The sequence below is a fragment of the Cornus florida genome, unplaced genomic scaffold, assembly GCF_030987335.1.
Source record: "Cornus florida cultivar Cherokee Brave unplaced genomic scaffold, ASM3098733v1 CherokeeBrave_3.0.0_Hap2_Chr09, whole genome shotgun sequence".
NCBI lineage: Eukaryota > Viridiplantae > Streptophyta > Magnoliopsida > Cornales > Cornaceae > Cornus > Cornus florida.
This window is the reverse complement of record NW_026775579.1, coordinates 73,147,282-73,219,370: the sequence shown is the minus strand read 5'-3', so window position 1 is coordinate 73,219,370 and position 72,089 is coordinate 73,147,282. Positions and strand designations below refer to the sequence as shown.

General features: G+C 34.3%; 5 protein-coding genes across 11 annotated transcripts; 1 reads left to right on the top strand and 4 right to left on the bottom strand.

The window, feature by feature from the left end:
- Positions 1-825: 825 nt before the first annotated feature.
- On the bottom strand, positions 826-5,783 carry LOC132274396 (serine carboxypeptidase-like 42). Its single transcript, XM_059775674.1, has 10 exons — positions 5,226-5,783; positions 4,060-4,167; positions 3,872-3,964; positions 3,653-3,745; positions 3,001-3,086; positions 2,584-2,862; positions 2,372-2,505; positions 1,718-1,810; positions 1,516-1,633; positions 826-1,414 (listed from the first exon to the last, which is right to left on the bottom strand). The coding sequence occupies exons 1-10, from the start codon at positions 5,458-5,460 to the stop codon at positions 1,247-1,249; spliced, it is 1,407 nt and encodes a 468-aa protein (XP_059631657.1). The 5' UTR covers positions 5,461-5,783; the 3' UTR covers positions 826-1,246.
- Positions 5,784-12,575: 6,792 nt separating this feature from the next.
- LOC132274395 (uncharacterized) lies at positions 12,576-24,404 on the bottom strand. Of its 6 annotated transcripts, none has more exons than XM_059775667.1 (5): positions 24,230-24,404; positions 21,856-22,022; positions 16,403-16,813; positions 13,225-15,865; positions 12,576-12,789 (listed from the first exon to the last, which is right to left on the bottom strand). In XM_059775667.1, the coding sequence occupies exons 2-5, from the start codon at positions 22,020-22,022 to the stop codon at positions 12,760-12,762; spliced, it is 3,249 nt and encodes a 1,082-aa protein (XP_059631650.1). In that variant the 5' UTR covers positions 24,230-24,404; the 3' UTR covers positions 12,576-12,759. The 6 variants fall into 6 exon arrangements, with proteins under 6 accessions (XP_059631650.1, XP_059631651.1, XP_059631652.1 ...); XM_059775668.1 differs by having other exon boundaries at positions 16,412-16,813; XM_059775669.1 differs by having other exon boundaries at positions 13,225-15,811; positions 16,412-16,813.
- Positions 24,405-25,316: 912 nt separating this feature from the next.
- On the top strand, positions 25,317-37,208 carry LOC132274392 (vacuolar protein sorting-associated protein 45 homolog). Its single transcript, XM_059775664.1, has 13 exons — positions 25,317-25,791; positions 27,806-28,007; positions 28,161-28,240; positions 28,795-29,022; positions 29,283-29,408; positions 29,481-29,561; positions 29,684-29,825; positions 29,969-30,147; positions 33,171-33,326; positions 33,775-33,882; positions 33,974-34,095; positions 36,112-36,243; positions 36,625-37,208. Exons 1-13 carry the CDS (start codon positions 25,702-25,704, stop codon positions 36,683-36,685), a joined length of 1,707 nt encoding a protein of 568 aa, XP_059631647.1. The 5' UTR covers positions 25,317-25,701; the 3' UTR covers positions 36,686-37,208.
- Positions 37,209-38,261: 1,053 nt separating this feature from the next.
- On the bottom strand, positions 38,262-41,082 carry LOC132274393 (glycolipid transfer protein 3-like). 2 transcript variants are annotated; one of them, XM_059775666.1, is made up of 6 exons: positions 40,902-41,082; positions 40,377-40,432; positions 40,022-40,152; positions 39,784-39,919; positions 38,685-38,828; positions 38,262-38,487 (listed from the first exon to the last, which is right to left on the bottom strand). In XM_059775666.1, the coding sequence occupies exons 1-6, from the start codon at positions 41,080-41,082 to the stop codon at positions 38,452-38,454; spliced, it is 684 nt and encodes a 227-aa protein (XP_059631649.1). In that variant the 3' UTR covers positions 38,262-38,451. The 2 variants fall into 2 exon arrangements, with proteins under 2 accessions (XP_059631649.1, XP_059631648.1); XM_059775665.1 differs by lacking the exon at positions 38,262-38,487 and having other exon boundaries at positions 38,567-38,828.
- Positions 41,083-49,563: 8,481 nt separating this feature from the next.
- LOC132274391 (LRR receptor-like serine/threonine-protein kinase RGI2) lies at positions 49,564-53,644 on the bottom strand. The gene is made up of 2 exons (XM_059775663.1): positions 50,752-53,644; positions 49,564-50,339 (listed from the first exon to the last, which is right to left on the bottom strand). The coding sequence occupies exons 1-2, from the start codon at positions 53,564-53,566 to the stop codon at positions 49,909-49,911; spliced, it is 3,246 nt and encodes a 1,081-aa protein (XP_059631646.1). The 5' UTR covers positions 53,567-53,644; the 3' UTR covers positions 49,564-49,908.
- Positions 53,645-72,089: the final 18,445 nt, after the last annotated feature.

Sequence of the window (72,089 nt, the reverse complement as noted above, 5' to 3'; positions counted from 1 at the left end):
AAAAGGAAGGAATTGGGATTGAGTCCTGATCTTGCACTAATGATAGAAGAATTGAAAATAGTTATTAAAGGAATGGTCTTTGGGTTTGACTCTAGCATATCCAAATGGTAGCAAAGGATCATTTGGAGCAGGCCGACTGGGAAAGGATAACTCAGGGAAATATGCATGTAGCCAGAACTGATATAGCCAGAATGGACCTCCAGATCTTGCAAAGTTGGAAGTAATAAGGTCGTATAAGCCTCTATACAAGGACGCTAACAGGAATGGAGCTAAAGCCATGGGTTTCCCTTTGGATAATGCGATAGCCAATTGGGTAAGGTCCTTGGTAATCTGGATAGCAGGAGCACACAACAAATATCTACACAGCCACATTAGTAAAAATCCTATGTGTTCTTGTTCATCTACGTCAGTCCCTTCTTCTCCTAACTTTTCTTTCAAGAATGGTCCATGTGGTTGCACAAAAGGGTTTAGCCCCTTTTTGTTTTGGGAAGTAAAATGAGGTTTCTTCATCCTGGAGGAGATAATTGATTTCATCCCCTCCAGGTTTTAAACCTGTTAGAAAGCAAACATACCACAGGTTCGTACTTGTTTACATCTCCTTTCTAAGCCGCAGGTTTTACCAAGTCAATCGTACTTGTTTGAATTGGATGACGTTGTGTCACTGAACTATTGATAAAAAATTAGATCGCGGTTAAGCTGGTTGTTATACACAAAAGCAAAAAAGTGTGTAGCGATAAGTGAAATGCTAAATCTATTGTATTAAATTGGATTGTTAAACAACACTTTTGTCATGTAATGTTCTTATATAAGAGTGAATAGAGACCTAACTACGTGCTTATCTGGATTAAAAACTAGATCGCGGCTAAGCAGGTCTTGAAATCGAGTTATACACAAAAGCAGAAAGTGTTTATTGATATCCTTTATTAGGATAAGTGCTAAATCTATTGTACTAAATTGGAATGTTAAACAACACCTTAACTGCATCGAATCTCCTTGAATCAAATTACATTCAATATGATGTTGAGTGATTTAGTTTCACCCCAAAAATCAGTACTGCCAGTAGGATGTTAAAATTCCTTCACTAATTTCTCCCCTTTTGCACTAGTTCAATCAAAATCCTTTGCTTTTCATTTCTTTTCCTTCTTATTCTATCTTGAACGAATTGACAATTGTTTTTATTGCCACTTTGGCTGAGGAAACTCAAGAAAGCATAGAATAATTCAAAACCACGATGTGTGAATTTTTCTCAATCATCAATGGAGGGACGTGTATTGTTTGGCAATCTCCGGCCACGTACAAATGAACTGAACAGATGCAAAGCTCTTGACGGTTGTGCATACGGTACCATATGAGCAGCACCCCTTACGGTGGCAAAAGTCAACAAATTTCCATACTCAGTAGCCCAACCTCCTACCTATTAACAAGACAAATATATAAATGAAATTTTCATCAGCGTCACGAAGTTCACATCAAATGTGGTATGAAAGTGATTGAGAAATGGCAGTGCATAAGTACCTGCCCTTTGTGAAACCAAGCACCATATGGGACAGTTATCTGGAAATGTAGATCTTGAGCCAATTCACGGATGAGTGACCGCGAACCAAGCAAAGGGACAACAGAATCTTGATCCCCACTGCAGTTGTGTAAATTTAAACAATTACATTACTAAATAGATTATGCTATATATATATATATATTGTATTATTCAAAATGATACCTGAAAACCCAAACAGGAATGTGATTTTCGACTATCCTTTTAAGCAAGGGCAGAATGTTGATATTGCCATCAGTATCACTGTAATTTAGATTGCTGTCCAATAGAAGAGAGGTGAAAATCAAGATATGGAAGTTGTAGTAGTTTTAATAATATACAAACAGCGTGATTGGTAAGCCTAAGTTTGATCTGTGGCCACTAGACAACAAAGATTTTGGTGAATGTGTTGAATGAAAATTAGATAGATCATTTAAATGCAGAAATACAAGCAATTTGAAGTTGAATTTAACTATATTTTCACTTCCACAAGAGATGGGAAACTATTTCTTGGATAGAACTATTGCAAGAATGAGTAGTCATTCTTTTTAGTTGAAAGCTTATCGAGAAATTGATTTCTACAATAATTGTCTATCATCGGTGAGTGGGAACCTCCTTACCACTATCGATGTCACACAATGATAGAATGATAAGTGTTCATTTTGAATTTAAAATATATATAAGAAAAAATATTTTAAAAATATCTTAATTTTTCCGCTCTTATATTTTAAATTCAAAATGAACATGTATCATTCTATCATTGTGTCACATTGGTGATGAGAAGGAGATTCCCACTCACGGTGAGTAGGCAAGATTTGTTCTTTGATAGAAATTACTCACCCACTGCACATGGACCAGCCGTATGGTAAATTGGTACGATTTGCATGAAGAGCCTTTTGAACCTCAGGAAGATTAAAATAGAAGCGCCTTTCATAGGTCATGCACACATCAATTCCGACACTAATCTTAGTAGCCTGCAACCATCGGATTCTATCAAACAAATACTTCAAAAATAGTGCAAGAATCGGTTGGATGGAGGGGGAAATAGTTACCATTTTCCGCATTCGCAGTTCTTGCTCGACTATTGATGGATAACAAACATCAAGGATTACGTCATAATTGTTTATATATTCACCAACAATGTTGTTTGCGTTGGACATAGCTTGGTTGCAGGAATCCGATAAGTTATGTGGACTAGCATAGGTATAATCATCAAAATCACAGTCATTCATGAGGGCAAGGCCAATTTCATCAGAAATCATTCCATGTGACCAGAAGAATTCGAATGTTGCCTTAGCATCCCGATCAAGTTTGAGAAGGGGATTCCCAATCTGATCAGAAGAAGTAATAGAAACGATTGAAGAAAATGTATGAACAACCAATACTTAACTAAAAACAATTCAAAAACAACAGACGAGAACTTTATAGCATGTTAAGAAGGGCATTCAGTATGAGTATCAGGTTCTTACAGCAACTCCTTTGATGTTGAACTTGAAACCTTTGGAATGTGCATTATGGTCTAGAAGAACAATAGCCAATTGTGGTATATAATGCCCTATAAAAGAACAAGAATGCAATTATCAAACTATAATAAATAGGTACTTCTGGAGAGGAAAATTAGAAGGCAAGTAGCCTATAGTTGCTCTAGTGCTGATCACAATCATACAATGTGGGACATACATTTTGCTACTTTATTCATGCAAGATAAAATGTTAACTATTTCATATGATGTGAACATTTTAAAGAAGTCATATAATTGGCAAACTAAATTTTCCTGAGTCAATATTCTGTAATTTTGCGATAATTAATGAAGAATCATCATAAATTGAGCTTGATGACAAGCAAAGAGCCAAAAGAAGCTGGTATGTTCAATTTTTTTTGTGGAAGATGGCATTCCAAAACCTTTTAAGGATATGCCAGTTTCATCATATTGAGGATTGAAGAAATGCAAAATCTTAATCAAAGAATTAACGACATTTTTGTACTTCAAAAAACAGTTAAAATTTTCAGGATCACTTTTCCCAAAAACCAAACAGAACATCAAAGGATATTACTTCCTCAAAATTTACATTTAAGAAAACGAAAGGTGAGGAACCAGGATCGAAACTTTAATATTTCTACCTGCATAGCTTTCTCCTGTAAGAAACAAATCTCTGGACTTGAATGTGGGAAACTTCTCATACCAATTTAGTAAGAACATGTGCATATCCATGGCTGCCAAAAACAAGAAAGTGAGCTTCAAAACTCCCATCAATTTATCATCTAAACACTGAGATTAAAACTTCAAATTCATTAATAAAATAACCAAGCTCGGTAATGGCCTTATGGCTATTCCCTCACCAGTGGATTCGTCACCACAAGTATAATCTGAAGTCCGGTTCGAGTATGACCATCCTACACCTGCTGGAGACTCAATGAAAAGAAGATTGGATGCTACAAAGGATAAGAACAAGAAAGACGATTAGTAATGGGGAATGTAACTTATAATGAATATGGTATAATCCGAAACAGCATTATATGTAATATACCTTTATTCCATGATTTCGTGTTTCTTCGAAGGCCTCTGCCATCTCCTCTAGGGAAGAAAGGACCCAACTCTGTAAAGGCACCCCCGCCAATTGAGGAGCAACCCGGGCCTGCATACAAAAAGTTGCATTATAATTTTGCCTAATTTGAAAGCCTCAAGCTATTAGAAGATCAATATGAAACTTCAAAATCCCCTACCTAACAAATTTCCTAGAGAAATTTTGTCCATGGAAAGGAAACATTTCTAGGAGGACCAAATTGATGTCAAAGTTCAAAGAAAGACAAAACTTCCATTTAATATATCATTGCTTGAATAGCTGTGATGAACATTCCTTTGTAGGTCTCAACATCCGAAAAAGGAAATGATTGAAAATCTGACTGTGGCTAAAAATAAAATAAAAATAAAAAAGAGTCTAACTATGACAAAAGATCATTATTAAGTGTTGCTTTGCATTATTGTCAACAAGTTTCAGAATGCAACAAAACTTTATCTTAAATTTTATAATTAACATTTTCTGAATCTTGTATGTTGTTGAGCTTTGATTGAAAAGAGGACAAAGATGGTTTTTTTTTTTTTTTTTTTTTTTTTTGGATGGTTTACATAACTGAATATAGCAGAAACATGATTGAAAAATCAAAACAGAAAGATAATATAAACCCAAACTCAAATTTTCTTACAGAATAGTAGAAGAAAAGAAAGAAGAATATATTAAATTATAAATAAAAATTAAATAAAAAGAAAAAGAAGGCACAACACCCATAACCAAAAGAATAACAATGCCTAAAATGCTCAATTGAAGACATAACTCACTAACTAGACAAAACACTCCACATAAAAATCAGAACCCACTTATAAAACATGAAAAAAATTCAGAATTAGTACTATCTATATGATATAAACATGTATATATTTATTTATATATATATAAATACAGAGACAGAGAGCCATCATAAGTACATTTGCCTACCCATAACCAAGAACAATGGCTAAATCCTCAACGTAAGACAAAACTCACTAACTAGACAAAACAGTCCACATAAAAATTAGAACCCACTTGCAAAAACATGAAAAAAAATTCAAAATTAGTACTCTCAGTATGATGTACATACACATATACATATACATATACATATATAGAGAGAGAGAGCCATTCCATGTTAAACCAACCTCCATTGAGCCAGAGAGTGAGGGGCTTATGATCAGGGTCGTCCTCAGCTTCAACAAAGTAGTAAAACAAACTCCTCCCAGCCTTCAAATCCACATCAACATACCCAGCATACTGCTTGAACCCAACCTGTGGCTGTCCAGGCAAGCTCACCACTAGATCCTCCAATGGGTACCCATTGATCACACCCAATAACAACCCCACAACACTCAACCCACAAAACCACCAGATACCCATCTCACCAAATCCAACAAATCTCACACAAAACCCACAACTTTATCCAATCTCTCAACTCCTTTTTTCAGAATTTTCCTTATCTATACAGATATAGATATAAATATATGTGCCCAAAAAGAAAAAATTGTAGCAAATAAAGAATTACTACTATAATGAATTTTGTTTGTTAAGGTCACGTGAGTTCTCAAGATCTAAATTCTATCAGAACTTGTGATATATATATATATATATAGAAAGAGAGAGTACATATAGAAAGAGAGAGAGAATAGAGACGTTAGGAAGTAGGAAGTTGCAGGTGTGTGCTGGGGGAGTAATGTCGTGGTCGAATCGGTTGCTTTTGCAAATTTATTGTTCGTTTTGAAAAATGGTATTTTATGCGAAATTACAGGTATGCATAAATGGAATTAAATGGAGTTCATTTTTTTTGAATTCCAAATGTGCTCTTTTTAAATTTTAAAAGAACTTTTTTTAACTAGTACGTAGAAAAGTAGGGATTTTTTCGTTATTTAACTGATTTAAATATTTTACTTCAATATATTTTCTATGCATTCGATTAATTTACATGTTGTAACTATATATATATATATATATATACAGTATATATATTTTTTGGTTGTAAATTTGTGATTGGTATGTAGTTAGTTGTTTATCATTACTTTTAGAGTTATATAGAGACGTTGGAAGCCGCAATAAGTTGCGGTACTGCCGCACGGGGGTTGCTTTAGGTGTGGTAGGACTAGGGGTAATGACTGTAAACCCACCTTGGCATCTCCAAAGCTGCTAAAGTCTGCACTCAGTCAAAAAGTCAAACCAAAAAAAAAAAAAAACACAAAGGAGTAAATAAAATCCACTAGGCTAATAAATTGACCAAAAATAAATACTTCCATCTCGTCTCACAAAAATATGTCTATATTTTTTTTTTTTTTTCTATGTGCTAAAATAATTGTCTCAATTCAAAATTTAATGTACTATTATTTTTAATATTCTTAATTTGTCTTCTTTATAAAAGCACGTGATACTACTATAAAATGGTATAGTTAAAAATTTATTTTCTACCACTATTTAAAAAAAAAAAGAAAATTAAAAACTACACACTTAAAATGTTATATTTCCAAAAAGGGATTTTATTATTATTATTATTGTTATTTTATTTTTATGTGACAGGGTAGTAAATAACTTGTCGAAAGAGGAGAAAATTTTGGTTGTGCGCTCGTTACACCATGCAATGGGCACATTCAATCCTACTGTATAATACACGCAATAGTGAACGGTCGCAACTAACTTTCTCTCCAAAAAGTGTGTGGCATAAATTATCTAATTAAATCTAAGATTTTGACTAGAGGCTCTCTCAATATCTCAATTTGGTAAAAATTATTTTATGTAAAACTAAATGCCATGCACCCCTAAAGTGTAATAGATTAAAAAAATATTAAGTTACCAAAAACAATGTAATAAATTATCTAATAATTTTTTTTTTTTTTTTTCTAGTGATATTTTTTTTATCTTTTTAAATGAAAATTCGAAAGTACAGAATAAAAAAATGAAAAGAAAAGAAAAGAAAATATAACTAGAGTATTAATAAAAATCTCCCACTCTTATGTGTGTTTTAGTACTCTCCTACATAACCTACAATCACATTTTGTAATATATCATTATATATTTGAATATGTAATTACAAAAATTAATGCTTGAAGAGAGCTCCTCACCATCACCTCCCTATTTTAACTAATAAATTAAAAGATGCATTGAATGATTTATTTGAATTTTTATTATATATGAAAAGCTCGTAACTCTTTTTACAAAGAAGCTATCTCAAAGGTATTACTCTTCAGAGAATTAGAAATGATCTGGGAATATTTTAGGCTTGCTATGTTCATTTTAACTTTTAAATATTTCTTTTTTTCCTTTTCTTATTAAAAATCACGCATCCACTTTGTTCTCATGAAAACTTGAGTTTTTATTTTTATTTTTTTATCTTTTACTCTAAAAGTAAAAAAATAAAAATAATTAGATTACCACTCTAAATTAAATATTGTTCATTTTTTAATTTTTTCCTATGAAGTTTAATATGCCATGTAGTTAATATAAATTGGTCGTAGTTGTGTGAACACCAATTAGAATATACTAGCCGTCAATGGAGTATATAATATGTATATGTACGTATATTGCTGAGCCTCCATGATATATAAGAAGATTGATTATATAATTTATTTACGAATATATATATATATATTTTTATTTCTCTTTGTAGGTTATTGATTGGATAACTATTATTCCTCAATATATGGACAATCCCATATGCTCATCTATACCTTTGTTTGGTACATAGGTGGAAAGGACAAACCAAGCAAATACAACTTTTTTATTTTATTATTATTTTTTTGTCTCTTAATCAATATTAAGAGTTAAATGCTAGAAGTCATCCACTTTAGACAAATGATCTAGAGCCGGGCACGTAATTGGAATTAATAAATTTGAGAAATGGAATTCAGAAAATTAAAATAATTTTATTTTATTTTATTTATTTATTTATTTTTTTAATTTTATCAATTTCAATTTCAAGCCACCAAACATAGTTTTATTGTATTTTAAATTAGAAATGTTACTTAATATGAAATCGGAAATCAGGTCATGGTATTACGAGACATTTTATTTAATATGAAATCGGAAATCATGTCATGGTATTACATAACGAGACATTTAGATGTCATTGTAACTTGTATCGCGAGGCTCCGCTCCGTACTATCTTTGTTAGAACAGATTTTGGATCATCTTAGGGAAGAGAATTTAAAATTCGTGAAGTTTCGATTTCTTCCTGATTAATAATAAATATATAACAGTAAATATTATTTTATACAATATAATTTTTCTTTTTCTTTTTTATTTCTTATGATAATTTAAAATTTTTATTTTTATTATAATTATTAAATATTTGACTATACTTAAATTTTTTTTACAAATTGTCTTAAAAGATGTCTTACAAAATGTTCAAGCTTGAATTGTTTCTTTAAAAAAATATATACGAGGGTGTCCCGAACCCGAACCAACAGTGGTGTGGATTGGGACAATGTGAATTTTAAATATATATATATATATATATATATATATATATATATATATATATATTTGTGAGATATGTTTGGGAAAGAAGCATTGCATCCCGAACCCGCCCTCTTGACATAATTCAAAATTCATGGTTTCCTGTAAGAAAAGAGGTTTAAAACGGCTGCGGTTCAAAAGAGAGAAATACAAGCTAATTTCATATAATGATAGATCTTATTTGTGTGAATTCATATATATATATATATATATATGACAAGATCAATAAATATAAGAAAGTTGCTGCAAAAGAAAAGATAGAGAGACAAATATGGAAGTTGAAAAAGAAAAAAAAGAAAAAAGAAAAAAGAAAAAAGGAGAGAGTACATTTTGATTTTTATTATTATATATTTTTTAATTTTGTTATTTGGGTATTTTAGACATTTCAATGGTCAAATTGACCAAATGTCCTTATTTGCATAAATTGTATAATGTAGGGGGTTTTGCGAAAAACAAGGGGTTAATTGTACATTTTGTATATTATAAGGGAGGGTTTTTGCACCTAACCCTTATTATTATTATTATTTTACGAATTTAACTAATCATAAACATACATATATTACTTAGTGACCTAATTGGTAGAGCGTCTAACTCTTCAAATAGGTATCGTTTTGAAGTCTTTCCTCCTCCTAATTTGCTAAGATTAAAAAAAAGAGAGAGAGAGAGAGAGAGAGAGAGAGAGAGAGAGAGAGCACAAAGGTTACATTGAAAACTGAAAACTATGACTTTTATTGTTTTTTTTCATTTTTCATTAATACAAGATGAAGTGACAAAAATAAAAACAGGACGAAAGAGGACCTACACTTTGTACAAAAATTGTTTTCTAGAAAGCGGTTCTTGGCGCAAGTGAAGACAGTCAGACATATCATTATGTTAATACAATAATTCGTTTTCCTACTTGACCATGCTTCCCTTTCTTCCAATTATTAATAAGCCTCCACTTTATTGTGCAACTATTAACAACCACCATCATTTACCATCACAATTATATAATCTTATCATTATTTTAAGATAATACGTGACCATCATTATTTTGAATACGGACTTTACTATCACAACTAACTTGAGGCAGATTTTTGGAACCCTTGGAAAAAAATTAAATATAAAACTTGTAATTTTGTGAGATAACCGTATTAACAACATTATTCTCATGAGACTGAAACCGAGTCGAAGAGAAATCCACACATCCCAAGCCACATAACTTTTGTTCAAAGGCACATCAGTACATCTTCTCCGATAAATATTTTATACACACACACACACACACGTACTTGATTTTTAAGGCCCCAAGCTTCTCCAAGAAAAAAAAATATGTACTTGATTTTAAAGGCCCCAAACAGATCATAGAAGAATTGTGGGGACAACTTTGCACCTAAATTACTTTAAAAGCATCATGCATAGCTCAGCTTGCGCAACACACGCACGTGAGCTTCGATTGTACAATTACATTCAAGTTCAAGAATTTAGATTCCCTCTTGAGTCAAATGTGTGCCCTATGTAGGGTGATCTTCGTCTCTTCGATGACCAAAGAGCACCGGATCCAGAAATTTTTTTGAGGGGCACCATCCAAGAATAAAAAAAAAAAAAAATTGTAGACAAATTTTTTAATTTTTTTTTAAGTGAGGGCATTTTTGAAATTTTAACTAAAACTTTAGGTAATAATATAAATTAGAAAAATCCAGTGGATAAATAAGTGAGGTAAAAATGTGAAGGGAGGCATTTTAAAAAATTGAGTGAGGGCATTTTTTAAATTTTAAATAAAACTACAGATAATAATGTAACTTAAAAAAACATCTGTGCCTGCTAGAGAGGATTTAAGTTCTTAAATTTAAGTCTGTTTTTTCAGTGGATTAGAGAGGATTCGAGTTCTGGAGTTTAAGTCTAGAGTGTCCGATTGAAATGATTCTTCGTTCCCCAATATCCGAAACGCTTGTGTTTTTGTGGGTGTTACAGGCACCCATCCATCCACAACACGCACTACCTATGTGCATTATGTTGTTAATGCAGCCTTTCTTTCTTTGGCTCTCCTGAGTCTTCAGACTCCCTCCACTTCCTTCCATGATAAAAGTGGTCATACACATGTGACATGTTGTGTGTGTAAAAATGAAAAAGAGAGGAGACAAAGATAATGTTTACTTTTTAGTCAAACGCTGTTCGAATCCACCATTGAATACAACAACTTCATTTTCTAGAGCCCCTTGCTAATCTCAACAACTACAAACCAAATCTTGAGCAATTTGAGAAATCTTACTTTGGTAATTTGTCAGCCATCAACGATAAGTTCTTGTTACGAATTATTATTAGGATCATTAGAAAGATACTGAGAATTGAAATTGAGATCTTTAGGAATTCTTGCATATATTGGTGCTGATTCTAGCTGTTGTGTATTTTCTCTTCTTTGTGTAATCTCTGCAACTTATATAATGGATTATCTTTTCTCATCCATAGATGCAATCACAAGGCAATACTCTTTCACATACGCCCCACACCAAACTTCTAAAAATGAAGGGAAATATGGACCTAGAGTAGGTAAGAACTAAGAACAACTACAAGTGGGGATCTTTGTGGGGGAGAACTCAAGGACACGAGGGAATAAAGGAACCGAGACATATCTGGCCAATCATAGCCTGACACATTTGCTTGCGTGACAGGTTATAATTGATCGGAACTATGTAATTCAGAATCATATAATAATGAATAATGATAAGTAGTCCGATAATCGGATTATGTGAGTTGAAAATGACATCATCATAACATCATCCTCTATTCACATAAATTTAGTCAGATGTATCCGACTATCGGATTCTTTATCATTACTCTGTAATAATTTCTCCGAAAAAGGAGGAGCATGTAGGCCAAAATTTTCTCTCTTTTCTTTTCTTTTTCCAAAAAGAATAAATATAAGAGAGAAGGAGAAATTTAAGCATAGACTTTGGAATACCACAGCTCATACAAAGTGCAAAGCAGGGCACGGTCCCATTGTTGTTCTAAGCAGTGCAAAAGGAAAAAAAAAGTTAGCATTGCACTTTCTCAACATAAGCACGCGCAATCATCCGCTAGACTGAGACTTTTCTCAATCAAATCCAAGAGAGCACGCTTGAAATGAGCACTGGACAAGTCTCCTCATGATAAGGTAGTAATGAACCAGGCCACAAAGGCACTAACCTGTCACAGTAAAAAAAAATCCCAACCACGCAATTCACTTTTAGCATCTCCAGCTCAAACCCTTGAATCCAACAGGTTATGGAAAAAAATTAGCAGCACCAACACAAACGCACAGATAAATCATAGGGAACACTTAACTGATTCTAATAGAAGTAATGTCACAACTCACAAGACATGGAAATAGAAGCAACTCTCATCACAAAAGCTTTTCAACTAAGGTTAGGGAGATCCAATCTTGCTTTTGCATCCTTTTCCCCGGTGGGAATACAAACCACAAAATCAAACTGACGACACCCAAAAACACGAGTTTATTGAAGTCATCTCACTCATGAAAGTTGAGTTTCGAGCACAGAATCATCCCCACACTTTCAAAGAAAGTGTATCACAGTAGGCAAATATGGATTTCTTCAACTTGGATATAAGCTGGCAATGATCAATCAGCCTCAATGATAAAAAGATCAGAAGCAGATTTTCAGAGACGATCATTTAGCTCCCAATGCTTCATGAAAACAATGATCACCATGATAATGAACACCCTAAAGTACCATGAGAAAACAATTCAATCCAGGAATGAACACCAAGATATGAATAAGCAGGAAATGCTCCAACAGATTTTTTAGCTGGTTACATTTCAATCAGTATGATGAGATAAGCAAGGTCCGAGTTTACGTATAGAAAGTGTGAGTGAAGCATCCATCATGCACAAAACTGAACCCCCCAAAAAAAAAAAAAAAAAAATCATTAGAAAAGATGACCACCAGAAAACCATTAAATTGTCTCATCATCTTTAGTGACACATCTCCAAATAGGAGGTGAGAGACGAAACCTATCATACTCCCAATCAAGAAATATAGGAAATGGATGGTACCAAATTTGCCCAAATATTACTGTAAGAAAAATTATACAATTTATGGAAGCTATAGGGAAAAAAACATTTACACAAGAAACTTAATGTGGGTTTAGAATTCTAAAATCCAACGATAGTCCAACACAAAAGAAAAAATTTGTAAAGTTGCGTGTTTCAAGCATCAGTTTCTAATTCTTCATTAATCTCTCCACGTATGCCTGCAAAATGAGGTAAAGTCATGCCTTAGTATAGTAACCTGAATTTAAATGGGGGATAATCACTTACAATTTGAAGTTTTTTAATTGAAACTCGATACCTCATACAATAAATATTATTAGAAATAAACAGATGATCACAAAAAGTAGCAGCAATAGTGCTTAAAACTGGCAAAGTTGCCGGAAACTTTGAAAATAACACCACTCAATTTCTAAAAAATGAACCTCATTCTTTTTAATTGATAAGAAGTAACATAAAAATTGAATGGTGCTGACAAAACAGATTTGAACTAAGTGGTAAAGCAAACTCGAGAACCATATGCCTCCTAAGGAATTGGCCAATTGAAATGTGCATCTGTCGGAAGATAATTCTGTAAATAAAAAAATAAAATAAAAAACAATTAAAAAAAACAGAGCCACCAGGAAATAAGAACTCACTTGTACTAGTTTGGTAAGCTTGGGTTTTGAATATGACAGATATTCGTCAATTTTATCTTGTGTCTTTGGGATATTGGGTCCTTGAATGGTACTAAGTACTTTATCAACCACTTTCTTTACAACGGTTTTGTGAACTTCCCTGCTCATCTGGCCTTCTTTCCATACAGGCTTTAAAATCTCCTTAACAAACTCCACAAGTGTGACTTTAAATAGTCGCATTTCCTTTTCATCCTTGCCACTATTGCCCTCTTCAGCCATGCCACATGCAGCCACATTGTCTACATGATTAGTTTCTTGCTCCTGCTTGCATTTCTCAGTTTTTATTTTATTGTTTTCCTCGATTTCTGAATTTGAAATTGGCTTGCCCTCTTCAACCCTGTCACATGCAACCACATTGTCTTGATGATTAGTTTCTTGCTCTTGCTTGCATTTCTCAGTTTTTATTTTATTGTTTTCCTCGACTTCTGAATTTGAAATTGGCTTCTGCTGCTCCAAGTTCAAATTCAATTTCAGATTCCCCTGATATTCGTCCACTGAACCATCATGCTTCTGGATTTTGCTGGAGTCAGGCTCATCATTAGACGATCCAGAGAACTGTTCCATGGTCATCGGTTTTTTCTCTTCATCGAGTCCGTTGCTGTTGCCAGGTTTAGTAGACTTTACACTATCACTAATATGATCACACTGTTCAAGGCACCTTCTAGCTGTATCAGGCTGACCATCCATTGAGGCCACTGGAGGAACAAGAGTTGCAGAATTGGAAAGAGAAGGAACCAATCTGGTGGGATCTGGGGGGTTAAGAGTAGTGTATATCTGAGAAGGTTGTCCCTTCCCAAACATCTGAGTCAGAGATGCTGGAAGGTTAGTTCTTTGAGCAAACTGCTCGCTGGCCTGAGGGATTTCAGAGATGACTTGTGGGATTTTGAAATCCAGCATCTGTAGTGTTTTAACAGATTCTTCAGGATGAATCTGGGTCTGATCTTGCGAATTCAAAGGAGAGAATAACTGTTGCACTGGCTCATTTAGACCAATACTATGCCCATTTGAGGAGTTTAGAGAGATCATGTGCTGACTTCCATCAGTTCTGCAAGAACTTCGTGGTAGAGAGGCCAAACTATCACCACTCTGATTGAAGCTTTGTTCAGGCACAAGAACTGGAAACATGATGCTTCCAGAGGCATTTTCCTTGTTAAGTGCATTAGAACCATCTGTCATTGAAACACCCTCCCTTCTATTCATGCAATGCAGCTGGATATTAGAATTTCCGGAGACCACTGGACGCATAACTGTGGCAGCAAGCGGCTGCCCCAAAGCTTCTTGTGCTGTATTCTGTTCATGAACATGCATAGAGATTCCATCCAGTGTCTCAGAATGCAGACTTTGGGAAATGAGTGGGTGCTCTTCTTTGTCAAAAAATTTTGCCACCCCCGCTGATTCAGTGATGCTCATGTTTGCATCATCACTACCATTGCCAAAGCGAGGAGCTGGGTATTCATCTCTCACAGCAGCCTTATCTTTCCATTGCAGACTGCCGCACATTCTGCTCTGATCGTCTGAACTGTGGCCCCATCTTTCATCCACCGATTTCTCAGCAGTTGTTGGGTCAGCAAAATTCACATCTCCAACATTACTGTTACCCCACCCACTGGGCTCTGTAACACCTGAGCCACCAGTTGCTTCACCCCATTTTGGACCATTCCATGGTTTGTTCTCATCATCCAAAGTGTGGCCCCATCTATCTTCAGTCCATTTCCCAACAGCTGTTGGAACAGTGTGATTTGCATTCCCAGAATCACTGTTACCCAACCCAGTGGACTTTGCAACATCTGAGATACCATTTGCATCACCCCATTTTGGACCATTCCACGACGACTTCTCATCATCCAAATTGTGGCCAAACCTATCATCCAGCGACCTTCCTTCACGATTGCCACGCGCTGCACAGTCATGAGAAAACCTGCAATCATCCCTCTGGCACCTCCCCATCGCAAAAAACTTGCAAGGAATATTGCTTGGATGGTGTTTGTGATGATTAACAAAGGAAGTGCTTCTGTTGCTTCTCTCGTAGTTAGCACCAGAAGCACCATGGTGGGGATATCTGCATGATGAACCCCTATAGCACCTACCTTTGAGAAAATCATTACAAGGAATTGTAGATCTACTGCTACTCCTCCGCAACTCTCCCCTCTCTCTATCATCAAAATTACCATACCCATCAGAAATCTTATTTCGTTGATAATCCCTAGGCCCTTCATCATAAGCATAATCTAAAGCTTCTTCACTCTCCTGTCTACGTCTCCACCTTTCTGATCGATCGCTCTCTGATCGTCCCCCATCCCTGTGATTGAGACTATCTTGATGAAGGAACCTACACTGACTACCTCTCCTGCACTTCCCAACAGTGAATTCTCTACAAATTTGAGATGATAATCTGGAACCGGGTCTGTCACTCCATCCATATGATTCACGTCTATATACCAGACTCTGGCTCCGACTTCTGCTCCGGCTCCCACCCCTGTCCCAACATCTACTCCCGCTCCTGCTCCTGCCCCTGCCCCTGCTCCTGCTCCTGCTCCTGCTCCTGCTCCTGCCCCTCCCTCTGCTCCTGCTCCTGCCCCTCCCTCTGCTCCTGCTCCTGTACCTACCATCCAAATGATAAGAAGGCAAGGTTAAGTCCAACTTCAAAAATTCCACCAACTAGGAAAATTTAGAAGAAAAGTAATTAGGGAATAAATTATAACCAATTATAACTTCAAAAAGACTATTGAAAAATTGAAAGAATCCTGGAAGTAGTTTAAAGCCACCAATATAGCACTGGCACCATGAGAGTTTGATATGGTGACACCTGAAGTTTGCTTCTCAAAACACAAACCACAGTTTGTAACATCAATTATCGAAAATTTTTAAGTCATTCTAATTTAAATGGGGAATTAAAAGGTCTGATTCTTCCTCATCCCTGGGAGCATGACTAGAAAAGAATTAAAAATATATATAAATAAATAAATAAAAACAAGAAAAAATAGAAACATACTAACATAGTGACATGAAGAGGTGAATCTTCCTGGTAAATTCAAATGAACGGAATAATTTAACGAATTAAACGTCCAACGGAAACAGATTAGTCACAGCAATCAAATTATTATTATGTATAGACTATAGAGATGATTAAGATTATTACATCACAAACCTGTGTGACTGGTTCCAACTCTTTTCTGCCGAACGGCTGATGTATTGCTGTTCCAATCCATCAAAACCAGTATATATATCACAGCTTTTATCCCTACTCAATGCCCTAGTAGTTTTTGGAATTTCATTTAAGCCTCTGCTGATGCTGACATCCTTCTGACCGTGATTTCCTTGCGAGTGTTCCCGAGATGGCCATCCAGAACCAACTCTGGGCTCCCATACATCATTGACATCCAACTCTGACCATTCCTTATCATTTCCATGAAGACTGGAATAGCTTTCTCTTCCATGAAAAACAGTCTTGTCAATTGTTTCAGCAGGAAGATGAGTCTCTTCTTTGCTATCCCATAGAGATTTCCGTTTTCTGACACTTCCCCTCATAGTGTCCCCAGTAAAGAAATATCTGCAATATTTATGTTCTCAATCAAGACACAATAATCTGGACAAGTAAAAGTATCAATAATTTTTAAAAGATATCACGAAAATCATTGAAGTTTCCTTTCAGTATCTGTTCTCTGAGGTGTGTTTGTTTGCTTTCACTATGTGGACCAATTTGCAGAAAGCAATACCATTATGAATAAGGGTGAATTTCCAAAAATAAGAAATAGCTCATAAAAAATATAATTTGACAATCCTTAATAATGTTTTAGGAATTCTTCATGGCATTTCAATATTTGTTCTGTGGAAATATGTGTTTGAAAAAGGTAGAGAAAAATATTTTACACAATCTCGTTGTCAACTGAGGTCAACTCGAACCTGCAAATTATTGACTTCCGAGTTAGGCAGGTTTAGTATTGGTTCTCAGATCCAATTGACTCAAGGCCATTTATTAGTTAAAAAAAAAAAAACTGCTCAATATTTTACAGTGCGATTGGCAGTATGAAATTTGTACTTTGGAATGGGAATTGGAGGGAAACAATTTTAAAGTTTGAACGAATATGATCCTCTCATTGAACACCAAGGTGAAAACCCAGCTGCCAAAAACAGCACTAATAGTAAATACATATGGGTCATTTGTGTTGCAAACCAAGACAAGCAGGTGTTAGATTTCAACTCATTGCAAATCCATCTCAACTCAAAATGCCAGTCGCACACAAACAGAAAGCAAATAATCACACAATTTGACAAACAATGTGGTCAACTCTTCATGCATACAAGCACCATATAAAGTTTATTTTCATCCAACATGAAAACTTGATTTTCCCCTGTTCAACCCACTCACAAAGTCAAATAGAATCTGCAGCCTCCTGACAGTCGTTTTGAAAAGGCAGATCTTGGTACAGATTCTGTGCCCTGATGAGGGTTGGGGGTAACCAGAAGTGAAGACTTTTTGATGAAATCAGAATTTTATACATTAAGATTGCCAAAATGGGATACAAAGACAAAGTGAAATATAACTCATGTAGCAGAACATAAAAAAGGTTGGCTTAAATTCAGGTAGATTCAAAACTGTAGAATGAAACTATTACATTACTATCATATCAACCGACCAAATAAGATTTAGTTCAGAGTGTTAAAATTATTTGAAGTAATATAAAATCGCATATTTGTAGTATTTAGATAATAAAAATAATAGCATGATTGATAAGTAAATACTAATCAAACTGAATTCGAAGATCTTAAGTCACCTGAACCAATCCACTTATAGCCAGATCAACTTTAATAACCCCAAAGAAACCCACATCCAAAAGGTATCCCACTCGACCCGTGTAATGTGCTAGGTTCAAATAAAATGGGGGTTCATGTCAAAAATTACCAAACCTATATCTGAAGAGAGTAAATTTTGAAGCAAGAGACTGTAAGCAATTATTATATGGCATAACGTGTGCTGTGGAAGACACTTTAGAACATGAAATATCTTTGGAACTCTGTCCCATTGAAGTGGAAAAGGATCAACCAATTGAGGACATATGTTGAACAGGATTACAGAAAATTAGAATGAAATCTAATGGCACAACTCTGTTAAAATTCTTTCTTGTCTAAAATTTTCATAGGCTTATTAAGAAGGAGTCAACTAGCCACATCATGTGGAAAATGCTTGACCGCCTTAGAAAGCCTTTGTCCAATCACCAAACCAAGACCCTAAAAAAATGGCAAGGGTAACAAAACACTAAGATCACCAAGGGCTGAAGCCTAGTGGTACTTCCTCACCTTCCAAAGTAAAAGGTCGAGGGTTCAAGTCCTCATAAGGGCCAAGTGGGTGTGTGGGTTTTTTGCCGAAGTAAAAAACAAAACACTAAGAGCATCAGAGGTGGCTCAATTTGAGTATACAACAGATAACACAGCCCTGTCTTAGCAAATCATATCTCCTAAAAATCATCGAAGTACTAGAAAAATACAAACTGATACAAAGGACTAAGCATAGCCAGTTTTATGTTATGGACAGAGCTTTCATTCACCTCAAAGGTATATTATGTATGCTCTAAACTGTCAACCACATGCACTAGCTATCTGCAATCCACATTGGCCCCTTCCACATATGCTTTCCCCTGCACTTGTCTTCAAATACTCTATTCCAGCTCTTGGCATTACACACCGAACAGTGGAAGAAGCTAAAGAGCAGATCATAGATCCCAAACCACTGGATGATGAACCCAGGAGAGTCAACTGTATCCTCAGCTACAACCCGATTTTTCTTTGCTGCTTTGATGGCTCGTGACGCCAGAAATTAGGCGAAAGGGAAATGGACTTGATCGAACCTTCTAACTGCTCCTTGGGATCAGATTTATGAAATGCATCCCAGCCCTTTACGAGCCTCTCATACTTGGTCAAATAATGTCCCCATTATAAATAAAACAGTAGTCGGGGCAGAGCCCTGCCCCTTTCAAACAAATTATTGAGATTTCCGCCAATGTCATGGTTGAAACCAAATAAAAAATAAAAGAAGCTACCTCAGAGGGTAAATTTCTGCTCCGAATACTCATTCACATCAAATTGACACACCTTCTACTCCCCTGCCACTCAAAACCTTAGAGGAGCTCATATCAAATTTGACACTATATGTAGCTCTCCATCTCAACACATCAATACTGTCACTAACAATAGAAAAGCAGTAAAAAATCTCAGAAAAGGCATCCACGGTTTCAACTCTCAACCCTGTAAGGCTCCAGAAAAGCATCAATCCAAAAGTACCCCAAAAATTGAAATAAAAGGTCTATCTGGTAGAAGCTTTTATGTCAACTGTTATCCTAAAAAATCAGAGAATGCATCTTCCAAAGCATGTTCCCCGCACCAAATACTGTTTAAGAAACTCACCGTGTTCACATTCCCCACCAGAAACTAATATTTTTAGGGCATTCCTCCCCACTTCCTAATGCTTCTCCACAAACTCATTCCATATGATCCCTCCACTCAATTTTGACAAAGTCCATTTCCCCCAGGCTATCCTATACTTCCCAATCAAAATATGTGCAACTTCACTGGGGATGAGAGTTGTATATGTTGAAGGATTTAAATATTTAAGTCACACACTCTCTAACAACTTAAGCTTTTAGAGTAGATGGTAGTTAAAATAGTATCATAGCAGGCAAGTTCCTGTGTTCAAACCTCACCGTCACCCCTGATTTAAAGATTGAAACATGTGTTGGACCAAAAGAACGCCACACGTGAGGGGGCGTGTTGAAGGATTTAAATATTTAAGGTGCACCCTCCCCAACAACTTAAGCTTTTAGAGTAGATGGTTGTTAACATATACAACTCTCTTGAAGATGACAAGAATAATTTTTAACCCTTTGGAAATACTGTGTGCATGTGGCTCTTATAGGGAGTGGAGTGTAAAAGATCAATTAGTTTGGAAAAACTTGGTAAAAATCATATTTAGCACCTCCGTGGCAACAGCATGGTGGAAAACGGGCTTAAAATTTTCCTTCTAGGGTCATTTGTGAAACATATAGCTCAGAAGGGCCTTTTTGAAAAATTTCTGGAGGGAGGGGTCAAAAGTGTAATTTCAGTAGTCACCTATGCCATTTAAATTGGCGTGTGGATCTTGGGACAATTCCTAGATTGTCACAGCATGAGGTACGACAGTCACCTGGATTTGGACTCCAGGTTGACCCAGAATGTTACTGCATGATAGAAATTGCTCCAATACATTGTCTTGAGGTCTGAAACTGTGAAAATTTACGAGAACTCACTGTATTTCATTTTTCAACAGGGTTCGAAGTGCCCAAGTCTTGTCCTTTGCATGTATGGCTAACTCTACGAGGAATATCAGGTTCAAACAGCTGTTTCCTGCAGATTCTAGGCTATGTGAATTGTGCTTGCACTGGTCAGATTCGAAACAAAAAGAATTTGTGTGTTTGTTCAGTCACGCCCTTTAACTTGCTTTGCTGATGTTCAGCTTCGAAATGATTGAATTTTGGATCAGGAGCACTTTGTTTTTTGCTTTGGAGAGTGCAATATGCTGCCCACAATTGAAGAATACCGTCACTTGCTTATTACTGACAAAATCTCATGTGAAGTGGTACCAACAAGCTTTTCAAAAATAAAAATAAACCATAGCTTGAGCTCCCTATCCAGCTTGAAATGCAAAGCTATTGATTTGAAGGAAAATGGTAGTTACACTCTTGAGTATCTCAACAAAGAGATGCAAATCTCTGTCCACTTACTCCTCAAGGATTAAAGCCTGTCACTTACTTCACATAAAGCCAAAAAAAGTGTTCATATAATGTCGATATCAAGTTTGCCTATTACTCTTACTTGCTCCTTATTCGAAAATCAATGCATGCATTTACTACTAAAGCAACACTCAGATGGTGTTGCCCATCCACAAAAGCATTCTAGAGTTCTGATATCACCTTCCCCAAAATACTCGCACCATCAAAACTAGCACCTCTTAAACCAACTTACGCACACTACCAAACAAGCTTACAAACAATGCATTCAAATTCCTATTAGATCCTCACATTTCTTAATAACAATAAATCATTGTCATGATATCATCCCTAAGGGCCTAAACACGGACCATGCTCAAAAACTGCCATAGGCAACCAATCAAAAGCTAGAGGTTTGTCCCGTTCAAGATTTTGACAACTTGAATCACCTCTTCTGTAAGAGGACATTCCAATTCCTCATGAGTCACTCCATCAATTGACCAAAATTCCTTCCCATTACATAGGTCTCCACTCCCCTTACTCAGAGTACAATCCCTTACAGAATCCAACAATTATGTCTTTCACCTGTTCCTCCCCCCTTCTCACCTCTTTCCCTTCAATTATCACCTTTCCTATGATGGCATGTGTCCCCTGTAATATATTTTTCATGGTGCATTGAACTCACTCAAAGCACTGTACCAATTGCTTGGTGTAATGGTAGCAATGGAAGAAGTGCCAGAATACAAATTTCGCATTCTGACTGTCAAGCATATTAGAGCACAAACTCCCTACGGACAAGTTATGAGAGCGATCATCATAGGTGCATAAGCATAATATGCTCAAAGTCAGACACCTTGATATAGGTGTGCAGTTCCACGCTGCCACATAAATCGGCCACAACCAAGGAAAATTGGCCACTAAGGAATGAGCAACAAAGCAGCGCGTAGGTTGGATTAGAGGCTGTACAAGATGATGCCATGTCTTGAAGACAGTGTCATGTGGCAACGAAAATGCAACCATCTACACATGTAAAAGACCACCAAAAAAATGATCAAACAATCATCATATATGTCAATGTCCTATACTAGATGACAAGATCTAAGCAAAAGAGTTGCAATTTTATAACTTGATTCTAGAAGGATCATTTATCATAATCAGATGCATCATCTGCCAAAAAGAGTGGTAGTAATAATCTCACTTGACAGCCATGAAGGGTGCAAATAGGGTACTGCACTAAAGGGCTATCATGAACTCACAAACAGCTAGACAGCACAGCCCATCAGAAATCCATTTTTTTTTTTCGGGTAACCCCATCAAAGAGTTCTGTTGCTAATAAATACATATATATAGAGTGAGAGAAAAAGAGAGAGATAGATCACAAAGATCATTAAAAAAATCATTTTGATGTTTTATTAAGTCTTTGGCCCTTGCAGAATCTTGTTACACTATTATGGCATATTATAAGCTATATAAAACCCAAAAAGAAGTCACAGAATTCCAAGAGTACCCTCTATGGAAACATATTTACCAAGACTCAAAATTGTTCCTAAAAGATCGAAAATAAGAGACGATGGAAAAAAATAATTGCATTCTCATAATATCACTCAAATTTTTTTTTTTTTAATTATAAGAATCGACTCTTTTATAATATTAGTCCAGCACTTAGTCACTACTGTGTTACAACAGCTTCAGTAAAACATCACTCAATCCATTACAACATAATTTTGCATGTCATCCACTTCTAGGTTACATCTATCTCCTCTCGCAAAAGAAACTCAATATCAAGTTTCTTTACATGTAAACATTAATACAGTCTCCAAATAACATTAATAGTCTCCTTATAGGTTCTTCAAAAAGCTTTCTAAAAAAATGGATGATTCCACAACTCATCCTACCTTAGGACTCGGATAATATTCCTAAACCCACAAATCTGTAAAAGTAAGAATTTACTATGACTTCTTAAAATCTCATAGTATCAACAAAAATAAAGATATTAAATTAAATTGATTGCAATGTCATCTATTTGCATTTCTTGCATCCTATAGCCTCTAAAAATCTAAGAACATGGTGAACCCTCCTTAGTTCCATCTGTGTTGGTGTCAGGACTTGCCCACGCTGTGTAAACATTGTCTGCTTTGCACCCTCTCCATGCTAATGGTTTCCAAAATGCGTCTAGATAGATAGGAGGCATTTCCCTTATAAATGTCAGGAACTTCTCCCCTCCACACAATGTGGGACAGCACAGTCACCCCCTCTTTGGACGCAGCGTCCTCGTTGGCGTGACCCTCGTGGGTTTGTGCAAGCTCCCCAATATTTCAGTTGGGGATTGGTTTTGTCACGACCCGCCCACGTTGTGTAAATATTGTATTCTTTGCACCCTCTCCGTGTTCACGGTTTTCAAAATTTGTATACACATGTAGGAGGTATCACCTTATAAGTGGATCTAACCCCATAACTTTACCAGCAGCTAAGCTGAAGGGAGAGAGAGAGAGACAGAGTACAAGGCCTTCTTTCTTCATTTCCATACTTCATTCACTTTCTACTTACAAAACACTAAAAACAAGTCAAAACATTCCAAATCTCAACCTTCCATATAGGGTAACATTTAGGACTCAACTACTATTTCGAAATTCAGCACAGCTTCCAATAACAAGAAAATCAATCAAAAAATTTATACCAACACTCAAAGCACTATAATAAATAAATTGCTTTGCCATCTAATTCTACAGTAATATACATACATATATAACAAAACCAGCACAATTAGCGCAAATAACTCATATAACTCATAATTATCCCTGCTTGCTGACTTCTAAATCTTTTATTATGGCTGAGAATGTGAAGGGAAAACGAAATTTTTTTCTCTAGCTTTCTTTCGTTTTCCTAACAACCAAAAGTAGGGTTCATGAAAGAAAGAAAGGAGAAAAAGAATAACACATAATAATCACTGCTTGCTGACTTCTAAATCTTCGATTATGACTGAGAATGCAAAGGAAAAGAGAAATAGTACTCTCTAGGTTTCTTTCGTTTTCCCAGCAACCAAAAGTAGGGTTTATGAAAAGAGTGATTCACCAAAGAATTAATGGACAAGTAAAAAAGAGATTTATGTAAAGAAACAAACAGAAAATGAAAACATGTAAAGCAATCAATCCAATATCAAACGAAATAGAAACCCTAACTTCAAAATATGAACGCGAAGCAACGAGTTGTGAGAAAACAAAACTCACCACAGAGTGAAGAAAGAGAATGTATAAGGTGAACCGTGAATTGAATGAAATGAAATGCGAACCTCTTCGAGGTTTTACAGCGAAGGAACGCGTGAATGCAAAGTTTGACTCCGAGGGGTCGTCGGCCTGGGAAAAACTCACTAAAACCGGGTCAGTGTCTCAAGCATAAACAACACTCACCTTATATTTTCCTTTCGATAAACTATTTCGGTAAAAAAACAAAAAAACACAATGATAGCCGAGCAAATGAAATATAAATATTTTTTCTCTAAAAATTATTCCAAATAAATAAGTCAATTAATTTTTTTTTTTTTTAATATATGGCTACAAAAATTATGTTTTTTTTAAGAAAAGGTTGAGGCAAAACTCATTCAATTTTTGTACTCAATTTTAGTCCCTATTACCTCTTCAAAATGAGTTTGAATTCTCTAAAATTAATTAAGTAACTTACATGATCCAGGTGATGAGGTGTCTTTTTGAATTTTCGAGAAGTAGTCGAGTTGTTGAGGGGCTTAAAGATTTGTGCCATCCCAGACATCCCGAATCAATAAAACAAAATAATAGAAAAAATTCAAATCTTCTAAAATAAAAGTGGCAGATGTAATTTGTTTCAATACACTTAAATCTATTTTTTCATTTTATATTTCTACACAAATCAAATGTATTATACACTTATTTAAATGAATTAAAATACAAAATAATATTGTTGAAAAGAACACTCTTAAAATATAAAATGTATAACAAACGTATTTAAAAACTTTACTACACACTACAATAGAAGATTCAAACACCTTCAAAAGAAACCTTAAACCCTCTTCGGCAAGGGCAAACTGTTAATATAAATCATAGATTAGTGACATGCTAATTCAAAAACATAAAATTTAAAAATAATGCATATATTTAGTCACATTTAAGAACAGTTGCAAAAATCATAGCTTATTTCCTTTGTGCAACAAAAAGAATTTTTTTAAAATATTTTTTGAATTAACTAGTGGCAAAAGAAAATAAAAAGTTAAGAGTTGTGATTTAAATATGAAATTAACTAGATAGTACAAAAAAAAATCAAGTAAACAATCACTGTTCAATTCCATTCTCACTTTCCTCTCTTCCTCATCTTTCCCTCCTGCCAAACAACATCAAGTAAAAAAAAAAAATTTATTGGGTTCGACTAGGTACCCTAGATTGGAACCCGGTTAGAAACAAGAGTCGGGTCTTGAGTTGCAACTGCAAATCCAGCAATTCATCTTCTGGTCTTCTGTTACATTCCCACTTACACAGATCTGCACTTTCTTACGATAATCTGAGCAGAGGATCAAAATTCATAAAAATCTCTCAAGAACAGCTTATATATATATATATGTATATATGTTATAGAGCAAGTCCAATCACTATTTCTTGATATTGCATCATCACATTCATCATCGTCATCATAGCCCTAGATCACGAATTGCTGGTCCCTCGATCTCAGAAAAATGGTGCTCGTATCGGCCGTACGAGACTACATCAATCGCATGTTACAGGACATTTCGGGCATGAAGGTTCTCATTCTCGATTCCCAAACGGTAAGCTCAACAATCCCCCTTTATTTTTCGAATAAATATTTCGATTATCCTCCAATTATGCTGTCTAATTTAGCGATCGGATCAATTTCGGTTCGTTTAACTGAGAAACATTGATAATCTGATTAAAATCTTACACGAACAAACACTAGTTAGAATTTGGATTGTTTGAGCGGTACGCATAAACAGGGGAATTAGAATTTCACGTGATTGATATTTGTTTGTCTTGGTTTTTGCTGGAATTAGCAATTAGTTGAATGCTTTTAATTTTGAGTAATCCTAGTCCCACTTGAATGCATCAAGAATGCCGTGGGAGAGTCGGTTTTCTGAATAGATGGATTCAGTCGGTAAAAAAAATTATAATGTTTGTTGATAGTATTACATGTATGGGTAATTGCATTCCGTTACCAGTCTTTCAGAGTTCTTAACTTGATACATTGATTGGCAGCAGGTTTTTTCTATTTCAGTTTACGGGTTTTGTTTAGTGAGCCAATCCGTCAAAATAAATGTCATTCTGATTTCAGGTTTATTGTGTTGCATAGTGATTTGCAAATTAGTATCATTACCGTTGCTTATCCTTAGACTGTAATGAATCTATTGAATATGGAATGGAGTAAGTGATGATCATTCTTGGGGAAATGTGCAATGAATCACTTGTATATTTAAGATTTCGGAAGATGGGGTACCCCAAAAGGCCCCAAAACCCTCCCTACCAAACCTCCATACCAAAACATGCTACCCAAACCCATAGACATAGAGGTTGGGGGGGCAACCTCAAATCCCTCGAGCTGCTCATCAGATTTGCGTTAGAATGGCTTAAATGCATTATCAGGGCAGATGTTAATGTGAACAGTAAGCAACAGCATTGGATGTGGGATTCAATTATTATTTCGTTTTGAGGAATTTGCTTTTTTTGGAACCAAAGGGTGGGGGGGAACTGATTTGGATAGTTGAGGTTCAACAGTAAGAGAAAATGCTAGAGTCCATAGAACAAAAATGTACAATAATTGCACCCAAACTATGGCTTACCCAAGGGACAGACCCTCACCGAATACAACATAGACAATACAATAAATAAGTCTGCACTCTGCAGCAAACAGCATCACTTGGAGCCCTTTATTGAAGCAACTCGATTCCAGAAAATGGGTTACCATCGTCAGCAAAGCAAGAAATTCATCCCAGCATTACCTCTAGCGTCTGAGTATTTTTCATTGCACATAGAACTTCCAATTTGACATATTTTTCTTGAAATAGCAGAGTCTGTAATATTTTTAAATGCAGCAATTCCTCTTTGACATATCCTGAAAAGGTCCCACAGTTTTCTTCATGCTAGAGGTGATAAACAAATGCAACTCTTCAGCTTCCTCACCATATTAACCAAAGATTTGCTTTAATAGTCTTTGATCCAAGCAAATCCGGACATTGTGTGGCTCCACAAATTATTTATTTAATTATTATTATTATTATTTTGGTGTAAATATTGAGCTTACTCTCTTAAATCAAACCTTTCACTTAATTTTTTTTGAAAGTTAAAGCAATTACGCACATACCCTACCTCCACCGAGGTTCGAACCCCCGACCTCCCCTTTGGGGAGGAAGGGGTGATACTGCTAGGCCAATTGGTCCTTTGGTAAATCAAACCTTTCACTTAATTTTTTTTGAAAGTTAAAGCAATTACGCACATACCCTACCTCCACCGAGGTTCGAACCCCCGACCTCCCCTTTGGGGAGGAAGGGGTGATACTGCTAGGCCAATTGGTCCTTTGGTAAGTCAAACCTTTCACTTAATACCATTGTTCGCAGAGATTTTCTTTTCTATCTGCTTGATAACAAGATTTTGGGATTCTATTTTTGTAGGGTTCATCAGTTCATGTGATTTATTACATGCTTTGTTTTACCGAGTCTATCATATAAGGAACATAAATGTGCATTTTGTATGTTTAATTTAATCTGTTTCTAATTTTAGTTTATATTCATCTTTGAATAAAAGTAAGTTATGTGATTTTCTTGTTTCCAGGTTAGCATTGTCAGTGTTGTGTATTCTCAGTTGGAGCTGTTACAAAAAGAAGTATTTTTGGTCGAATTGGTAGATTCCATTTCCAAGTCAAAGGAACCCATGTCTCATCTAAAAGCTGTTTACTTTCTTCGGCCGATATCGGAGAATATTCAGCATATGCGACGTCAGCTGGCCAATCCAAGATTCGGAGAGTATCATCTTTGTAAGTTACTTTTATTGGGATTAGAAGAGAAAAAATATAACATGACAGTCTTAGTGGAAACTGGAAAGACTAATCATTTGTACAAATTTTATTAGACTTTGTTGTGAGTTATTGAATGAAGTACCCTTTTCTATGTCAATGCTTCTCTTCCAGTTTTATCCAATATGTTAAAGGATACTCAGCTTCATATTTTAGCCGATTCAGATGAACATGAAGTTGTCCAGCAAGTTCAGGTGATTCTGCATTTGTTGCTCTTAGCTGCTTAACCAGATTTTTCATCTATCTATATATTTTTGTCCATTTTCACAACAATTTAGATTTCTTAATTGACTATAAACTTATTTTCTGAATTTAGATGCCAAATTTGTTAGGATTAACTATTACTGAAAAAATTTATAGCCTTTTTTTTAAAATTATTTATATATATATATATATATATATATATATAAAGTATCTTGATGTAGTCATTGTTGTTGTTTGCATGATCCCTCGTTCTGCTTCTTTCTTTCATGTATATTAAATTATTTAATTTCATAAAGATGAAGCATAGTTTTTTAAGGGAACATTGAAGATACCCATTATCTTTTGCTCATGGAAATTGGTTCTATTTCCTCAGTTCTTCTTGTTAGACACAATTAAATGCAGTTTGGAGCTTTATCGTCCATTTTGTTTAGCAAATTGTTATATTACATTATTATACTGGACATTAGTTATAGAAATGACACTGTTTACTTTTTGCTATAGTTTTCAAATAGAGATTCATATGATTGTTGTTTTGGTTATGCAGGAGTTCTTTGCAGATTTTGTTGCAAATGACCCTTACCATTTCAGTTTGAACATTCAATCAAACCACATGTATATGCTCCCAGCGGTTGTAGATCCTTTTAATTTGCAGCACTTCTGTGAACGAGTTGTTGATGGTATTGCAGCAATTTTCTTGGCATTAAAACGACGACCTGTTATTCGATATCAGCGGACCTCTGACATTGCTAAAAGGATTGCACAGGAGGCAGCGGTGAGAGAAGTTGCAAACTGCAACATGTCACTTGGATATTGCTTGCATTAATACTTACATAAATGATATGAATGAATTTTCTGTATTTTATTTTACATGCTTGCATATTTTATCTTTGTTTATTTCCTTAGAATTGGATATGTGATACATACATCTATTATCGATTTTAGTATTTCTGCCTTGGGTTATAGGGGTCTAGATTCTCTTGTGGATTTTACTGTTGCAAGTAATTGATTTTCTTTCTCCCCTGTTTACGTCAGAAACTGATGTACCAGCAGGAAAGTGGGCTTTTTGATTTCAGACGAACAGAAATTTCTCCCTTATTGCTAGTAATTGATAGGAGGGATGACCCTGTTACTCCATTGCTGAATCAGTGGACATATCAGGTACTTTTCGTGATGACTACCAAATTGCCACTGTTATTCCTGTCATCTCATCTGTGCCATTAATTTTCATAGGCTATGGTTCATGAGTTGATTGGTATTCAAGACAATAAAGTTGACTTGAGAAATATCAACAAGGGTTCGAAGGATCAGCAGGTTTAGTTCTAATCGTCCTTGTGCTGCAAACTCTTATCTCTATACTTTTTAAGCATGACGATTCATTTTTATCTTATTTTATTTATTTATTTATTTATTTTTGTGTCTATTTATACTTGCAGGAGGTTGTGCTTTCATCAGAACAAGATGCCTTTTTTAAAGCTAATATGTATGAGAATTTTGGAGATATCGGAATGAATATTAAACTTATGGTAGATGACTTTCAGCAAGTTGCAAAAAGTAACCAGAACATTCAGACCATAGGTTTGTATGAGGCAAATATGGAAATTTTAGTGCTTGCGATCTTTTTTTTATCAATACTATTATCAGTGATCACTTAGATGGTGGTTAAAGTATGGCAGTAGCTGACAAATTATTGAGTCATCAAACTCTTTGGGTTTCTGCAGAAGACATGGCCAAATTTGTTGATAACTACCCGGAATACAGAAAAATGCATGGCAATGTTTCAAAGCATGTAACCTTAGTTACAGAAATGAGCAAGATAGTTGAAGAGAGAAAACTTATGGTAGTTTCACAAACAGAACAAGAATTGGCTTGCAATGGTGGGCAAGGGGCAGCATTTGAGGTAATTTTCTGCTTTATTATAGTAATTCAGTCATTTTTTCTTGACTATATACCATTTACATTGACTCTGTACTTACTATTGAATCTAAAATACTTTATTCTTAGATTTCCATTTTTCACAAATGATTTTAAATGTCACAACCATAATGTCATCATAATTTCATATATGGAAGACATGGTTGTAACATGTTAAGTAATGTGTATGATCACGGTGTATGAATTGAAGAACAAGTATAAGAATGCCAGATTAAGGAGCATGAAATTTTTTGAAAGAAGATTGGAGAATTTTTTAAATAGGAGGCAAACTGTCATGCGAAGGTTGTACAAATGTGTACAGATTTTCTACTGTTGTTTATAGGTTTGTATCTGTTGTTAAAAAAAAAGCTCTAGCAAAAGTTTTTGACATGTTAGTTCCGAGTCTCTGACACTTTGTGTTCTGATGTAGGTGTCAAATGAATGGCATAAAATTTTCTTTCAAAAAAGAAATGAATGAATGGCATAAATTGGGTGCTTGTAAGATGTTTGAGGTTTTTTTATTATGAGAAATTCTTAATGTGAGCTGAATTTGGTATTATGTATGAACAAGTGGGGAAACCCAATAATTTATGCTCACTATTGGTGTGGGTCACATTGATAGCATTAATGCAACTTTGACGGAGTGTCATGTAGCAATGATTAAACTATAAAACACCATATATGAAATTTGGTTAACTTCTCTCTTCATAGCCTCACAGGCGGGGCTTTCATCTTAGTATTAATAGCTTGCTTTAGGAAGTGATAAGTGGAACCTGTATTTATGATTTTTTGATTAGTTCAGAGAGGTAAATGCAAATTTTGAATTATCTCTAGGTGTTATCTTCAGTTGCAGGGTTCAAGTCCTATATCAAACATGGGGTGTATGTGTATAATTTTGACTTCTTATGTCTTCCAACTTTGAGGGAGCAGCCTTTAGGTCTGTTAACTGAATTGTGCCTTCGGCCTCTGTATCATTAACCTCCTGCTGTTCAGCAGCTAGGTCAGTCAAATTACCCGAATTTTCTTCCAGCAGCATAAAACATTTTTCGGTCAGATAGGCTCGAAGTCTGGATAAACTCTTCAATAGGACCAGCCCCCTTTCCCCTTGTTTGGTGAGTTGCTTATTCATCATTCATTTCTGTCAAAACAGCCTTAGTATCTGACCTTTGCACAAACACGGTGGTCAGTCACTCAAATTATTTACAAAGTTCTTCTATGTCCCTAGGGGTCACTTCTTTCTCCCAGGTATTCCCCTTAGGCATTCCGTGAATATTGCCAGCAATCAGCCTTATGGGGCCGACATCATCCTCATAAAGTTGTGCATCAGCCAAGTTTACACTTGCCACAAACGGCTGATTATCTGCCCATATAATTTCGACCTCATCTCCATTCCAGAAAATCAAGAATTGATGAAGTGATGATGGAATTCCACAATTAGGATGTAGCCAGTCACGGCCAAGCAAAGCATTATAGGCCGCACCAGTCTCTATTACAAAGAACGCCACCACTGAGGTCTTATTGCCAACAGTTTTTTCTAGAGACAGAACCCCTTTTGCTGGAGTAGGAGCTCCAGTAAAGCCGCTGACAGTGAGGTCAGTTGGCATAAACTCATCTTCAGTCTTGTTCAATAATTTAGCCACTTCTTAGGGGGAGATTCTAAGCTAAGGATTGTACTGGTCAAGTTGACTAGTCTCATGAAACCTGACATTTAACATTTTAGTGACATCTTAAACAAATGTACATAAGTGGCATTTGATGTACATCTTCCTTCCTTCTGCACCCCAATCCCCCTTCTAAGAAACCATTCTCACTCAACAAAGCTTTGTCTTGATTTTTCAGGCTTATTTACATGAATTATGTTTTACTGTTTGCACCATGTTTGGAGCCAGTTTTATTCTAACCGAGTGACGGACAATTGATTTCCTATTCATGGTGATTTAAAATATTCCGAACAGATGAATAATGTTCAGTCACTCGGGAAGTTGGCCTACAGCTTTTATTTTCCATTTCAGCAGCAAATAGTATGATGTGTTAAGTGTTTATTACCTGGGGATCATCCTACCTTCATCATAACTGTTAATATTTTATAATTTGAAATTTAAATACCTTTATTTGAATTCTAAGCTGAATGACTTGGCTGTAAATTTACATCCCTGTTAGAAAAGTCTATTAATTATCACTTTTATTATAATATGTGATATATGATTTAAAATTCATGTATCAAAAAATAAAAAATAAATTCATGTGTTATGAAATGCTTTGACTGTTGAAGGTAAGTGTAACCTAATTGAATGAAGTAATTTTCACTATCTTCTTAGATATCTGTATTTCGTATCATCTTCACCTCAATCAAACGGGACTTACAGAACTGTGTATTTGATTTCTTTTTCAGGATGGACCACCTGACAAGTAATTGCTTTTATGCTTTTCTGAATGTCAGATAATACTACAAATTGAGAGCTTAAGTATGAAACACATACTGAACATAACAACATTAGAAAAGTTCATTTTGCTCATATGAAGGAAGACTTCTTCGTTCATTTTTAAAATGAAAGCTTGATCTAAGGAGATGCTGTTGCATGTTATTTGGAATGTTTAGAATCTCGTTTAAAGAATAAAATTAACCATAAGATGCTTGTTATGGGTTTCTTAGGTGTATCATAAACGACGAGTAGTTATAACATGGATCGTGTTTGACGTCTTGCAATTCTTTTGTTTTTTATTCTTTAGAAACCATTGCCTGAACTCGTGATCATTAATAACATTTACTACTTTCCTACCTGTTCGATGCATGCCTAATATTTTATTTTACAGCATGTTCATATTTGACTTCTTTCAATTCTTTTGTTTTTATTCTTTAGAAACCATTGCTTACATTCATGATGATTAATCACGGTTACTACTTTCCTACCTGTTCGATACATGCCTAATATTTTATTTAACATTTATCTAAGCAATGAATGGGAAACTATCAACATGACTACCTTTGCTGAATTTGCTTGTGTGTAGGCTGTGACGAGTCTTCTAAACAACGAAAGTGTCTCTGATATTGATCGTCTGCGCCTAGTGATGTTGTATGCTTTGCGCTATGAGAAGGAGAGTCCCGTTCAACTGATGCAGCTTTTCAACAAGTTGGCTTCTCGGTCTCCTAAGTATAAGCCTGGGGTAATGGAACTAATTTAAGCCTGCCATGCCACATCATGTATGCTGACTCCCTTGTTTGTGTTGCACACCTACACGTATGTTGGTTGGTGCATGCATGTTAAGTGGGTCATAGTCACCCACTTTTAAAAGTTAGCAATATCAACGATGGTGGTGTATATTCTCTGATCACATTAATGTTCTTTTTTTGGTAAAAAATTTTTGGGAATATAATTTGGTAATTTCAGGATGAAACAATTTCTTTATTTTGTATAAAGAAGCCTCCAAATTAAATTATTTATTTCCCCTTTCAAAAGTTCAATTTTTTGTTTAATTGCTTTTCAAATCATGATCACTTTTCGCTCAATCTCAATTGCGCGGACCACAGTCAGATATACAAAGAATTGTTATGCTCATTGCTCCTGGCTACATAAGAATATAACTAAGTTTGTTATCTTTGCTGGTGTGACAGCTTGTGCAATTCCTATTGAAGCAAGCAGGTGTCGATAAGCGTACCGGGGATCTTTTTGGAAACCGAGATCTCTTCAATATTGCTCGTAATGTGGCCCGTGGGCTCAAGGTATATTGGAAAAAGAATTGTACTTTTTTCCCTTTCCTGTCTTGGGAACAAAGTTTCTGGATGCTGAAAGATTGGTTTCTCATTGTTGCAGGGGGTTGAGAATGTGTACACCCAACACCAGCCTCTTCTCTTCCAAACCATGGAAAGCATAACGAAGGGAAGGTTGAGAGATGTAGAATACCCATATGTTGGGAATCACTTTCAGCAGGGCAGGTTTGTTACTATGAGTTACTCTCTCTTAGTTACTGGTGTGGGATCTATGTTTTCTTTCTAGATCAGGCGAAAGTCCTTTTGATGTTCCAGTTGGAAGCATCCACGGTTGTTAGACTTGATGCAGTTTGCCTTTCACTGCTAGTCTGCTAGGGTTTTGATGCTGGAAGATTCAAGTAATATAGAAGTATAATCTATTTAGTGACCAAATTAATTTAACTAAAGGAAGAAAAAAAATTCAGATGGTTAGACTACTGTTTTTTTCTAATGGTTATGATTGGTATAATAAAGGGTAAGGACACAACAACATCCTGATTACCAACTGTGCAGGAGCAGTGTTATTAGCCTATGCACGCCTAGGCTCGAGATGCAGGTATAGCGCCTGTTGTCATCCCAAGCTCATTGATGTTTACTAGGCGCGCGCCTTGGTTGCGCCTCGTCCTGTTTGTCAAGTGTGCCTCACTGATTTTTTTTTTTTTTTATTTTATAAAAAAACTATGATTATTCTATTTCTTAAGCCAAAAAGGGTACTTTTGGCAACTTAATAAACAAATAAGAAAGCCCAAGCATACGAGAGAAGAAATTTTTGTTCAAAAGAATAAGCAAATAAGAAAGTCCTAGAGTCAAAGTGTCAACCGAATAGAGAAAGAGTGAGATGAACGACGAAGCCCTAGTTGCAGAGATGAACGACGAGGCAACGTCAGTTCTTTCTTCTTCGTCTCTCTCTTCTCCTTTACTCCTCTCTTCTTATCTTTGTTTACATCTCTCTCTTCGTCTAGTTCTCTTCTCTCTATCTTTTTTTTTTTTTTTTTTTTTTTTTTGGGCTCTGTTTTTTCTCCTTTTTTTCTTTAACACTTTCTCTCTCTTCATCTACTTATTTTGTCTCTGCATCTTATTATTATTTTTTGGCTATGCACTTTCTTTTCTTGTTAACAAATATATATATATATATATATATATATATTTCTGGTTAACAGATATATTTCTTTTTGTGCTCTGTTTTGCCATTCAAAAATACAAATTCTGCTTTGCCTTTCAAGAAAACAAATTTGTGCTCTGTTTTATGGTTGTTGGATGCTTGTTTAGTGGATGGATTTACTTTTTTATATTTGATATTAATTTTTAGAATATTGATATGACTTATGAGATATGATGTTTCCTTATGTTAGTTTAAATTTTCAATTGTGCGCCTCACCTCATTTAGGCGCGCGCCTCGCCTTGCGCCTCGCGCCTAGGCTCCAAAGGACCTTTAGCGCCTAGGCTCCAAAGGACCTTTAGCGCCTTGGCCTTGGGCCTTTAATAACACTGCGCAAGAGCAACACCCAATAATTCGCCAATCCGACGAGAAATCTCTTTTTATTTTCTTAATTGGCAGGTAGCACATACCCACCTAACTTACACCCAACATTGCCCCAATGAGGGCATAAACCCTCAACCTCTCGTGTGAGGAGGAGATATTGCTTGAGGTAAGGGTTGGTGAAAATATATCAAAAAATTATTTGTAATTTAATCAGAATTTTTATTTTTATTTTTATTTTGGTTGAGAATATCTCCAACTTTCAATAGAGGATAAAGAGTGAGAAGGATTGTAAGTGGCCTAACTGAGGCAAGCTGCATGACTATGGACTTTTCATCTATTGCTATATTAATGCATGATGGCGGGCCCTACTTAGTACCTAGGGTGGTTGATTTGATCAAGTTGTCAAACATCTTTAAGAGTCTAACCTCAAATCTTTTGTGAGCAAAGGTGCTGCTCAATTCTTTTACCTATATAGCTTACCTCATCCTTCTCTTGATCATTTCCTATTCCTGGGTAAGGACCATTATTCTTTTTTTCAGAGCTAGCAGATTTTAAACCAAATTTAGATACAAGATAACCTTTATTGTGAATTTGATCAAAGAGAGGTTGTGTTTGCAAAGAAACAAAATGTGTTAGGAAGTTTTGGCATATTATTCATTTTTTATTTTGGTAAGTAGAACTTCTGGTATATTATTGTCTCACATATCTGACTGTGGCAGGCCACAGGAGGTAGTGGTGTTCATTGTTGGAGGGACGACATATGAGGAGTCACGTGCAGTTGCTTTACAAAATGCCACCAATTCCGGGGTTCGCTTCATACTTGGTGGTTCTGCAGTCCTTAATTCGAAGAGGTCTGTTGCAAGTAATCATTATGCTTTACAAAGAAACACTAGTAGGGATGAAGAAAAAGTTTATTGATGCTGGTAGGGCATGGGATTAGCATGGGTTTGCTTATCCTGATACACCCTTCCTTTTCTTGCACTAAGGCCCAGAGTTTAGAATCTAGTTCTAGGGTGGGGTTTGCATTACATTAAGTTAGGAATCTGCAAAATTTGTTTTGTATGGTTACATACCCTCAAGTTGGCTTCAAGTTTCCCCCACCTAAAGTGTCCACATGATTTCTTGATTATTTTACTTAATATTTCTAATTATAAGAGTTCCCATTTCCCCCTTAGTTTTACCTTTGCATAAGATATTATCCGATGCCATTTTTATTTTGGTTGGAAATGTAGGTTCTTGAAGGACCTTGAAGAAGCGCAGAGGATTGCTCGATCCACTGCCAGTGTGGTCTGAAGTTTACGTCTTGCCACACCTAGCATCTTAGAAAAGGCATCTGAAAAGTGCTAGCGGCTTTATATGGGATCTGTGTTCCTCCAACAATGGTATATACTCATTTGACACTGCGTGGGAATTGAAGTGAGATCTTCAATCGGCTCATAATATCGAATTCCGTTTTTACTTATTTGCATAGGAGTAGGGAGGGAACACAGTCTGGGGTGAACGGCTTGAAGACCAACTCCAACTTGGAGGATTAATCTTACATTAGAGTTAGAGAATATTGTGAGTTCACTTTCCGGATAAAAGAAATATATGTTTAACTTGTTAAGGATCCTTTTTGTCTTCTTTTATACGTTATTGTTGTATGTATCCTTGTATAATAATGATTTTTTGAAGGAAAAAATAAAAAAAGAACTGACACTAGGGGCAATTATTGCATTGGAAACGTTTTGCTGAAGTTTGAACATTCTGCAGTTTGATCAGGGTGTTATCAATTGCTTAAAAATGTTTATGTTGCTCTAGTTCCATATTTCTATAACATGCTTCTTGCTAGGTTTCCCATATAGTGCTCTATAATAGTACTATTGGTTTATAATGTTAACATGTGTGGCTATTTAGTGTTTTCCTTGCATGTGTGGTTATGATTGGTTGGTCTATGTAGTCCCAGATCGTATAATAATTTCTCAATTTGTAGACATCTGGTTGAGTTAAGTACGGAATTTCTTGATTTGTAGACATCTGGTTGAGTAAAGTAGGGAGTCGTCCTCTTCCTCAGTGAGTGGAGACAACTTTATGTGATCTAGGTTCATTAAGGTTGTTTAATGGGGTTAATAGACAATATATGAAAAGTTTCTGAAATTTGAATTGTGAGGCTCTCCTTAACAAATGATGATGACTGTGTCAAGACTCGAGAGCCTAAGTGAGCAAATTTAATGTGCCAAGTGTAACCGAACTTAATTAATTAATTAATTTATTTATTTATTTTGGGGAATAACTACATAATTAGAAAATTAGTGGTTATGAGCTTATCCAGTGAAAGACAAGTCTGTGCCAAGAAGTATTCAACATAATGCTTTTTTAGATCATGAGTTTATCCACTGAAGATAAGTATGTGCTAAGAAGTATTCAAAGATATATAGAAGTCCACTGCTCTAATTAGCATATGAAATCAAGCAATCTGTATGCTACCTACCAAAAAATAGAAGATAATTTTAAAAAACTAGGTCTTACTGGATTTTGTTTTTCAAGATATTAAAAAAAATAAAACAGTACAAAATTTCATTTTTCTGAGAAATTTTATTAATCAAAATTAAATTAGAAAATACTTGTTTTCAGAACTTGAGACTTTTAGCTTGTGAGAGATGAATCACAAGAAGAAATAATTGCACTTGTATGGTAAAGTAGCTTGAAAAATTTAATGTGGCCATTCCCATTTAATGATGAAATGTATTGGCATGTGCTTGTAAATTGCCTTCTCCAAAAAGAAGAAAAAGAAGAAAGAATAAGGCAATGACAAGATTGTTTTTGAGTTCCTTTACGTTAATATTACAAGATTCATAATAGAAAGCTACTTGTGTTTATGACATTTGCTTTATAACAAAACAAGCTGAGCTAAAGCTTACCTTTTACCTAAAAAAAAAACCAAGCTGAGCTATTTATATACTTGTATTTATAATATATATCTACATTAAAGGGAAGGATTGAAAAAAAAAAAAAAAAAAACACTCTATATGAAACTGAACTCTGTACATTGTTTTGTTTTCTTCAAACATTCTCTCTCCTCAGGGAGACTTCATGTTATCCAAACCATAGGAACCCTGCAACATTAAAAGCGCATCAGAAGATATATATATATATATATATATATATATATATATATATATATATATATATATATATTCCTTATTGGATCAGAAGAATTATTAGAAGATAACATAGCCATAATGATCACTTGATGATGAAGAACAAGTTATAATTGTGTCAAACAAGGAATAAGGTGGATGAATAGGGTTACCAAAATGGAGTGGATATTTTCTAAGAGAGGCACCAGTAATGAGATCAAAGCCTTCATTTCCTCTTTAAGCTTTTCACGGTCTTCGTCTTTCGCCATCATAATATTCATTAATGTATTGTTATCAGGCACTAGTTTGATTGCTACCTGCAAACAATACATATATATATATATATGTTTGTGAAATTAATATGCCGATCAATCAAGAATTACTTGTGATATTAGAGGTCTTTGTAAAGAATTTGTGAAATCTTGTTGATACAGGCCAATTTCAATGTAATGCTTGTTCAATTATATTTACAAGCTACATGATTGAAGGATGATCATCAGAAGCTTACTCACAAAAAAGAAAAAGAAAAGAAGCCACAACAACATCATGCTCAACTCTATTGAGAGGTTTATACATGGCTTTAACAAAGCTCAACTGAGCGAGAAATACTTTAGGATATTGATGACACAGTATTACTAATGGATTAAATGCTAACAAGTAGTGATAAGACTAGCTAAAGTAAGTGTACTGTTATTTATGTGACAAACTATAACTGATTGATAACACCGACGACGGGACACATTACTGTACACGAAATTCTTTCTCCAACTAAGGTAAACTTAAATAATCTAATGTTTGGGCTTCAAGTACGCCCTTGTTGTTACAAGGGGTGTTTGTTCCATATCGGATTCCGATGAATGGGTATAAATGGGTGGGTATGCAATACTACCTAATAGCTTAAGATTTTGAGTAAATGGACAAACGCTCACTCATTACAGTTGGTATCAGAGTCAAACCTAATCCTTGATCCGGTGTCAGGCCAAACTCTCGGCCTAGAGGGTGTTCAGGTCTTCACCCAAGGTAGGTAGGGTGGTCCGAGGCGCAACAAGGACGTTGCGAGTTCGGAGGGAAGAGAATGTTACAAGAGGTATTTGTCTCATATTAGTTTCGGATGGAAAATGAAATGTGTATAAATGGGTGGGTATGTAGCACTGCCTAATATGATTAAGCTTTTGAGTAAACGGGCAAGCACCAACCTGTAACACTTCTACGGAAAAGAAAGAAAAGAAAAAGGAAGTTGAAGCATAGATATACAGAGAAGTGTATAATTACTTTATATGCAGCTGAAGATATCCATCTATGCCATGGCTTTAGGGTGATGTTGTATGCCTCTTCCACTGCTTGCTCCATAGTCTCTCCTGAATCCTTCACTAATAATTGTAATAGATTGACCATAAAATCCATTGATCTGCAGAGTAATACAATGTTTAGAATTTTACTTTGAAAAATTTGAGCATATCTAAAATGTCCTGGCCTTGCACAAAACCACGGTCTCATTGTTTCATTTTACCTGATAAGCCAAACAAGGGCTCTACTACAGCTGGTGTTATTTCTGGCATTGCCTTCAATAGCCTCTTTCTTCAATATCTCAACCAAATTTGAGTACAGTGAAGGATCAGATTCTAGGATCTTCTCCAATCTCTAGGAATGAAATGAAAGAAAGCTAAATACATGGGCTTGAAATTCCATAATTACCCTAATAAAATTAGAATAAGAGAGACAATCACATCAAATATATATATAAAGGGCTCTCTTGTTCATGCATGAAAATTTTGTAGGGAATAACAGCTGCTTAAAATGACAAATATATACAATCTCTAATCTCTTTTCAGTTATTTAATTATAATGCCTTGATTTTCATGTACCTGAATATTCTGATCAATGTCTTGCCTGAGAACAGTCATTGTTGGCCCTATTTTATCTGCCAAAAGGACCAAAAAGGACAAAACAAGAAAAAGAAAAAGAAAAAGAAAAAAAAAGAACATACAATTAAAACATATGTAGCACTAACCTACAGATAGTTAAGGTTTAGATTCTGATGATTTGAAAATTTAGTGAAAGAAAGACAAAAGGAAAACAAATGTAAAGGCAAATGAATTCTTATATTTAATTTCTTGTTTATTTGATATTAGAAATTTAATTTTTTTTTTATAAAAAAGTTATTAAGTGACTTGCAAAATTAAAAAATTCTCTTATTTTCCCCACAAAATATACATTTGCCTAACCTGTTTTTCATGATATACAAGTAAAAAATTATAAAAAAGATAATTCCTTTTGCCTTTAATATATATATATATAAATATGTTGATCGATCACAAGAACAATAATGCTTAGCCATGTCATAATTTGAGATATATGTACATATATACATATATAGAGAGAGAGTCAACCAAGAACTTGAATGACCAACTTGCAGACAAACAGAAAAGGCTTGGCGGGGATATGGGCATCAACATCATCATCATCAACATCAGGTTTAACCTTCACCACCACCGTAGATAGCTCTTCTATGGCAGACCTTATCTCTGAACTCGGTGTCTCCGCCTTCTCGATTTCTCTCCTCTTAATCATCTATTCTTTTCAAAAGACTCTCTCCTTTTCTTCTTGATTCTTATATGTTCCTTCCTGTTCCTAGATATATATCACTCTCAACTAGGTGTATCTAGTTTCATATTAATATGTTAAATTTGATATACATATACATATATTATATATATAGAGAGAGAGAGGATAGGAGCTTGGCTTTAAAATTTGCATTATTCACAAGAAACCTGATCAGGTCTGAACTAAACTATATATATTAATTTCTCAAATTTGTATTCTAATATTCATAGGATATATATATTCTCTTTGATATATGATTAAGGCCTTATGTTTCACCTTGAAGTTATCGTCTACCAGCTATCCTCTTACTATTACTTTTGTATATAATCCTTCATTTTTTGTATCTACTTAAAGTGATCAGACCACAAAAGGAAAATGATTAATTGATCAGTTGAAACAGTGACTGAACTAAAAATAGAGACATTTTATAATTTTTTTCTTTTTCTTATTTTGTTTTTTTGCAAATAAAAAATATATGAAGTCCGTTCTTGGGTACTAGATGGCAGTTGCAGATCGGTCGGTAGTTATTCCATCATAAACCATGCCGTGGGGCAATACATACATATATATATATATATATATATATATATATATATATATATATCAACTCACATATGCAAATATATGCTTAGGGTTTGACATTTCATGCAATGAATTGAATATCTTAAAATTTTATTTTATTTTATTTTTTATTTTTTTATTTTTTGTCCAAGGCAAAGACAACCACAACACAAGCAACCAAACAACAAAAACCCACTAAGACCCACCATCTGCCACCACAAAAGGGACAACAGAAGGAGGAACAGAAGACAACCACTGATCCGACACAAGCCCAGACCGCGAAAGAGCGGCCAAAGCATGAGCCACCCGATTACACTGACAGCGCACATGAGTCAACTTACCCGATGCAAACTGTCGCAAGTCCCGAGTAATATCAAAACAGATAGAAGCAATATCAGACGGGCAAGACACTGCACATAACACCCTGTCCATCACAACTTTAGCATCCAATTCAAACCATAAGTAAGAGAAATGCAAATCTATAGCAGAAAGAATCGCACGCTGACAGACCAACGTTTCTGCCTCCAAAGTTGAAGCAGCAGAGAAAAGATGAAAAATAACGGCGCGAAGTACTGTACCCCTAAAATCCCGGAAAATAGCAGCACCATCCCCTTGCAGAGACTGCCGACAAAAAGCCGCATCAAAATTACATTTAACAAAACCAGATGGAGGGGGACACCACGAATCCACCAACTCACCAGCCGGCCTTGGTTGCGCGGAAGAATAGAGGAAACGAGCATCATGAAACTCCCAAAAACTGACAATAACCTTTTGCACCACAACCTTGGGCCGCCATAAAACCCCCTCAAAGACCAACCGATTCCGGGCCTTCCAAATACCCCAAACACAAAAGGAGATCAGACTAAAAACATTCGCAAAATCCGAGGATACCATAGCCTTATGCACCAGAAAACTCCAACCTACCCGGAACGAAGAAAAAGACAAATCTAAAAAATCAAAACACATCGGAGAATCATAAGAATCATGAGAATCATTCATGACTACTTAAGCAATATCTTAAAACTCTTGTTAGCATTCATGAGAATCATGACTACTTATATATATACATACATATATATGCTTAGGGTTTGACATGTACATCTGATGCAAGGAATATTGATCTTAAACACATGTTAGCATTCATGAGAATCATGAGTTCATAACTACATGTATGTTTGCATAATCGTATAATTAAATACATATTATTGCTTTGGACTTCCATGTTATTTATTGGTAAAGTATAACCACACCCCCTGAGATTTGGCAAAAGGACAGATAGATGAGAGATGCTCATTTTTTGAATAATGACACCCCCTCTTCTGAAATTCCATCCAAACAAGGCCTTAAGTCATATAAAAAGACAAAATTATCCCTTAATATTAAATTCAGATATATTACAAAATATTAGACCTTGCAAAATGACATAATAGTCCTTATTCATTTTTTCTCTTATCCTCTTCCCTATCACACGGTTCACCCTCTCTCTCTTTCTCTTTATCTGCAAACATATATATATATATATATATATATACACACACACACACACACACTCACAGGCATATATATACACACACATTATAACACTACCACCAACACCGACGGGGAAGGCGCAGGGGTCGTCGGCCGCCGCCGCCACGCCTCAGCCTCCCTCATCACCACCACACCTACCTACACCGCTTTCCTAGAGTGGCGCCACCGCATCCCCCAACGATAACTATAACGAGTCGAGCCGGTCGGCCGATCCCTCTGCCGCCAGATCTGGGTCGAATTCGAAAGATGAAGGCTCTATGGGGTGACGGAATTGAAGGATGAAGGCCGCCGATCCATTCACTATTGCCGCCTATATATATATGTGTGTGTATATATATGTATCTGTATATACATACATATATATGTATGTGTGTGTCTGTTGGTGTTGGGGTGAAGGAAGAGAGAAGGTGAGAACAGTGATTTCGATCTGATGATGCCCTAAGTAATTCCAAGGCTGATTGTTAGAGAAGAAAGCTAAGATAGATTCAATCCGGACAATAAGGGTTCGACTTTGATAGGTAACCTTAGTCAAGTGATTAAAGGTTCCGAATTAGCTATAAACCCAGAAGAGCCCTCATTTAAATAATCATCTTTGCTGATCAATTGTAGAAACCCAGTTGGTGAAGGGGAACAAAATGGGCATATACGGGACCCTCTTTGTTTCACACAAAAAAGGAAAAATAGCGTATCATGCATTGTCATCACCACCACCATGACAATGGATTCAAGCACCACCATCATGACAATGATGATGAGGCGGCGGCTGAGGGGTTCTTTACACAGGGTGTCGGGCGGCAATTATGTACTGTGTTTATGTGTGTGTGTGTGTGTACACATACATACTTACATACAGAGAGAAATGGGTTTGGGTTTGGATTTGATCCAAGGGTATTTAAGTCAATTAAAATATCAATTTTATATCAAAGGGTAATAAAGTCAATTCACCATTGTCAGGGTCTCTTTGTCCATTTTTCAAACTTGAAGGGGTGTCATTGTCCAAAAAATGAGTCACTTTCACATGTGTGTTATTTTACCAAATTTCAGGAGGTGTGGCTGTACTTTATCCTTATTTATAATACTATAACTATAGTTATTTTTATTTATTTATTTATTTTTAATTCTGACAAGAAATTCAAAGACCCACAATACCCTGTTTAGGGACTTCAGCTTCAACCTTGGACTTTAAAAAGTAAAAAAAAAAAATTGTTGTTAAACAACAGCCCTTAATTATACCTGTAATTATTTGGATTTGTTCTTCTTTGTTATGTTCTTTTTGATAAGTAGTCATGATACAGCATTTATGATGGTTTTAATATTACTTCTACTTGCATCACAATCAATATATCCATAGAATGAAGTCTACAATTCCTTATGGGCTTAGATATCATAAAAAATAGGACGAACTAATTGATATGGCTTTAGTGGCAAGTTACTTTGGCTCGATGTATCATGAAACATCAAATTTTAAGCTCGGACTCTCTTTAAGTGCAAATGACCTTTTGAGGTCATGATCGATAGTAAAAGTCCGAATTATTAGACGGGGCAAAACTGGGATGCTGTGTGTATCTGCTACTCTGACGGCTAAGAATAGATTTTCTTTTTCTTTTTATTTATTTACTTCATTTTTTGTATTACATTATTTTGAATTAAGTCAATCTCAAATGTCATTTCTGCAATCCGAAGTTAGATGCTATGTAGGCTTCAACCAATCACATACATTGCAGTGCATGTATGTATATGTTTGATAATAGGAACAAATTAACAATGTTATCTAAAACACCAGCTCGAGGGACTTACTTTAAAAAACAAGATAAAAAATTATGGGGTTTTTTTTTTTTTTTTTTCGGTAAACTTTGGATGCATAGGATGCGAACCTTGTTCTAGAAACAATTGCCAACATTTAACAATTTAATACTAAAAATGCTTTTGCAGATCAACAATGATCCAATGACATAGTTAAAACAATATCTTTTGTGTGTAATTATTAAATAAGATAAGATGATAGTATATAGTTATTTATACCCAACTTGAAGTTATTGAATAATATATATATTCAACCATTGCACATATACATATTTATATGCATAAATACATATATTTATATACACATATTCGTCTCTCTCTAAGTTACATGGATTGACATTGAAGATAAAAAAAAAATGCAAGATTTCAAGGTGTGAACAAGATATATTCCCTAAGAACCATTTTGATTCAAACGAATCAAAGAGACAATGAATACGTAGGATACTATTTTCTTGGGACCATTAATGGTACAACTTAATTGTATTAATTAACACTAATCCTTGACTTTGTGTTTATTTAATTTATCCAAACAATTGTTGTATGAAACAATATAAATCATAGTAAGTATATAAAACAAGTCGCACATGATGTATGACAAGGTGTTCTTATGATTTCAAAAATTAAGCAGACACAAAATCTATTAATAACTGATCAAATAATAAATAAAATAAAATAAAAAATAAAAATAAAATAAAATAAAAAAACTGATCAAATGGGGCTAAGTCGCTATCAATTACATCATCTATATAGATTGTCCCAATTTTACACCCTAAATATAATATATCAAAGGTTATAGTTTAGTGATACTTTCTCATTTTTTAAAATAAAAAGTGAAAGGTTCAAGTTTTCGTTGAGGCATGTGGTTGTATGTGTTTGTCGCCAATAAAAAATAATATATATAGATAGCACTAACGGTGGCAGAGACTGTTTGAGATGATTTTTATGCCCGTAGGGACTACGGGCATGGAGGTGCATGTGTCTCTTGCCAAATTTTTGTATAAAAATTACTGTCTGAAACATACTTTTATCGAATCTTGTTGTATTTTAGAAGGTTAAAAACATACTACATTTTTACACTCTCTCTCACAAGCTAACTACTTGTCACCACTCAGATTAGAAGCAAGCTTATTAACTAGTTCAGTCCAGTAAGTATATTGTAGTAGATTCAAGCAACATTTCTTCGTGTTATATATATATATATATATATATATATATATATATAACTCCTATAAGCAGCCTAGCATAACACACACAATTTGAAAGGGTTATACTTTTACCAAGCCCAAAATAGAGCCCATTTGGTGGCCACTAAGGCTTCAATGAGCAACTGGCCCATGAGCTGCTGGGCTTGCCGTGCCAAACAACCAAGCAGCTGTAGAAGTTGAGGGGAGGGTAAACCATTAGCACCAGTATGCAGGAATGGATTCATTGACTATATATATATATATATATAATACAAAATAAAAAAATATATTTTTTAAAGTATATATTTTGGTTAAATTGCAGAAAAATTCAAAAGGGCCTTCTAAACAAAGGAAAAATGGCAAACCTTCCCCCGACACGGACACGATACGAGTTATCTGTGCTTTATAGCCCCTAGTAATAAATTTGAAAAGATAAAATAAAATAAGTACATAAAATACCACTAAAGACCCAAACCAACTAAATACATTCAGTATGATACTGTTTTATTTGGATTAACTAAATTTTTGACCCAAATCAACTAATTACACTTCTTTTTTGGTTTGGAATGATTGTTACTAAGAATGACAATTCGTGTTGGAGGATCGACCTAATTTTATTATGTTGTATACATTAATCCAAATACATCTCGTTTAATAAATCAGCCGTATGACTCACAATATGACACGTTTTACCGTATTTAAGTTAAATAGGTCATGTAATCTGTTTATTTTAAATATAATATAAAATATAAATATAATAAAAAAATGACATAATGGATGACTAAATTTTAAAAAATGAAGCTAATTAAAACAATATAATACAAAAAGAATAAATATAATATTTATATTGAGTTTATATTGAAATAATAAAAATACCCATATAAATTGAGTTAAAATAGATTACAGATTAATCTAGTTAAACTTATATAATTGTGACACAATTTATTTATAAATGAGTTAAACTCCTAAACACAAACAAAACACAATTACTTAAATGAGTTGAGACAATTATGACACGATAACTATTAAAGTCAATCAAACCGTTAATTTCGTGTTGTATTGCCTACCCAATTTTGTTAGAAATTTTTGTACTAAAAGGAAGAACTTAAAAAGTTGCAATAGTAGTGTACTACCTTCTTCTGTCACCGTCCACCTTCTTGGTGGGTTCCACCTTTTGTATTAATATTGATGGATGTATATATAATTCATGACAGCTCCACCAAATTTAACTCATGGTTTCACCGACGATTTTGGATAGTCACTAAAAAGATTTCATGTAGGCATCAAACTCCCTTGAATTATGGCACTACCTAAATACCTCAATTGCAACCGTAGGTTCATTTGGAAAGTAGTAGAAAACATGATTTTTCAGAGAAAAATGAGAGGGAAATGGGAACTATAAGTTAGGCAAATCCTCATTGACGTATTTGTATACGAATACTTTGTAGTTCAGCGACTGGATTGCCCTTCGTTATTTTTGGGAGTTTGATTTTGAACTTTCCAGCTTTAATACTTGTATTTTTTTTTTAATAATATAACATAATATTCTTGTCCTGAAAAAAATATATAAAAATAAAAAAATAAAAAATAAAAAATAAAAATAAAAAAAATTCCTAAAATTTCAGTCAATTTCCTGGTTAGTCCCTAACGGACGACATTCTAACTGAGGGGTAAAAAATTGAATAATACAAGAGGATTTAATATAAAATTGGAAGTTACGAGGGTTTTTACCTTGAGATAAAGTTTATGTCGTCATTGGTTTATTTTTTATTGCAATTTATCTCATTAAATATTGTGATAGTTGTATAAATTTGTTAAAATACAGTATTATTGCAATTTGCACCTATAATTTTTAATAATAATGTAACATAACATTCTTGCCCTAAAAAAAAAAAAAAAAACCCTGAAATTTCACTCAATTTCCTGGTCAGTAAGACAACATTCTAACAAAGGGGTAAAAAATCGAATAATACAAGAAGATTTAATACAAAATTGAATGTTACAAGGGTTTTTACCTATAATTTGGGTTTTATTTATTTATTATTATTGTAATTTATCTCATCAAATATTGTGATACTTGTATAAATTTGTTAAAATACAGTATTATTTTGGAAAAATGTGATGTTTGAAAGTCATTGTATTTTTTGCCATTATAAACCAAAAGAAACAAAGCCATCTCACGAATTATTAATGGGTTACACCATATTGCAATGTTATTCAATGCACATATCATCATATATGTTTTCTACACTCTCAAATTATTTTAGTTTTGTTCTTTACTGTTTCCATAACATCACCATTAAGATTTATGTCACTTTGCCCTTGTCATGTCATGTAATGTGAATCTTTTACATGACAAAAAACAATGCAAGCAACCATAGAATTGTATATTAATTTTGATAATATTAATTAATAGGGACAAGTTTGGTAGTCCTTATTAATTAAGATTTGGTGAATAAAGGGAGAGAAAGAGAAGGGTCTACCATATGAAAGTTACAAGACACATGACAATACAAATTGCTTTTTGGTGGATGAGTGCATTGTTAGCCATTAGAGACTGATAGATAGGGTACTTACAAACCATATATGGGCCCAGGAGGGTTTGACATCACATGACTAAATGCAATGTATCTTTCAGCAATAGGGTAGTATGATCTCTCTTTTTCTTCACTGAAAATGGATGTGGAGGGAATACTGGTCCATTTGCTTCTCTCTATTATTGCATGTTTTATTAGGCTCTTGCCAACCAAGATTTTGTCACCTCCATGGCTTTTTATCACCCTAGCTCCCTAGAGACAACACAACTTTGTGGGCTCCACAATCACACCTCTTTTCTTGGGACCCAATTTTTAAAAAAATTGCATTGCTTTATTGGCTCAGAGCCATGTCTGTGGATTTCTTCCTTATGAAGCATTTCTGTTTAGTTCTTCTATGCCCTTTGTGACGTGTACCACTGATAGAAGCAATTCTTGGGTTGCTGAGAAAGCAATTTGGGGACATTTTGATCATTAAATTCATTTCTGTATGAGAAATTGTTTGCTTTTATAATGTTATAGCTAATATTTAGATAACATGGTGTTTTAGATATTTAAAAATTACTGTCCTCTTTCAGATATTCAATCGTTCAAGTACTAACTTGACGGTCGGAGTACACCCAGCCGGTATTACGTTAGTGTCAGATTGTCACTTCTTCTCTGTCTTTGCAGGACTGTTGTTCAGTTCCGAATCATGCAGAATTTCGCCTCGACATATATATTTCAGCAGCTTAATGAGCTTTCTTTTCTTAAGATTGATGAAATATAAGCGGCTTTCTATGGAGAATTCTTTGTTCCACATGAGGACGGATTTGATTGTTATTTTCTTTCATTCATTTGATTTTTTTTTTTTTTTTTTTTTTTAATTTTTTCTGAAAGACTTTCACTTCAATTTGTAATCCATCTTTAATAGAACACATTTATATGATTATTGAGCTGGTATGAAATTATAAACTTTTTAACTCCAATCCTTGACTTTAGTGGGAAGTCATAAGAAGAAAACTGAACACATCCCAGATGAAACGAAGCATCGTAGATTTGCAAATTTACAATGAATATTAATTAAGTACCATTGCTACTTCATAATATTATTAATGTATACAAGTATTTCCTTACTTGTAAAGAATCAATCAACTCAAAATACTGGATTTTAGAGTAAGTAATATTAGGTAGGAGATATATCAAATCAGAGGTTCAGATGATCTCGAGAAACTAGAACAATGAGCTGCTGCTCTTGGATTGGGAACTACCTTCCCGGGAAAATTTGGCTTTTCGAAATCCTCATTTTCTTGCCTGATCTCGTTAAGCATTGCTGTGACATCTTTCATGGTGGGGCGTTCTTCTGGACAAGAATTCACACAGAGTAGAGCCACTCCAAGCACTTGAAGCATCTCTTGCGTTTGTGTTCCGGATCGCTGGAGCAATTGTTGATCAAGAATTGATGTGAATTCTTTGTGTTTTACGCGCAGTTCTTGGTTAATCCAACTGACAATGTGGGCTCCCTCTGGAATCCGCCGATCAGTTGGTTCCATTCCTGTTAGGACCTCTAGGAGCACAATGCCATAGCTATACACATCACTCTTCTCTGTGATCTTCAAACTGTATCCATATTCTGCAATTTATAACCACCTAAACTTAGCACTTCATGTAAAACTATTAAGACAAAATTTTAGGACTATAAATTGTCATGTAACAAGAAAAATTCAGTTCATAGAAGTTGTTAGGAATGTTTCAGAATGAAATTGACATATGATCATGGCCTAAAAGAGTTCAAAATTTGGGAATTTAATTGGGAATGAACTAAAGATGATTTCAAGAAGTTAGCAACAATGACTCAATTGGTCATCATGCATGGAATTGACTGGAAATAAAGTTTGCAGAAATGCTGAAACATATCTAGAAAGTAATTACTCTTTATATGATTCTCTAAGAAAAGAGAACATTTTCCAAATCTGCTTTTTAAAGTAGTACTAGTTAAAAAACATCTCTATCCAATAATTCAATCTAAAGCAAAAAATGCTTACCGGGAGCTATGTATCCGTAGGAACCTGCTACTGTAATGGAAGCTCTTGAACAGTCCGAAGAATTGACAAGCTTTGCAAGTCCAAAATCTGCAAGAAAAGCTTCAAACTGTGGTCCTATCAAGATGTTGTTGGTCTTGACATCGCGATGAACAATTCGAGGAATACAATCATGGTGAAGATAAGCCAGACCATGAGCAGCTCCCAGTATGATCTTATACCTTGCATCCCAATCCAAGAACACCCTCTTCTCATGGAGCAATCCAGCCAAACTTCCATTACTGATGTAATCAAACAAAAGCAATCTACTTCTTCCATTCTTGCAACATCCCAAAAGCCTAACTATGTTTTTATGCCTCACTGATCCTAGTATTGCAACTTCTGCAGCAAACAGGTCCCTCCCTGGAAGCTCGCCATTCTTTGTAGTCCAAAGCTTCTTCACTGCGACGACCTGTTGCATTGGAGTCTCAACGCGATAAACCACTCCTGAGCAGCCCTTTCCCACGATGTTTGAATCCGAAAGCTTTGTCACAATATCATTCACAGAGAAGTTCAGCTTTTGGAATGGGGTGATGTCCCATTCCAAACCATCTTCTTCATCATTTCTGTGAAGTGCAGCGCCACGAGCTCTGATAAATAAGATTACTACAACTGTCACAATAGTAGTAGTTGCAAATATAGCAAGCACAACAAGTATAGTGATATTTCTAATGGATTGGGTGCCATATAGATGGTGGTTTCCACCAATGTGGCAGTCACTTCTGTTGATGCAGAGCTCCGGATTACCAAGAAAAGCAGTGGGAGGGAGATCCTGGAAGAACTTTGTGTCGGGAAGAAAACCCGAGAAATTGTTGTATGAGACATTCAGGGAAACAAGATTGTCAAGACTGCCCAGTGCTCTCAGGCTTCCTGTTAACATGTTGTGAGAGAGGTCCAAACTGGCAAGCTTTGAAAGATTTGAAATGCCTTCAGGGATTGGACCTGTTAGAAGATTCCAACTCAAGTTTAACAAGATGTCTAAGCCTTGCAATTGACCAATCTCATCAGGAATTGTACCCCCAATCCTGTTTTGGCTAATATCCAACAACTGCAAATCTGTACAGAAGCCTAGTGATTTAGGAATTAAACTGGTGATGTAATTTCCTTTCAGTACAAGTTTGTTCAATGATATAAGCTTGCCCAAATTATCAGGAATTGCTCCTGATAGCTTGTTCATTGAAAGGTCTAAAACATTGAGTTCAAGAAGAGTTTCAAAAGAGGAAGGAATTAGGCCTTGGAGCTCATTTTCATGCAAATCAATCATCTCTAGTTGAGCGCAGCTGCCAATTTCCGAAGGAATTTCACCGGTGAATCTATTTTCTGCCAATTCAAGGAAGCTCAAACTATGCAACAGCCCAATTTCTGGTGGAATTTGGCCAGTAAACATGTTTGATCCCAGCCGTAGACGAATCAGGCTCGTGCAATTGCCGATTTCAGGTGGAAGTCCACCGGAAAGCTCATTTGATATCAGCAGCAATTCAGTCAGGTTCTTGAGATTGAAGAGAGGAGTTGGAACTGACCCACTGAGAGAATTGTGTGAAAGGTCCAATGCTTGAAGTTTGTGACAGTTGGCCAGCTCATGTGGTATGCTACCATGAAGCTGATTCTCCCAAGCAAAGAACAGAGAAAGCTCCTTCAACTTCCCAATGCTTGATGGAATTTCACCAGAAAACATGTTGTTGTCCAATTCAAGTTGCTTCAGCCTTGGAAAGCTGCCAATGAATTCCGGGATTTTGCCGGTTATGTGGTTGTCAGACAACAGAAGCTCCTCCAATGCACCTAATTTTGCCAGAGACAAGGGAATCTCACCAGACAGAGAATTCAGAGAAAAATCGACTACTGTCAGGCCTGAAGAATTCCCTATAGCTTCTGGGATGGTCCCAGTTAGCTTGTTCTGCCATAAAAGCAGCCTTTTGAGATTTTTCAGCAACCCCAATTCACTAGGAATTCCACCTGAAATTTGGTTTTCATAAACATACAAATTTTCCAAAGCAGAGCAGTTTCCAATTCCCAGTGGAATTTCACCAGAAAGATTTGCAGTATAGACTGAAAGTGTCTGCAGATTTTTCAACTCCCCTATACTATTTGGAATCTGCCCAGAAATCCCAGTATCTGCAAGGCCCAAAAAAACTAGTCCTTTGCAGTTTGATATCTGCATTGGGATTTCTCCATGAATCCCCTGGTTCCCACCGGCACGAAAAATTTCTAGACTCCATAACTGTCCTATTTCTGCTGGAATTTTCCCGGAAAGTTGGTTATCAAACAGCTCAAGCTGTTGCAGCTTTGAGCAGTTCCCGATTTCTGTTGGAATATCACCTTTTATTGAATTTGAACTAAGCGATAGTCGCTGCAGTTGGGATAATTTTCCGATTTCAGGTGGTATTCTTCCTGTTAGAGCATTGAAACTGAGGTCTAGAGTGACCAGTGATGAGAAGTTTCCCACTGAAGGCGTAATTTCTCCGGTGAGGTTGGTGTAGGAGATGACAAGGGTTGTGAGGAAGGTGAAGGAGATGAACTGAGTAGGGAAGGTGGTTGGAAGATTGATTGAGCTGATTGTGATTTCGGAAACAAAGCCATATCTGGTGCACTTGATGTAGTCCCATTTGCATGGGTTTTGATGGGTTGGATTCCAGGAAGAGAAGGAGGTTGCAGAAGAGGTTGAATTGAATGTTGAGAGCCATGAGAGGAGAAAGAGACCTTCTTGGTTCAGAGAAGAGATGGCTGGGAAGAGAGAGATGTTGAGAAACAAGAGGAACAATGTGATTTCACTGCTTGACATGATGAGGTTACAACTCTGCTACTGTTCTCTCTCCCCAGCTAATTAAATTTGCTTCAGTGTTATATCTGTCTAGCCTATTGGAATGTTAAAAATGCCCTTGGTATATGCCCACCCTAAAAAAAACAAAATTGGACTAAAAAAAAAAAAATATTCAATTTCGAAAAGCCTAATGTTATCAAGAGAGTTCACAGGCTCTTTATATTTAACTACTAAATTGAGACATTTTTTTTTTTTTTTTTAAGATGTGTGAAAAGTTAAATGAATCACTTAATATATTTTTCAATTCAGTGGTTAAATATAAAAAGTTTATGACTCTTCTTTTTTTTCTTTTTCTTCTTTTTCTTATTATTATTATTATTATTATTTTATGGCTCTTGGCTCTCTTAATAATACTAATGCAGTGATGAATATTAAGTTTGGCATAGAGATTTGTATCTAGTTATTATTTTTATTATATCGGTATATTTACGGAAAAAAGAAAATATCAGTATATTTTGACTTAGAATAATAGCACATGGTAGGGTACAATGCATTTTGTGCAAGAAGGCTTATTGGTTCTTTGGAAGAATGAGGGAAGGCAAAGGAAAATGCTAAACAATAATGTTGCTTTCCAATGGGAAGAAATTATACATGGTTAAAAATACTGAGATGAAACATGACAATTGCATCGTATTTAAGTAGGTACAAGAAAATACTGAAAACCGTTTTACAACGGAAAGAAATAATCGGTTAAGACTTGAAAGTTCTAATCTCTTGTTTTTTATGCTTATTACATAAATTTTTGCATACTTTATGGCGTGTGATTTCTTTAAATTTTGCTGTCCTTTTCATTAATGATGATAACGATGGTGAAGATTTTTGATGGTCAAGAAAATTGTTACACTATTTACGTTGAAAGTTGATACATGTTTCAAGTATATATGTTTAATTCGTAAAAATAGTGCTAAAAGAAAATTCGTAAAAATAAGTATGTTTAATTGCAAATACATGATATATTGCATCAAAATTAGCCATCGATGTACATTCTCATGATACCAAATATATATTTATACATAATACATTGTTATTTATAAGAGCATTAATAAAATCTTAGTTTGAGACCAAGGGCAATGAAGGAATTTAAATATTTGTTCAATTTAGGTGCTGCGCTGTTTCTGTATGGATAAGTGTTTGGACAGCAATTGTTGGAATATCGATATCTGAAGTTTTTCCTGTTAATTTTTTGTTCTTAATTTTGAGTTAAAATGCACAATCATTTAGCTAATGAAAATGACAAATCAGCTCCAAAAAGATAGATAGACATTACTACACCACAACCATTTTTATGCAATATATCTGTGATAAGATCTCAAATCCAGCTTCCTTTCATAAAGTTGTCCTTGTCATGAGAAACCCATTTGGCCATTTCTTTAGTTATAAACTTTAAATTTCCCTAAAAACCCAAAAAGAATTAATAAAAATTGAAAAATGATTCTTGTGCCAAATAGTTTGCGTGAATTGTTATACCTATTCTTTTAATTGATCAATTATGTAACAAATAAAAAAGTCCCAATTAAAAATTATTTGATTAGACAATTCACTGTAAGCATTATGTCACCGTGTAAGCATCACTACTCATATAGGCAAGGGCCAGGGGGCATGTGCCCCTGGCATATACTATTCCCTGCCTTTTCGAGCTATTTTGAACTGAACTTATATGTTATAATTCTGATTAATTAATATTATTCAACTTATTATTTGCAAATTAAAGAAAGGTGTCCAAATATACACTCCTTAATTATGATGTTCAAGATGGAATTAAGTTGGGTGAGAGTTAAGGTATTGGTTACATGTACCTGTTAATTGTGGAAATCAGTTGGTCAGAAAATTAAGGTGGGGAAAGCAATTTCCGACCAATGGTAGTGGGAGCTGAGTAATTTTTGCAATTATATCACTTGGCTTCTAGTTTTGATACCAACCCATCATCCTCACTTCCAATCTAACAGTCACAATCTATATCACAACTCTCTCTCTCTATCTCTCTACAATGCTCTCTCTCTCCACATTGTTTATACAATGTTATTGTATATATATATACATACACACATTTCCACCCTCTAAAGTTTAAATCATGAAGCATATAAACCTCCTTGAACTTGGATTTCCTCATGTTTAGGGATTCTCAACACTAATTCAACTTGCCTACGTCACGATGCAACGCATCTATATCATAATACAACACAGTTACATCACAAAACGTAACATTGCAAGTATTTTTTAATACGTTATGCATGCAACATAGTACATCTATATTACAACTCTCTCTCTCTCACCACATTGTTTATACAGTGTTAATGTGTATATAACTATATATATTTCCACCCTTTAAAGTTTAAACCATAAAGCATATACGTCTAGTTTTAGTATCCCAATCTGTTTCTGATGATGCTGACCTGCAAATAATGCATATATAAGCATATATATATATATATATATATATATATATATATATATACACATTTACCCTTCAATAAAAATATGTTAAGAGAGAAAATAAGATAGAGTGATAATTATAAGAAAAGTATTACAATTAAATTTTTTTATAATAGTCTTGCAACATAGTCTTGCATTTTTTTATAATAGATTTAGAGAAATGAAAATTTCTGAAGAAAAAAAAGATGACTCATCCGCTTACTAAATGAATAAATTTATTTCTTCCTTCCAATATTTCCTCCACCCCTCATCCTTCCTTCTTATTAAACGGACTATAAGTGCTACATTATACGTGCTCTAGCTTTAATTTTTCCTCTTCCTCTCCCACCAAACAATTAAATAAAACCAAAAAAGAAGAAGGTATGTAGCTTTAATATTATAATCACATTTAATTGATTCTGCCTCACTTTCCAAGCATATATGTAATTTAGTAGAAAAGTAAAGTTTTGATGCTTATTTCACTTTAATATTTTCCTGTAATTTACTTTAACTTGGACATTCTGATGCTTCGCCTATCATCTTTTCGCAAGTATATAATTAATTTGTTTTTCTATTAATTACGTAGCTAGCACTATATAATTATTAAAATCGTTCGGTAGGATTTTCTTGTTTGGGGATCATCAAATTGGAAACTGGAAATAAAAGTTAAAAAAAAAATAAGAATTCCGACTAGGAAGCTGATACTAGCTAGCTATGTATACCACACTTGGATGGAGAGAAACAACAGAGTTTTTAGAAACAAAGCACTACCTCCATTGCATACTCTCAATGTCATAGTCAACTCAGGATGAAACTTTTCTCGGTGAAATTAAGCATGTGCTCCTATGCAGAAACCATAGCCAATTAATGGAATTTTCCGTACCAAGCCTCCCACAGCAATCCCTTCCGGAATTTCCAGACATTCTAACCATAACAGGGACCCAGAAAATGGAGTAATATATTTTGGGTGGGCTCGTACTAATAATTTATTTATTTATTTATTTTTTTTTTTAATTAGGCTAAAATTACGGATCAGAATCACCTCCAGTCCAACAGTAGCTCATTTCCTCTTTTTTTTGTTAATGAACAGTTTCTACTAAGGTTGGTAAAAATGTTTATTTGTTTTATACATAATTTTCATATATATATATATATATATATATATATATATATATATGTATACACTGTTCACAAATACTATTTCTTCTTCCCCCTTTATTTTTAGCAACCCATTTCAACAACCCAAATTAATCCCGCCATTTTCTTCTCTCCCAAAATATTGATTTTGATTTCTTTCCAAAATTCCGTCATTTCAGCAACCCAGATCCCACCACTTGCTTAGATTTGCCCAAAGGTTTCAGAGAGAGAAAGTTAGAGAGAAAAAGAGATGTTTTTTTACTTATTATCTTCAAATATCGATAATTCTCTTTGATTTGTTTCCAAAACGAATCACAAACAAATTAGACATCTATTTCTCAATTCCGTAGTTTCCATAAATTTCTCAAATTTGTTTCTCCATTTATTTGTTTTCATAAATTTTTACTTCCCTTGCTTCGTATACCAGATCATTTTATTCCAAATTAATATAACAATATTAGAATAGAACAACATTTGGACTGACATGATTTTTTTGTTTAATTATTTGTGTACTGTATTGTTGGGAAACGTGCTAGTTTTAAAAACTTTTCGAATGATTTAAATTCATAGATCTTGATTCATTACATAGAGACAAGTTTTATGCAAAAATAAAACATGATATATCATTCAATTAAAAAATTGAATACTTACATCAAGGTTTGAGTAAATCTTAGATCTCTCCTCTAAAGTGAATGTTCTCACTTATTATAGATCCCTTAGCAAGATGCATTCTCCTTGGATCTCCATCTTCTTGGTAATTGTTTTACCTTCATGAATCACTCATATACCTCCATGAATGACCTTGGAAAACTAGGCTTGTGGAAGCCTCCATTAGATGAGAACATAAACCCTAATTTTCTAGAGAGAGAAAATATATTCCTTTTTCCTTCTACTAAAAATCCCACCTAAAATATACATCGACCATGTATATTTATAGGCAACATAAAGGTAAAGAAAAGGAAACAACTAATCCTTCTCAATCTCTAATTCACATGTCCCAAATCTAATATGATTCCAATATCAAGTTGGGCTATGAGTGAGAATCTATTGGGCCTATTATTTTATTGGCTACAATGAATTAATAATTGGCCCGGTCCATGGAACCAATTCAATTAATTCATAAATTAATTTCTACTCCACTAAAAGAAATTAATTGAACTCTAATTAAATAATAAATAACCTCTAAGTCAATATTGCACTTTGACCCCTCTATGCATAATTAGTTATCGGATAAATAAAGTCATCAATCCGACTACTTAATTAATATATTTATTTTGGTACCTTTGATTATTTCTGCCTCGATCACAATAAAACATTTGTTTGACAAAAATAATAATTTAAATAAATAAATATATAATAAATCATTTTGTCTAAAAATACACGAAGGCCTTCGAATTTACTTTGTGATCAACCATAATCAATACAAAATAAATACAAGTAGCAATGATGCAAATATTGAAAATATAACCCTCTAACTATTAATTACAAAACTACCCAAAGTGTCGGTCTAAGGATCCCGAAGAATCCGCCGAACAAATCAAAGTAATTATTAATTAATAAAAGAGTCTATAATTTTCTCATACTTAAGAGTCAAATGCCATGACGGTGATAGGGAGCAATTGCATACGATGGCTCTCGCAATATATCTCAACCTAACGCGGATCCAGTTCAAATCTTAATTAATTATGAGTCCATCCATAATTACCGACTATGAACCATTTATGATTACTATTTATATATCATGCATTGATTGCCATCACAAACATATATATAAATATCTCTTGTAATCAAATGGACACTATCAATTCTATAATGAATCGAAATATAATACATTGAATTCACCAATTGTATAAAACATAAATATTTCATAAACGTCAGGAACATATGTCATTTTAATCCAAACAGGAATTTGTTATGCCAGGGCATATAAATCCCAACAGCTCCCACTTGCCCTCATAACCAATTCAAATTGCACCTAACTCCAATGTTATCCAGATGATGATCAAAATTATTGATCAATAACACCTTTGATAATGGATCAACAAAGTTGTGTTCCAATGCAATGTTCTAGCCACAAGTACATTTTCCTCATAGCCAATTCAAATTGCATCTAACTCCAATGTTATCCAGGTGTTGATCAAAACTATTGATCGACGACACCTTTGTTAATGGATCAACAAAGTTGTGTTCCAATGCAATGTTCTAGCCACAAGTACATTTTCTTGCCGGACAATATCATGTAGAACATGATACTCCCTATCAGTGTATTTTGTTCATCTATGGAGCATTGGGTCATTGGTTTGGACTACTTCTGCACTATTGTCGCAATATAGCTCGATAGGCAAGCTAGTATGCTCCACAACCTCTAAATCAATGAGATCAAACCAATAGGCTTCTTTTGCCGCCTTTAAGGCTGCAATATATTCCACCTGCAGGTTTGAGTCAGCAGTTGAAATCTGCTTAACAATCTACCAACTGATTTCCCTTCCATTAAGTGAACATACACTAAGTCATGAACCTCATAGTATCTACTTCTAATTGAAAATCAGAACTAGCAAACCTGACTAGGACCATATCATCACATCCATAAATGAGTATGATATCATTGATTCTCCTTAGGTACTTAATGATATTTTTCACAACAGACTAGTTGTCAAGTCTAGTATTGGACTGATCTTTATTGACTATCCCTACTATGTAGCGGATGTCCTGTTTGGTATAGACCATGGCATATATGAGACTCTCATATGCCGAAGCATATTGTTCCAGTCTCATTTGCTCAATCTCCTTTGATAGTCTTGAAAAACTACTTACTAAAGAGAGCAATCCATATCAATAAAGTAAGAACTCATTCTTTGAGTTATGCATACCAAACCTGGTCAAAATTTTATCAATGTAGGATTATTAAGATAAGCCTATTTTCCTTTTAACCTAATCTTGCAAAAGCTTGATCCTAGGAATATAGTTTACATCTTGAAAATCCTTCATTTAAAAGTAATTAAACAACTACCTTTTTATTGATGACAAAACTTCCACGTCATTATAAATGAGTAGGATGTCATCAATATATAGAATTAAGAAAAATAATGACATTCCCTTGTACACTCATGATTTATTCACTAAGAAATCTTCTGGTATCTTTTTGTAGATTAACTTGCCTTCCATAGGTATCACCCTACTAGAAAGCTCTACAAGATCCCAGAATTTATTAGAATACAAAGATTCCAACTCTGATTTCATAGTAACTCGCCAAAACGATCTATATCCATATCAGTTCACGCTTCCGTGTAGCTTACTAGGTCCAACTCATATTTAACAGGGATGTCTATAATGGTCTCACCTAAAAACATGATTCTATCGGTTGGATGATAATCCTCCCACTACATTAATGTACCAATGCAGGAATCTGTGTACTTGATGATGCTGACGCATCAATAGAGAATTCATATATTATTCTCAATCTCTATAATAAGTGTGTTCACATGTGATACATCTGGTACTCATACCATATTCTCTAACATTATGTTACTAGGTGTGTGATTCATAATATGATTCTCCTATAGATAAACAGTGAGTGTAAACAATCAACTTTTATCTTTGAGATCATAAAATAATCCATCCTAGTGACTTAAGAGTAGCTATCAAATCTAGCATGCCTATAATCTGCTTCCAACTTACTTGTCCATATCAAACGCACATGTGCAAGACTACCCCATACGTGCATGTGATTCAAACTAAGATTTAGTCAAAAACATAGCTCAACGGTATCCTTGAGACAGACTAAGATGGAATGCAGTTCATAATACGCATCGATGTCATTAACGCTAAACTCTTAAATGAAAGAGATAATGTGGCATAACTGATCATAGATCTAACCATGTTAAGTGGAATTCTGTTATTCCTATTTGACACCTAAATGCATTTAGCGTCAATTGCGAAAAACTGGTACATAATACCCTCATTGACCATATAGTCTTTGCACTATCCCAAGAAATACTCATATCCTCGATCAGATTGAAGTGTCTTGATAAGTTTACCTAATATGTGCTCCACATCAGTCTTAACCTTCTCAGAATATACCAAGAGTTTAAGACTTGTGTTGCATCAGATAAACTTATCTAAAATGTGAGTAATCTTGCTTGGATGTTCATAAGACCACACGTGTCAGTGTGTACCGACTCCAATTGTCCTTTATGTCTATTTCATCTGGCTGATTAAGCCCTAAGAGTTATCTATCCTTCAAAACAGGGTTCACAAGTTTGGTTTAGGCTCCCCTACCTTACTAGGTAATTAACCTTCTTTGACCAATCTTTGAATCTTATTTTGATTGATAACAACCCAAAAATAGACATTAAAAATACAATGAGTCAGGAATAGCAATTTTTCTCTTAACATTCAATCTAGAAGATGCAACATTAGTTTTTACATCCTGCAAATCGTAAGAGTTTGTGATTATAGTATATTAACCATCTTTCAATGCACCAGAAGCAATAGCATATCTATTCAATTTTATAAAACCAGTTTTACAAAATAACAACACAGTTTTTATAACCCACAAGTGAAACAAAAATTAGATTGCGTCTAACTTTTGTACATAAAGATAGTTCTCTAATACTAATATCCTCATACTCTCTAATTTCAGATGTAATACTCCCACTGACCTAACTACAACCTTGGCATCAGGTCAAAAGATAAATATATAACCATATCATCAAGGCTTTTGGATTCCTGAAATCCTTACGATGAATTGCAAACATGTTTAGTGGCTCCAGAATCTATCCATCAGGAATTAATAGATGCAACCACATAACATGGCTCAATGATTAAATATATATTTTCCTATGCCACATCATTGCTTAGACAGTTCGTCCTATAGTGTTTTAGTTAAAGGCAAAAGAAACAATTTCATTCACCCTCAACATACACTGCCTTATTCCCTTTAACCTTTTAGATACCTATGTTTTGTGTTAGCCTAATCCTATTATCATCCTTCTTCTTTGCTTTGCCCGTCCACTTGGGCCTAGAAGAAGATGGTATAGACTAGGTTAGATTGATAGGAACGCCCAAACTCTTGATTATCCCTTCATCTGTTACCAATTCTATAAGAATATCAGCGAGTGTGAACTCAAACTGATTCCTTATTTAGTTCACTCTAACAGAGTCGAACGAGTTTGGTAACAAGGCAATAATTATGGCAACTTGAAACTTACCACCCAAGTCAGCCCTATTGATCTCCAGCTAATTTTAAATAATAAACAATCATTTTCCAAAATTCGATTTCATACTGGAGTTCCTTAGGCTATCTTGATGCTATTCAAGTCTGATATAGTACTTTAGCATACTCTCTATCTAATCTCACCAAAACATCTTATTGACATTTAACATGATACTTAAAGAAAACAAAATAATGTAAATGTTAGCTTTGGAGCGTATTCGAGGTAAACTCTAGAATATTGCACCAAGTCATCTCATTTGCGTTATTTCACTTATTCAAAGCATTAATGTTCTCTTAGGTATCTTAAAGTAAAAGGATTAGGTTTAGGAGTAGTAAATACATTTGTCCCCTTACGTTGTGAATAAAATATCTAAGTTCCTTTCCCAGTCAATATTAATGAGGTCCAGTTACATTGAATATGTAAGCAAGCAGATAAACTGGATTAGACATAATTAATTGGAATATAAATGCATTCATACAACATGCAAGGTGAATTATTAATACTGTCATGCATATTTAAAATTAAAATGAGTTTGTTAACCACATAATATAATAAATCTTAATCGAATAAGAGATCATTATCATTATTGGTGAACAATCCCTTTTAATTAATGCGAGTCCCTCAACTCTGTAGCATAATAAATCAACCAATCAATATGTCAATAACTTATCATGTTGGAGGAGTTCATTATTAGTATTGTTGAGATTCATTTACTATTAGGTGAGCACTTCCATTAAAATAGTATGTGGGTCCCTTAACCACTGCATAAAAAATCGGATAACCAATATGCCAATAACTTATTCGGTTGGCGAAGTTCATTATTACTATTGGCGGGCAAATCCCATCATCTCCATATCTCTTAAGACAATGCCTTATCTATCTATATGAAATGATTCCCGATTATGTTTAGCCTTTCTAAAATCACCTAGTGTAAACCACTCCGTTGGGGAGCTAACACTTTTGATTTTAGATTGAGTGTATAACGTTATTAATGCTCTAATGAAAAATAAAACATTAAATATCTTGTCATTATAATCTAGACTCTTTAAATCATGCGTAGGGCCTTATTTTTAAAAATCTAATTACAATGAACATTTAATATTATTATTTTCATGAGACAACCATTCTTGTAATATTAAGACTCTTCAAATCATGCATGGGGCCTTATTTTTAAAGATCTAATTACAATGATTTTAATAACGAAGGCCATGGGGTAATGTATAAAAATCCCCGCTCCTACTCAATTTTTAATCATTCATAATTAGGGTTTTGAATTTATCCATTTACATGATATAATGCATGCAAAACGTCTTAATTTTAATCCAATTAAATTTAGAAAATATTTGGACTTTAAACGATTCACTAATATTTAATTTGAGGCACACTTTAAAAATAATTTACAAAAATAATTTTTCGTTTCCCAATAAGTGCTCTCAAATTAATTAGTAATCAAATCCAATTAATTTTCATAATTTAATTAATATAAATTAAGTCATTTAATTAAATATCATGGATCCAATGCATGAATAATAATAATAAACAATTAATTATTTCATGCATCAGTTAAATAAATAAATAACAGACAGAAGCAATTTAAATGGTCAATGGATTCAGCTTTTAACATTTATATGCTCTAAGTAATGCGCGAGGGTCTATCATTAGCCGCGTCACATGGGATTATTTCCCATCAATCCCTCTTGATCTCCAGCCAAAACCTTGCCGCCGACAACTCTCCGGTCGCCGGAAAATAGCAAAAAAATTTCAGAAATTAAATTAGGCCTTAAAAATTCCAGAAAAATTCCGGAAAATTTCTAAAAAATCCCAGAAAATTCCTGAAGCCTAATTTAACCCTCTTGGACCTTTTTGAAGCTTCATAGCATCCTTTGATGAAGATTACATGGCTTTAAAAATATTTATAATTTGAAATACAATGGAAAAAATTAAATTACATCATTGAACTTTCAAACGGCTAAATCAAAGCCTTAGTTACATTCATCCAAAGATAAAATTACATTAATTTAACCTATAAGCTTCATCCATGACCCAACCATACATCATCATTCATTCACAATTATTCATACATCATCATGTATCAATATATATCAACATATTAAATCATACATCAACATACATCAATAAAAATATATATGAATATAATTTTGGATCTATGAATGATGATTTTCATAAAATCATCATCTCTAGTAATGAATCAAACCATGCTCTGATACCATTATTGGGAAACGTGCTAGTTTTAAAAACTTTTCGAGGGATTTAAATTCATAGATCTTGATTCATTACATAGAGACAAGTTTTATGCAAAAATAAAACATGATGTATCATTCAATTAAAAGATTGAATACTTACATCAAGGTTTGAGTAAACCTTAGATCTCTCCTCTAAAGTGAATGTTCTCACTTATTGTAGATCCCTTAGCAAGATGCATTTTCCTTGGATCTCCATCTTCTTGGTAATTGTTTTGCCTTTAGGAATCACTCATATGCCTCCATGAATGACCTTGGAAAATTAGGCTTGTGGGAGCCTCCATTAGATGAGAACATAAATCCTAATTTTCTAGAGAGAGAAAATATATTCCTTTTTCCTTCTACTAAAAATCCCACCTAAAATATACATAGACCATGTATATTTATAGGCAACATAAAGGTAAAGAAAAGGAAACAACTAATCCTTCTCAATTTCTAATTCACATGTCTCAAATCTAATATGATTCCAATATCAAGTTGGGTTATGAGTAAGAATCTATTGGGCCTATTATTTTATTGGCTACAATGAATTAATAATTGGTCCGGTCCATGGACCCAATTCAATTAATTCATAAATTAATTTCTACTCCACTAAAAGAAATTAATTGAACTCCAATTAAATAATAAATAACCTCTAAGTCAATATTGCACTTTGACCCCTCTATGTATAATTAGTTATCGGATAAATAAAGCCATCAATCCGACTACTTAATTAATATATTTATTTTGGTACCTTTGATTATTTCTGGCTCAATCACAATAAAATATTTGTTTGACAAAAATAATAATTTAAATAAATAAATATATAATAAATCATTTTGTCTAAAAATACACGAAGGCCTTCGAATTTACTTTGTGATCAACCATAATCAATACAAAATAAATACAAGTAGCAATGATGCAAATATTGAAAATATAACCCTCTAACTATTAATTACAGAACTACCTAAAGTGTCGGTCTAAGGATCCCGAAGAATCCGCCGAACAAATCAAAGTAATTATTAATTAATAAAAGAGTTTATAATTTTCTCATACTTAAGAGCCAAATGCCATGACGGTGATAGGGAGCAATTGCATACGATGGCTCTCGCAATATATCTCAACCTAACGCGGATCCAGTTCAAATCTTAATTAATTATGAGTCCATCCATAATTACCGACTATGAACCATTTATGATTACTATTTATATATCATGCATTGATTGCCATCACAAACATATATATAAATATCTCTTGTAATCAAATGGACACTATTAATTCTATAATGAATCGAAATATAATACATTGAATTCACCAATTGTATAAAACATAAATATTTCATAAACGTCAGGAACATATGTCACTTTAATCCAAACAGGAATTTGTTATGCCAGGGCATATAAATCCCAACATGTATAACATCCAAACAGTTTGTAATTTAAGTCAATATAAGTTATACGCAATATCCCAACATAGATTATTTGTACATAAGATTCCAACAATTTGTAATTTAAGTCGGTATAAGTTGTAAATAACATCCCAACATAATCCTACTTAGCATCCCAAACCATACGTATTTTGTATCCCAAACAGTACTAAATATATTTCATGCTTATGTTATATGTAAAATTCCAACCAAATTCTACTAAAGAGAGTGTGAACCAGTCATGTATGTGGTCTTTAATCAAATAAGAAAAAACAGACCCAAAATTGAGATTTAGACGAACAAAACTTAGATCTATGGATGATACTATGGAGTTTCTGCATAATAGTCCAATGAAATTACATGGGTTTTTGGAGTGTGTTTGGGTTTTGAAGTGAAGTTTTGAAGTTCAAAAGTTGTTGTGAGTCCTTGGAGAGTCCATCAATGTAAGATGATGAAGCTTTTAGAGAGAGAAAGGAAGAAGACGACGTATAATTACATGAGTTTTTTTGAGTGTGTTTGGATTTTGAAGTGAAGTTTAAAAGTTTAAAAGTTGCTGTGAGTCATTGGAGATTCCATTAATGGAAGCTGATGAAGCTTTTAGAGAGAGAAAGGAAGAAGACGACGCATTTTGGAAGAAAACGGCGTATTTTGGATACAATATTTAAATGCGTTTATATATATGGAATATATTATCTAAAGGTTTTATATATGAAATACATGGGTGTTGAAAATTTAGTTACTCAATATTTTTAATGGCCGCCAATTCTCCTCCACTTATTTCAAAATGGAGCAAATTGGCTACTATTTCACTGGAGGTAATTTTGTACCTAAAAGTACCTATAGTAATTTTTTTTTTTTTTTGTTTTTTTGGGCCCGCTTAAGCCCCCTTAGGCCCCATTTGGATCCGCAACCCTGCAACCAAGACAACAACAAACAACTGATACAACACCCCAACCGCCAAACCCTGCTCCGTCGGCAACACAACCGCCACCACCACCACCACCTCCACGACTGGATTTCCTTAGATTGTTGATAATCATGCCCTGCTGTATGAGTTCGGTTAGCAGGTAACATTTTTTTGTAAATCGTTCTCTAGGGCACAGTGGGCTGGAATTTACAATTTGAATGGGCCTTACTTGGGCTGTGGTCTACCTGTTTTTTGGACTTTTCTTTTTCGGCTTTTTTTTCACTTGGTTTTGTATTCTGGGTATGCCCCATGTATTTGTACATCTTCTTTTTGTTATATACTCACTTATTGAAAAAAAAAATAAAAAAAAAAATAAAAAATCATGAACAATTTATGTTGTTAGAGTAGTCCTATATAAAATTAGTGGTGTTCATGCAACTGATCAAAGGAAATTAATGTAACTTAAGTGTCCCACCTTGGAGTTTGCTCAAATTTCAAGCTTAATTCACTTCTCGTACTAAATTGTATGTGTATTATGTGCATATCCATCAACCTGTTTTGGAAACCATAGCGCAAACCTCCCGAGCCCAAAAATTTAAAATGCACAAAATGTTCCTAAATGCAACTTTAAGAGTTCGGAACTCAAAAAAAATATCTATACGACCCTCGAACCCATACGTCATATTTTTCATACACATCAATGTAATACATTTTTTTTTTTTTTAAAAAAAAAAAAAAAAAAAAAATGTCCAAAAAAAATGAAAAATGGAAACCTGGCCTCACATAATTGAAGTTGGAGAACAATTTCCAACTTGATTCCAGGAAAATGCAACCGATTCCGCAAAGGCAATGAGTTATACTTTAAAAACAAATTTTAAAAATTTTAAAAGGCAATTGGTTCCGCAAGGGCAGTGCACTTTTTGTACAAACGGTTTTTGAAATTTTTTTTAAGTGCCTATGCCTAAAAACTCACCAATGATAAAAACAAAGTGTCCTTATACACTTAACTTGTCTACTATGTTGTTCTCATCCAACCGTAGTATATCGTCACAATCAAACTCTTCAATTTCGCTTCTGAACTCGAGACTCAAAATTCAAACAAAAAATACAATTTGACCGGACTTGTTTTAATACCAAAATTGCCAATTACAATATTATATCTCACAATTCCCATCTTATATTCGAGTGTTAGCTTTATATCAACAGAATGTGGAGCCTTTGTGGCAGCGAGTGAGCGAGGTGTGTAATCAGTGGCCCTCAGATAAACTTTTTGTGGTTTAATAATTAAGGAAAATAAGTTTGAAATGCATTGCTATGAGCCTATGAGCCTCCTCACTATTGCAGCTTCAGTTTATATTTTATGGAAACAAAGAAACCAGAGATTTTTTTATACCTTTGGGCTGTTTATAATATGATTTTACCTTACCTAAAGCGAAAAATAAAAGCAAAGAAGAAGAAGAAATCTTAACTTATTAACTGGAAATCCCTCAAAACAAGTTTCACCACAGTAAAAAAAAACATGCATCTCAATTAATTCAGTATTTAAATTAGGTACATCTGTTTGTTGTGGATACTAAACAGATGATGCAAATCCCTGTTTTCCATCCATCTATATATATATATATATATATATATATATATAGCCTGACAATCACCTCGCAAAAGTGGCCACTCACCCTGACATTAGTTTCAATATTTCTCCAGGAAAGACTGCATCATATAGCATAAGCGTTTGTTTTTTAATAGATCGAAGCAATGACTTTTTAATACAGTTTTCGTAAAAATAAGTTAGAATTGTTTGATTCCAACTTATCTAACGCCCAAATTAAGACTGTAGTCTAGTCATATTTGAAAGGTTGGAGAGTTTTAAGTCTCAATAAAAACAAGAGAGTGTGTGAGTTTATTTTTTTTATTTTTTCAAAGTTAATAAATAAATAAAATTATATAGATTTATATATTATAGGTTTAAAATCTGAAAACCCCTCTATTGTTTACAAAAATTATCTACTTACCTCCTTAAGTACGAAATTATCATAAAACCCCTCAATGTTTTAAAAGGTCTATTATAATGACCCTCCATCCGGTTAATTTTTCGGTCTAAAACTAACAGATCAGCTCACATGATTGTCACATGCATAATATTTCATTTAAATATGACCATACTACCCTTTTAACCACTTAATGACTAAACTGCCCCTACACTCCATGTTTTTCGGCGTGTTTCAGCGGCGGCCAGTCCAAACAAACAACCTCAACCAAACTTCAGAGACTGCTTCAGTCCGATGCACTCCGTTTCCAGATGAAACAAAGACCCAACAGATTGCTTTATTCCGGCGACGTCTCAAGCCGACCTAGTTCAGTCCGGTGACGTCTCAAGCAACCTCGACCCACCCCGACGAAACCCAGTTCTATCCCGTAAGCCTTAAGGTTCTTTCTGCATGAAACCACAACGGTGACGATGACCAAACCAGGTAGTACCGTGACCTGCATGCTTTATCCGATCATTTTTCGAGTACTCAAAAGTCACAACCATGGCTGAAAATGTTTGTGAATCTTGTTCTCCCTTTATTTCTATATACCCATTTGATAATTCGCTTTATTTTACTAGAATAAATTTGTGAATTAATTAATTAAATGTTCATTGTCGGTCATGTAATAGGTTACAACAATGATACTAAATGTCGCCGATCTCCAATGCCGTGACTATTACAGGAAGACAAAAAAAATACTCTGTAAAGTTCCTGGTGAGGCCCTAACTGATCGGTTACATATTTCTATAAAAACACACATTACACACATATTTGTATTATAAGTACGCACACATAAAATATGTTACTACATTTCTAAATTTTCTTAATTCTTGTATATTCCTTAATTTCTTGATTTGAAGAACTGAGTTTAATTTTTTTGTGATGTTAAATGATGTTTGGGACGAGAGAAATCCGGAACCAGGAATACGATGAAAAGAAAAATACATTGACGATCACTGTAATGTGCTGCAACCCCGAGAAACTGCCTATTCCGTCCAAGAAACCCTTGGGCAATTATCCTCTGTCCTGCCGTTGATGTTGCTATTTATTGTCAATTGGCTAGCTTTTTCGTTTGCAGATAATGGAGGATATGTTTTATATATATGTGTGTGAATATATGTGTATATATAATTCCTATATATGTGTGTATATATAATTATAATTACTATAAATATATATAATTACTATAATATATAATTACTGTAATTATATATAATTACTATAATTATGTTTAAATAAATATAAATATATTATCAAGGACATTTTTGTCATTTTGCAGGCATTCCGTGATAAAAGGGGATTTTTTAATACTCGAGGGGGTTAGTAGATAGTTTCGATAAACAATAAGGGGTTTTCAGATTTTAGCCCTATATTATATATTTCTGTTTTTTTTTGGTGTGAGATCCATTCATTCACCTAGATAGAGAAACTGTGAGAAAACGAAATAGATGTTTATGTTTTAGGTAACTACTTTTGCTTGCTGTAAAATCAGGGTTCTATTTGTGGAATTTAAACTTCGCAGCAACTTCCCATGTTTGTGATCTCCATATTCATTTCTTCCTCAACACCTGCAACAATTCTTATCCAAGTAGAAAAATTAAAAAAATAATTATAATAACTATTGGGAAATTAAGTAGTTACCACATGAATAGAATTGTAGTAGTACTCTGGTTTCATACCTAGTGCTTTAGCAACATTTAATATTAATTGTAAGTCAATTTTTTTGCTTTTTATTTCAAATTTTTGTTTTGTTACTAACAAATTAAGAGTTTACCCTAAATCTTCCTATTAATTTGGGAGCTGTGGTTTGTGTGCAAACTAGTTATAAAATAACATCATAAGCTATCCGTGTAGCAAAAATTATTTGTTATAGTAATTGATGAGTTTTTGGAACTTATAGAATAAAGTCTAGGTCTAGACTTTGAGACCAAAAAAAAAAAAAAAAAAAAAACAAAGTGGGAAGATCAAACAAGTTTGATCCACTGTTCAAGGTGTAAGTATATGAATTCTTATAAGGAAAGATTTAGCGTCAACTCCTATATACAAACTCCTATCACCCCAACATTAGTTAGTTTCATGGTATATAACTGGAGTTCCTGAATTGAAGCAATGACTTGTCAATAAAAATGAGTAAAGAAATGTTTGTCCTAGTAACTGCAATTCTTATCCAAGTAGAAATATCAGGAAAAAAAAAAAAAATTTAAATAGTAAAAAAATATTGGGAAAGAATGCAGTAACTTTATGAATTGTAGTACTCTGCGTACCCATTGCTTCAGGAAGAAGTAGAACAATTAGGAGACATAAAATTAATCCTTTCAGAATATGGAACTCTGTTATACATAAGAAAGCCAACAATTGAATTGCCTCATGAGAGCATATCTAATTAAATATTAATTCCTAAAACATATATATAATATACATTGGTTTTCTACACTGCACGCATCTTCTTTATATATTGGCCCTCACCTTAAGTTACCACATGTAAGACACCGGCATAAATTTTACACATTATTCCACATCATTGAATTTTATTTTACAAGAACAATGAATGAAAACTAAAATAGAGATGCATTTAGGTGACAAAAAAATATTTGGCCCAACAAATAAGGAAGGAGCTGCATTAATGGATATAGTCCTAAATAATCTTAGTCATAATTTGCATCAACTGACTGAACTGCTCACAAATATATATTCTCTTACTTGGTGTAATCAGCTATGTCATCCATACGTATATTGCTACTGGGCATAGTAATTTTTTGTTAGACAAATTGCAGAAAATCCATCTCAAATCTTTAGATACCCCAAGTGAATTTTGCAAATAGGACCATTCCCTCAACCGACTGTTAATGGTCATATGAATGACTTTTATTGCCCTGTATAATGAATATATATATAATGAAAAAAAAAAAAAAAAAAATAGTAAAACAATTTTATAAATTTGTTCTAAAAAAAGTTGTTTGAACAAATTTGATGGGATCTGAATTTTTTAACTACTTCTAATCAAAAGTCATATGAAATGACTTTTATACACTTGTGATATTTTTTGCTCCTGTTTTTTAATTGTTTCTTAAATAATTTTCTGTCTTTCTAATATCTACAAAGACACACCTTTTTTT

Excerpts from the sequence above, each read along its gene's own strand:
- LOC132274396 (XM_059775674.1), bottom strand. The coding sequence starts at position 5,460 with ATGGGTATCTGGTGGTTTTGTGGGTTGAGTGTTGTGGGGTTGTTATTG. Across the intron at positions 3,087-3,652 it reads TACAGGAGAAAGCTATGCAG|GGCATTATATACCACAATTG; the intron begins GTAGAAATATTA and ends GTTCTTTTATAG. Across the intron at positions 1,811-2,371 it reads GGCTGGTCCATGTGCAGTGG|CAATCTAAATTACAGTGATA; the intron begins GTGAGTAATTTC and ends TCTATTGGACAG.
- LOC132274395 (XM_059775667.1), bottom strand. The coding sequence starts at position 22,022 with ATGGTTGCATTTTCGTTGCCACATGACACTGTCTTCAAGACATGGCAT. Across the intron at positions 15,866-16,402 it reads CAGTCACACAGGTTTGTGAT|GTACAGGAGCAGGAGCAGAG; the intron begins GTAATAATCTTA and ends TTTGGATGGTAG. Across the intron at positions 12,790-13,224 it reads AGCTTACCAAACTAGTACAA|GCATACGTGGAGAGATTAAT; the intron begins GTGAGTTCTTAT and ends CTCATTTTGCAG.
- LOC132274392 (XM_059775664.1), top strand. The coding sequence starts at position 25,702 with ATGGTGCTCGTATCGGCCGTACGAGACTACATCAATCGCATGTTACAG. Across the intron at positions 29,023-29,282 it reads GGATTGCACAGGAGGCAGCG|AAACTGATGTACCAGCAGGA; the intron begins GTGAGAGAAGTT and ends TGTTTACGTCAG. Across the intron at positions 30,148-33,170 it reads GGCAAGGGGCAGCATTTGAG|GCTGTGACGAGTCTTCTAAA; the intron begins GTAATTTTCTGC and ends GCTTGTGTGTAG.
- LOC132274393 (XM_059775665.1), bottom strand. The coding sequence starts at position 41,082 with ATGATTAAGAGGAGAGAAATCGAGAAGGCGGAGACACCGAGTTCAGAG. Across the intron at positions 40,153-40,376 it reads ACATTGATCAGAATATTCAG|AGATTGGAGAAGATCCTAGA; the intron begins GTACATGAAAAT and ends TTTCATTCCTAG. Across the intron at positions 39,920-40,021 it reads GCCCTTGTTTGGCTTATCAG|ATCAATGGATTTTATGGTCA; the intron begins GTAAAATGAAAC and ends ATTACTCTGCAG.
- LOC132274391 (XM_059775663.1), bottom strand. The coding sequence starts at position 53,566 with ATGTCAAGCAGTGAAATCACATTGTTCCTCTTGTTTCTCAACATCTCT. Across the intron at positions 50,340-50,751 it reads CTACGGATACATAGCTCCCG|AATATGGATACAGTTTGAAG; the intron begins GTAAGCATTTTT and ends TATAAATTGCAG.